The sequence below is a fragment of the Corylus avellana genome, chromosome 7 (assembly GCF_965113065.1).
Source record: "Corylus avellana chromosome 7, dhCorAvel1.hap1.2, whole genome shotgun sequence".
NCBI lineage: Eukaryota > Viridiplantae > Streptophyta > Magnoliopsida > Fagales > Betulaceae > Corylus > Corylus avellana.
This window is the reverse complement of record NC_142496.1, coordinates 13893221-13960377: the sequence shown is the minus strand read 5'-3', so window position 1 is coordinate 13960377 and position 67157 is coordinate 13893221. Positions and strand designations below refer to the sequence as shown.

The following is a 67157-nucleotide window of genomic DNA, read 5'->3' as shown; positions in this document are numbered from 1 at the left end:
TGAGCTACCGGGATTCCATTTACGTATTGCATTACAATACGCTCTCGAAAGTTTGTACTGCTCATCATCTGATCCGATTAATAACTTCAATGCCATTCATTTGGCACGGTGGCAAGCAAGCAAAGTTAGCTCCACATTGTAATCCCTTCGAACCACCTCTTTCAAAGCACTAGCGTTCCAATTTGGTTAATCTTTGAAGCTATTGATGTATCGGTGTGCTGCCCACTTGATTGACGCTCTTTTATTAAAGTAATGACTTCCACAATTATGAACTTTTTCTAATGACTTTATTTGAAAGTATTTCGTATTAGTCTTCCATGACGCATATACTCTCCATCCACATTTTTTTCTTACAATAGGCTGAAACACGCTTTTTCTCGTTATGCATGTATGTGTAATCAAAGCAATTCTGTATTGCATATAGCTGTAGTGCCTCTTTAAACTCAGATGGGTTTGGAAATAATTGTCCCACATGTATTTCAACCTTGTCTTTCAGATCATGCAGTCCATGCCATTCCGAATACTTTCTCCTTTTTCTTTTTCTTTTGGTTGTACCTTCAACATCCTCATCATCATCTTCACTTTCTAGGCTGAGCAGTTCAAGACTTTCCACACCCTCTTCATTCGGCTGTCTGAGTTTGTGATAAGCGCCGAATGTTGCACATTCAAGCCCCTTAATTTGCACATGTTAATTCTTTAGCATTGTTATTTGTTTGATTTTGTTTTGTTTTTATTGTTTTCAGGTTACAAATAAAGATGCAATTAATTCAATTGATTTTGGGCTTACAAGCACACTTTGAGAAGACCTAGAAGATATGATTAAGCATAGCCAATCACAACAGAGGACCTATATGTTGTGGTTAAGTTTAATCAAATAAAGAAAAGGATTAATTCGGAATTTCTCAAATTTGAGTCAAAATCGGATTGGATTTAAATTTAGATTCTGCATACGTTTCGGTATTTTGGCCATAACTTTCTACTCAAATATCTGATTTAGGTGATTCAAGGCATTGGAAAGCTAACGCAAATTGCTACAAATCATTGTGAAATATCATTCTCATAATTCGGAGTGCCGCAATGCCAAAATCGTCCTGCAAGATAGGAACACAATTCTAGGCGAATCCTATTCCGATTTGGACTTAGGTTTTCTTTGTCCTAATTGTACTTGGACTTAAATCTCTGAAATTTCTAGGATTACTAGGGCTTCTAGGACTCTCCTAAGCCCTATAAATAGGCCTCTAAGCATTAAGAAAAAAGGACAGACACCACTTCTTAGTGCTAGAAATCAGAAATTTGTCTTTGGAGCTTAGAAGATCATGAGCGGCTAAACCCCTTTCGTGGGGTGTTGATGTAACCCTATCCAAGCACGATGGTTTGATTGTATTTAATTTCTAGATTTTCAATTTATGCATGTTGATTGTATAACTAGGAGGATTGCTACAATTGATTTCTGTTCTTCATATTAAATGCAATTGTTCTTAAATTCCAAAATCAATATTTGTGAAATTCTTCTCTTGTCTTTGAAAGTATTTTACTTTTATTGAAATCAAATCATTCTTGTTTTCTGTGATTATGAGGATGATCGTTATACAATGTGTTTAATTTATATATGATCAATAGGATTTGATAGGCCATGCCTAGGGAAGACGGATTGTACTATACCCTAGTTTAGTGTAATTTAGGTAGACAGTCTGTGCCAACCGAAGCTGAGTTACACTTATTCGTTGATTGTATGTATCCTGTTAAAGAATTTGATAATTTATACCTAGGGAAGATGGGTCGTACCGCATCTTAGTGGTTAGGTGGACGATCCGTGCCAACCGAAGATAGATTATGCTTATTCTTTAATAAGGTAGTTTCTTGTTTATTTATAACATGCATAGAATGAATTTCTGGGATTAATTACGATTAATGATAAGTGCTAAAATATTTATATTTTCAGCCCTTAACTTGCATGTTTTAATCATTTGGTTTTGGTTAATTAGGACATGTTACTGCCTTTTTGTATTTTCTTTGTTTTATAGGCTTTTGGAAGAAAAGAAAGCATTTCTGGAAAAATTCCAAGCTTAAAGGGGCAAATTGGGAAGACCTAGAGGATATGGTTAAGCTTAACCAATCATGGTTAAAGTTTAATCAAATAAAGGAAAGGATTAATTCGGAATTTCTCAATTTGAAGTCAAATCGGATTGGATGCAAAATTGGATTCTGAATACGTCTCGGTATTTTGACCATAACTTTCATCTCAGATATCCGATTGAGGTGATTCAAGCGGCATTGGAAAGCTAACTCAAACTACTACAATTCATTGTGAAATATAATTTTCCCAATTCGGAGCGCCGCAAGGCCAAAATCATGCCGTAAGATAGGACCGCAATTCTGGGCGAATCCTATTCCGATTTGGGCTTAGGTTTTCTTTAACCTAATTGGGCTTGGACTTAAATCTCCGAAATTCCTAGGATTACTAGGGCTTCTAGGACTCTCCTAAGCCCTATAAATAGACCTCTAAGCCTCACAATTGAGGGGATCAGACGAAGACGCGCCGGGGGCGCCGTTCTTGGTCGCTTTCCGTGTTTTCTGGGTTTTTGTAGCTTGGAACTCGAATTCTTTTGTAAGTTTTTAATTTTAATGAAGTAATTTAGTTTCTTTATGATTTCTTTTGTCATGAGAGGCTAATTCTTCAACTAAGGTTGAAGATGAAGCCTCACCATTGATTAGTTTTATATTTTTATGTTTCGTTCGTACAAATCCGTCGTTTAATGTAATGTATGTTCGTTTCAGTTCAATTGTGTGACAAAATTGTGATTGATTGTTGTTTATAAATCGTAAAAATGTTGGATATTCGTTGTGTTTTATCCAACGGATACATCGAATGATTTGATTGAGACTTATATCCATTGTGATTTACGGATACAATGGATGATTTGATCTCAATTGGATATTCGTTGTGATTTGTAATAGAGATGGATTCATCGAATGATTCAATTGGTTTATAAAAAAACAATAGAACATATATAGGGTTTAATTGTTTGTCGGATGCATGAATGAAAACATAAGAATGTATGCTTTGATTTGGTGAGGTGAATTCTAAAACCTTAGTCGTTTATCTTTTGATTATTTTTATTTTATTTAGTTTATGTTAGCTTATTTTCAAAATCAAAATCATTCGGAACTAGGTTAAGATATAATTGATTTAGATAGAAATTAAATTTCACAAACACAATTCCCTGTGGATCGACCTCGCACTTGCACACACACTATATTGCACACGACTCGTGCGCTTGCGAGTACAATTAAATTTGTACATCAATTAACCATTGTTGTGCGGATAGAGGTGAAGTCAATACCCTACACTCTCTCTCTTATTTTAAATCTCTTTTATTTTCATGCATTTTAAGTTTTAAAGAAAATCAAATCAATTCTCTTTTTAATTAAGTTAATTTTGATCTTTCGAATTTTGATAATTAAACCACTGCAGTCCTTGAGGTTCGACACCCTCAATATAGCCCTATCCTACGGGATTCGTCCTATTACGAGTGGTTATTTTTATAATTGATATTTTTTGTCACAAAAATACCACATCAGTTTGCCCTTTCCAGTGTCAACCTCCTTAGGAGCTAGTGATGATGCTTCACCCAATGGCTTGAACCACTTCATTGCAGCCTCCCTTGCCGCCCGTAGAACTTCTTCATTTTTGGGATTGGCATAAATGTCATCCTCCCTTCAATCAGTATCTTCAAAATCAGTTAATGGAAGAGGTGGAATATCCACTTCATCCTAGTCATCTTCGTTATATCCATGACATGGAGGCTGCCTGCGTGTGGACTGCTTGGCTGTGGACTGCCTGGCCGTGGACTACATCTTCCCCTTTTTCTTCTCCCTGGAAGAAGTTTGCTCAACCTTCTTTTGCTGCTTCATTTGTTTTTCTATTGATTTGACATTTTGCTCAACCTTCTCTTTTTTGATCTCCTTTATAAGCACCTCTTCATATCCATGATTATCCTCATGATCCACAAACTCATCTCCATACCCCACTGGTGGATAACTATTTATAAAACCATCTGGGACTTCAACAATAGCCCAACTACGATTGTCAACTAGAACTTCTACATTGACCATATCTGTTTTTTCTTCAACTTCTCCAACTCCATCCTTTTCACCAAGTAGAACTCCTACTTCTTCTACAACTCCACCTTCTTTTTCACCAACTTCTGTATCTCCATAATCTACAAACACATGGAAGTTTTTGGACTTACAGTCAAACACCCTAAACATCTGTCGAACATGATTTCTCCTTGTAAGTCCACAAATTTCTTCATAATCATCAACCTTGTAATATAGAGCAGACACCTTTCCATACTGATAACCAAGGTACACTTCCACTATGTTTGTAATATCTGAGTAGCCTAACACAGAAATATCTAAAGCAGGAAAAGTCATCACTTCCCCCCCTATATACTTCATACGTGGTCTACAAAATGAACCATGATGGTGAATAACGAGATCAATGGATCTTGTAAGTGGTGATCCTGCATCAACAAAATAATGGACATATGAGACACATACAGACCTACGTACCAACTCCATCTATCATGCACATTGGCCCCCGCCCATCAAACAATCCCGCATTACAACAGCAACAATAAAGAAGTCTTCAAAAGCATATATTAAAGTCTGCAATACCCCACTGACAACCAACACAACAACCATATATTAAAGTTTCCAATGTGAAAAAGGTGAGAACTTTCTACTTGGCTTCGAAATAGACAAAAAGTACTACACTAAGGGACAACTAAAAAAACAGGTAGCCATAAAGTGATTACAATGTCTCAAACCCATATATATGCTAAATAGTATAAAAAAACACCCCACTGGTGGGGGATTTAGTTCAGCAAAGCAAAAGTATCCCCTATTTTATTCTCTAACTTTTTTGCATAAGTACATACCTTCACCTTTCTGATTTCTCCGAGGTTGTCCCATTTTGCTCCTCCCATGTACAAGGTCTTCTCCAACGTGCTCAAATCAGGTGCAACCACACCGCAACGTTGATTTCCTTCCCGAAATCAACCAAATCCAGCCACGATACTCCACTAAACTCCAACCCAAACTACCAGTCCACACCCAAACTCAAACTCAAACACTCAATTTGTTGCCGATAATACTTCCAATCGTAAGCCAAATCGCAATCGCAATCAAGAATCGACACACCTAAATGGAAACCCTAAAACAAAAATTTGAGGAAAATACGGTTCTTATGAAGCCTAGGCCGACGATGAACAGGAAGAATGGGAAAATGGGGGGAAACGTCAATTTTTTTTTTTTTACTTTTTTGTTTAATTATCTAAACGACGTGGATTTACTTTTTTTTTTTATTTATTTAATGGTGGATACGTGTCACGATATAACTAGCGATGATGTGGACATCCGTTAGTTGGGACTAACGGAAGCTACCAGAGGTAGTGATTCCGTCTTTTCTCATAGGTTGGATACTAGATTTGTCTTGTTTTAAAACTCAGGGGAGGGAGGGGGGGGGGGGGGGATAAACAAGTGAAAACTCAAGTACCAAAAAAGTTATTAACCTTTTTTTTTAAGCTTACTAATGAATGAAAAATCATGGTTTTAAATGATACCTTAATTTTTAGATAACATGAACTCTTGCATGATGTTTGTGGGTAACATTCCTGAAAAACCTTCACGAAACTTCACTCGTCCTCTAGGGAATTCTTAGGGGTTTGAAAGGCTTGTTGCATATGCTAAATGCAATCGTACATCCCATGAAAGAGGATTTATCTATTTGTTTTCTGTTTTTCATTTTGTTTTTATTTTTGCATTGATAATGGACTAGCAATATGTAATTTTAGGGGTGCGTTAAGTGCCAAAATATTCATATTTTAGCCCTTAAACTTATATGTGTTAATTCCTTAGTGTTGTTAGTTTATGCCATTTTATTCATTTTCTATATTTTTTGTATCTTTGTAGGCCTTTGGAAGAAAAGGAAGAAAACCTAGAAGTATTGAGCTTCAAGAGCAAATTTAGGAAAAGTTGAAGGCTTTGGTAGTGCAATCGATCACAGAAGACCTGCGATCGAGTGCACAGCGATCGATCGCACATGGTCTGCGATTGAGCGCATTGTGATCGAGCGCACCTGTGTGCTGGAGAACAATGAGCTGCGGCCAGAATGCCTTTTCCTTCCATATTAGGGTTTTCCAAGTCCCACTTGTAATAGGGCTAAACCCTACGAATTTTCTAGGTTTACTAGTGTAACAAGGACTTCTAAAGCCCTATAAATAGACCTCTAAACCTTGAGAATAATCATCATCGAATAGACACAACTTTGGGGAGAGGAATTGGAGGCTACTTCTAGGAACGGTTTTCGGTTCTTTCTTTCCCTTTTCTTTTTAGTTTTATTTTAATTATGTGTAACTAACTCTTAAGGAGGGGTAGATTGAAGCCCTAATTATGTTTACTTAATATTTCAATATTGCCGTCTTTACGATAATCATATTGTGATGCTTAACTTGATGGGAAAATTATAGTTTACCCCCCCAAAGTTGATAGCGTTTTTCAATTCAAACACCAAAGTTTCAATTTTTGCAATCCACCCCCCAAAGTTTCAAATTTTTGCAATTTGACCAATTGTATCCAAAACTTCCCATATTGCCACCCTAATTTTTTTTTTTTTTTTTTTGGTAAAAAATTAAAAAAAAAAAAATTCAGGGTGGCCGTAGCCACCCTTTTGCCCATCTGGCTATTTTTGCACCCCCAATTTTTTTTTTTATAAAAAATAAAAAAAATAAAAATAAAAATCAGGGGCAATATGGGAATTTTGGGATAATATTGGTCGAATTGAAAAAAATTGAAACTTTGTGGGGGTGGATTACAAAAATTGAAACTTTGATGTTCGAATTGAAAAACACTGTCAACTTTGGGGGGGTAAACTGTAATTTTTCCTAACTTGATTAATGCCTGTTTTCTTGAATTCCTCATATGTGTGTGATTGGCCATTATATGCATGTGGCATAGATTAGTTAATTAAATCAATTTGGATGACCGAGTTCTGGGTTTAATAAGAGTAATAAAAGAAATCCACACCAGATTCTTGGGTTAACGAACATGGAAAACCAGAAGTATACACCCATGCCCTAGGTTCCGTGTGTTTGTCGATTTCCATAGATTTATACTTTCTTAAAGAACAACTTAGTATACACCCATGCTAAATCCTTTGAGAAAGAAAAGAGTTAGAGTATACACCCATGCCTAACTCATTGCTTAGGGAAATCAATAGCTTAAGGAATATACACTCATGTCCTTAGGTTGGCAAACATTAGGTATTCATAATAAGATTGGATCACTGGCATATTGTTATATTATTTGAGCATAATTAGTGGTGGATATCAAAGCCCTACCTTTACTTTATCTTTTTTTCTTTTTATTTCTTTTTCATAATATCAATTTAGTGACAACTTGATATTTTTAATAAATTCTAAATAAAATCAACAATCCTCGTGGGATCGATCTCGTACTTGCTACACTATACTATCGTTTGATCATGTGCACTTGCGAGTAAAACGTAATAAATATTATTTATTAATTTAGGTAGTATTTGGCACAACAAATGATTTTTGGATGTCTTGATGATGTGATTATGGTGTTCATTTGTTAAACGTGCTCATGAGTGAGAACCATGTGTTTGTGTGGAAGTTCTTGTTTGTCAATAAAATAGTGCTTAAAAAATATTTGTAGGTATCATTCCTCTTAAACCCTAACGAGACTTCACTCGTCCTCTATGGATGCCTAAGGGTTTAAAAGGCTTATTGCATATGCTAAATGAATCTTCTCCCCCACGACAGCGGACTTATGTTTAATGCTTTGATTTTTTTTTTTTTTTTTCATTTTGTTTTGCTAAGGGACTGGCAAAATGTAAGTTTGGGGGTATTTGTTGAGCGCCAAATATTGCATATTTGGGCCCCTTAATTTATTTTTGCTAAGCCTTTAGCTTTATTATTTTCTGATGTTTTGGTTAGTTTTGGTGTTTTAGTGTTTTGTAGGTCATTGCGAGAAAACTGCGGTCTTAAGGCAAAAGTTGCAAGAAAGTTGAAGCAAAGCATTTGCGGTTTTGGAAGTGCGCTCGAGCGCACTAGCTATACGATCGAGCGCACCCGCTCCCACCAACAAGCCAGCAGCGCCTAAGCGTTGTGCTGCAGGAGACCTGATGCACGAGTGCAATGGAGCGCACATCATATGCGATCGATTGCACTCGTCTGACCTGGTTGCATTGAAACCCTAACTAAACATTATAAATATCAATTTTTCTTATTGTAAATGAACGGAGACGCGTGAGGGGCGCCTTGCTTTCTCAATTTTCGTGTTTTTTGGGTTCTTGGAGCTTTGAACTCCAATTCTTTTGTAGGTACTTTGATTTCAATGAAATATTTTAGTTTCTTTATGATTTCTTTTGTCATGAGAGGCTAAATCTTTATTTAAGGTTGAAGATGAAGCCTCACCATTGATTTGTTTGCATATTTTTATGTTTAGTTCGTACAATTCCGTCGTTTAATGTAATGTATGTTCATTTCAATTCAATTGTATGACAAAATTGTGATTGATTGTTGTTTATAAATCTTTAAAACGTTGGATATTCATTGTGTTTCATCTAACAAATAGATTGCATCTTTTGGTTTACTTTGGATATCCATTGTTTTTTGTGCAAAGCATGGATACATTGGATCTATTGAACTAAACCATATATGTTTTGTGATTTGTAATAAAGATGGATTTATTGAAAGATTTAATAGGATTTTATAAAAACAATAAAACATGCATAGGGTCTAATTGCTTGTCGGATGTATAAACTAAACATGAGAAAGTGTGCTTTGATTTGGTGAGGTGAATTCTGAAACCTTAGTCGTTTATCATTTGATTATTTTCATTTTGTTTAATTTATGTTTATTTATTTCTTTATTCAAAAATTTCAAAATTCGGAACTAGGTTAAAATATGATTAGTTTAGATAAGAATTGATTTTTGCAACGCAATTCCCTGTGGATTGGCCTTGCACTTGCACACGCTGTACTGCACACAACTCGTGCACTTACGAGTAATTCTAATTTGCACATCATGGTTCGACACCCTCAACATAGCCATATCCTTCAAGGATTCATTCTATTGCGTGTGGTATATTATTATTGATCTGTGCCAAATATTGCATATTTGGACCCCTTAATTTACATTAGTTAATCATTTAGCTGTGTTGTAATATAATGTGGTTTTAGTGTTTTGTAGGTCGTTAAAGGAAAACTACATCTTTAAAGAGAAGAATGCAAAGTTTGGAAGAAAGCTAAAAAAGAGCCATCTTCGGAAGTAGGATCGAGCGCAGCATCTAGCATTCGAGCACATGTGCGCTTGATCTCAGGTGGGTTGCGCTCGACCGCACCCATGCCCACAAGCCAACACTAGTGCGCGAGCGCTGTGCCGCAGAATTAGAAATGCAGGCATGAGTGCAATCGAGCGCATTGGCCATGCGCTCGAGCGCACTCGCGTGATCACAAGGCGGTAAGACTCCTTTTCCAAGCCCAATTGGGATTTCACACTTCTATTTGGACTGGGAGACAAACCTCTGAATTATCAAGGTTTACTAGGGTTTCTAGGACTCTCCTAAGCCCTATAAATAGACCTCTATGCATTCATGAAAATCAGAGAAGTCTAGTGACAAAATTCCACAGCTTTTCTCTCTTTAGTTTAGTTTTAGTTTTTCTTTAGGGTTAGGTTTAGGTTTTATTTAGGGTTTAGGGTTTAGGTTTTATTTTCTATAATGTGGAGCTAAATTCTCAACTAAGGTTGGGGATGAAACCTCATCAATGAAAAACAACAATACTTTCATATAAGTCTTTATTGTCCAATTTTATGGTTTAATATTTCAATTGTTTTACTTCTTCAATGTGTGGATGATTCTTGGATATCTTTTGTGATTCAAGGATACATTTGATGATTTGAGATAGTTTCACATAATTGATTGCTTGGTTTTAATTGCGTAAATAATTGGATATCCCTTGTGATTTGTTCTACGGATACATATGGTGTTTCAATTGAAATTGGATATCTTTTGTGATTTATGGATACATCTGATGATTTAATTGATATAGGATTCCTGTTGTCATTTGTGCAATGAATGGATACATGGGATGGTTTTGATTAACCGTTTGAAGAATAGTAAAACATATTTAATATTTTAATTGTGAGAACTTCGGATTAATATTGATGAACATGGAGTATGTTGTTATGATTCGGTGAGTGTGGATTCTCAAACCTTAGTATTTTATCTCTCGATTTATTTTATTTAGTTTATGTTTACGTTTTTATTTTCAAAAACCCAAAATTCAAGTTTTATTGGAACTAGGTTAGGGTTTCATTAGTTTAGATTTAAATTTGCTTTCAAGAACACAATTCCCTGTGGGTTCGACCTCGCACTTGCAAAACATTATATTGCAAACGATTCGTGCACTTGCAAGTATATTAAAATTTGCACAACAATTATTGATATATTTTTGTACAAAAACGAGCACATCAATTTTTGGCGCCGTTGTCGGGGGCTGCTTAACGTTGCATTATTAAGTTTTAAAAGATCAATTCTAGCTTAATCAATTTTCTACTTTTGTTTTTTTTGTTTTTATTTTGTTATTTTCTAATTTTTTTTTTTCACTCAAGTCCATAGCTGTTCAGATTTTTGCAGCAAGTTGCGATCGAGCGCACCTGCGCACACCTGCAACTTCAGTAAGCTGCGCACGAGTGCATCGCCCCTGCACCCCTCCTCTGTTGACATTGTGCTTGAGCACCTTCTGAAGTGCGATCGAGCGCATTAGCATCAGTCTTCCAGATTCCAACCAACTGCTGCTTCTAAACTCCAGCACACTTACAGGCCGTTTGTGAGCTTTTCTTCTGTTTTTATTTTTTTATTTAGTTTATGTTGGGTTGCCGTTCATTGTCTTTACCTTTAAATACTTATGACCCCGACATTGAACACACTCTTAGAAAACTTAGATTCGAAAGGAATTCTAATTTGCTAGAAGAGTGTCCCACTAAGACCATGGCCGGAGATGGAGAACCTCCCTTGGCTCTTAGAGATCACTATCTCCCAACCACTTTCATGTCTCCCACATGCCTTCGGCTATCGGACGTTAGGACAACTCACTGTGAGATTAAGCCTAGTACTATTAAAAGTTTACCACCTTTTCCAGGGCTTAGTACTGAAAAACCTTATGACTTCCTCGGTGAATTCATAGCCATATGTTCTACCATTAAATTGACTGGATTCACTGAGGATGCCCGAAGGATGTGTCTCTTTCCTTTCAACCTCAAGGAAAGAGCCAAACATTGATTTCACTCCTTAGCACCAAATTCCATTACTACTTGGGCTCAATTGCGACAAGAATTTATTAAGAAGTATTTCCCCATAGGAAAGAACAATGACATTAGGAGAGCTATCACTAGTATCTTCCAGTTTGAGGGTGAACAATTTTATGAGACATGGGAAAGATTTAAGGACCTTCTTAGATCATGCCCACACCACAATGTCCCGAAATGGCAATTGGTGCAAAGCTTCTATGATGGCTTAACCGAGCCTTATAGACAAATGGTAGATGCCTCTTGTAGGGGGACGTTTATGATGAAGAGTGAGGATGAAGCATGGATCTTGTTTGAAAATTTAAGCAATAATTCTGTTCAGCATGTTTCCACTAGACGTAGGGCACCTGCACCTAAAGCACCAAAGACCGAAGGTCTTTTCGAAGTAGAACATTCATTGAATGTTGCAACCCAAGTTGTAGCTGCTATAACTAGGAAATTAGATCAAACGATGGGTGCTGGTTTTGCTTCTAATTCTGCTCACATGCACTCACTAGCTTGTGGAGGACACTTCAGTGGTAAGAAAACTGCAGCCAAGGTTCTATAGAGCCGATTCACATGGCCTACCTTGTTCAAGGACGCCTATAAGTTTTTTCGGGCTTGTGAGAGGTGCCAACGCCTTGGAGCTATGTCTTGGAGGGACATGATGCCGCTAAACCCCATCTTAATTGTTGAAATCTTTGATGTCTGGGGCATCGACCTCATGGGACCCTTCCCACCATCTTCCTGGTATGAGTATATTCTTGTGGTTGTGGATTATGTCTCCAAATGGGTAGAAGTTGTGGCCACCAAGACCAATGATCACAAGGTTGTGGTCAAATTCATTCATGCCAACATTTTCAGCAGATTCGGTATTCCTCAGGCCATCATTAGTGACGGAGGTAAGCATTTTTGCAACCGGCTTCTCAAAACCCTACTCCTCAAGTACTCCGTCACACATAAAGTAGCCACTCTTTACCACCCTTAGACCAATGCCAAGTGGAAGTGTCCAACAAGGAGATCAAACACATCCTAGAGAAGACAGTTAGGCCAGACCGCAAGGATTGGTCCTTGCGCCTCAATGATGTGATAAGTGCTAAAATATTCATATTTTCAGCCCTTAACTTGCATGTTTTAATCCTTTAGTTTTAGTTAATTAGGCCATTTTAATTCCTTTTTGTGTTTTTCATACTTTTACAGGCTTTTGGAAGAAAATGAAATAAATCTAAACGATTTGGGCTCAAAGAGAGAAAATGGAGAAAATTGGAGCTCCCTGACACTGCAATCAATCGCAGGGTACCTGCGACCGAACGCAGTACCCGAGAGGACACAACACAAAGCAGGCCAGGAGTGATCGAGCGCATGTCAGAAGAAGGATCAATCGCAGACCTGCAATCGAGCGCACACGGGCTGCGATCGATCGCACCCGTGCGCAGGAGACACATCAAGTGGCGGCTAAAGTGTCACTCTTTCCATACTAGGGTTTTCCAACTCCCAATTGTAATAGGTCTCAAAACTCTACGAAATCCCTAGGTTTACTACTTTGCCAAGGACTTCTAAAACCTATAAATAGACCCTTAAGCCTCTAGAATAACTATACTTTCTAAGGAGAAGAATAGGAGCTCTTCAAGTTCAAGTCTCAGGTTTATTCTTTTCTTTTCCTTTCTTTTATTTTATGAAGATGTTTAATATCAATTTTATGTGTAGCTAATTTGATTAGTAGGGCTTGATTGAAGTCCTAGTTATGTTTTGTTAATATTTCAATATTGGCGCCTTTGTGATGATCTTGTTGTGCTATTTAACTTGATTAATGCCTACTTGCATGAATTCCTCATATGTGTGTGCCTGATCAACATATGCATGTGGTACGGACTAGTTAGTTAAATCAATTTGGATGGCCGAGTCTTGGGTTTAATATAAGTAACAAAAGTAATCCACACCGGATTCTTGGGTTAATCAACATGGGGAACCGGAAGTATATGCCATGCCCTATGCCTCATGTGTTTGTCGATTTCCATAGAACATATGCCTTTCTAAGGGACAACTTAGTATAAATCATGCTAAATCCCTTAGGAAAGAAAAGAGTTAGAGTATACGCCATGCCTAACTCGTTGCTTAGGGAAATCTATAGCCTTAGGAGTATACACCATGCCCTAAAGTTGACAAACATTAGATATGCATAACTTGATCAAAGCATTGGCATATTGTTATATTAACTAAATATAATTAGTGGTGGATATCAAAGCCATACCCTTTATTATCATCACTTCAACAATCAATCTTTGTTTTACTTAAGGAATCTATTTTTAAACATAAATTCAACAATCCTCGTGGGAATGATCTTATACTTGCACTATATACTACTATGTTGACCTTGTGCACTTGCAGGTAAAACGTACAACTATTTACCTATTAATTTAGGTAGATATTTTGCACATCATGATGCAGTATGGGCCTACCGCACAGCGTACAAGACACAGATTGGAATGTCACCATACTGGATTGTTTATAGCAACGCGTGTCACCTTCCTGTGAAACTAGAGCACAAGGATCTGTGCGCAATCAAGCAGTTCAACTTCAACATGAAAGATTTGGGCTCTAACCAGAAACTTCAATTGATAGAATTTGAGGAGCTGCGCAATGATGCCTACAACAGTGCCCGGATTTACAAGGAGAAGACAAAGGTATTTCATGATCAACATATTCTACCCCAAGTCTTTTGTGCCGGAACAAAAGTTATGGCTGTTCAATTCCAAATTCCAGCTCTTTCCAAGGAAGCTTCGCTCAAGATGGGATAGCCCTTTCATAGTCACGTCGGTGTCTCCACATGGTGCCGTCAAATTGTGGGACCCAAAGGATGGCACCCTGTTCAAGGTCAATGGCCAAAGATTGAAGCCCTGCATCCAAATCCTTGAGCTAGGTAAAGACGTGGAATCTGTCAATTTGAAGGATCCCGTCTATTTTTATAATTAGGTCACTGGTACCACTAGGCTTGAGCGCACCTACAGTGCACTTGATCCCAAACACGGGCCTGTGCACGAGCTCACCCTTGGTAGGCTCGAGTGCAGCTACCCCACAGCTGCCTAGTAGCCCCTGCATGAGTATGCTCGAGCGTACCTCGTTGTGCACTCAAGCGCACTAACGCTTGTGCGTCCTTGCGCGCATGAGTGCACCCACGCACACTGCACACCCCTGCGCGAGTGCAATCTAACGTACCTTATAGTGTGCTCGAGCACACTTAACTAGAGGCCTCACGTGACCTTTTTAGGTCACACTTTCCCGCATCCCCTTTTATTTCTCCCCTGCGCCATTTCTCTCTACACACCTCCTCTCCGCCACCACACACTCCCTTCTTCAAGCACAGCACCACCTAGCCCCTCCGCGGCACGTCTGCACCACCACCCACCACCACACTCCGTCACAGCACCTCCACTGCACCCCATTCAAGAGGCTTACTAGTAGCAGATGTAGAGAGGATCGAAGGTGATGGCATGCCTAAGGACATGGATGAGCCTGTAGTAAAGGAAGAGAAAGAGGAGGAGGAGGAAGAAGAGACCGTCACCATGGGCATCTCCAAGTATCATTTCCTCTGCGATGAGTTGTCGTTCCTCCAGTTTGAGCTAGCCGATCAGTGGCTGGAGGCTCGAAAGGACTGGTTCTTGGTAGACCAACAATTAGAGAGACAAGAACAATTGCTACAGTCCATTCTATCCCAATTGCCACCTGCTTCCGGGGCATGTTCTTCTGCACTGCAGTGACTGTTCAAGTACTCCTATCCCTTGTATTGTTTTATTTTCTTTATCCACACACTGAGGACACTGTGATTTAAGTTTGGGGGTTTGGGTACACATGTTACTTTTGAGCATGTAGTAATTTTAATTTCTGATTTGCAATTCATTAGTAAGCTTAACATGATGAACACATGATCACTTAACTAGGACATTAGAGTTGTGTTACTTTCTTTGACAGCATGAGATATTATTTGTTTCAATTTGATTCTCACAAGCACACTAGCACGTAGTTTGGGGGGTATGAAATCTGTGATCAGTTATGTCTATTGTTGATAAGTGCTAAAATATTCATATTTTCAGCCCTTAACTTGCATGTTTTATTCCTTTGGTTTTACTTAATTAGGCCATTTTAATTCTTTTTTGTGTTTTTCATGTTTTTACAGGCTTTTGGAAGAAAATGAAGTAAAACTGGGTGATTTGGGCTCAAAGAGAGAAGATGGGAAAAATCGAAACTCCCTGACACTGCGATCAATCGTAGGGTACATGCGATCGAGTGCAGTACCCGAGAGGACATAGCACAAAGCAGGCCAGGAGCGATCGAGCGCATGCCAGGAGAAGGGTCGATCGCAGACCTGCGATCGAGTACACACGGGTTGCGATCGATCACACCCGTGCGCAGGAGACAACCCAAGGTGGCAGCTAAGATGTCCTTATTTCCATATTAGGGTTTTCCAACTCCCAATTGTAATAGGATTGAAACCCTACAAAATCCCTAGGGTTTACTACTTTTCCAATGACTTTTAAAGCCTATAAATAGACTCCTAAGCCTTTAGAATAGATAGGCTTGGAGAAAGGAGAAGAATAGGAGCTCTCAAGTTCAAGTCTCGGGTTTATTCTTTTCTATTATTTTCTTCTATGAAGATGTTTAACATCAACTCTATATGTAGCTAATTTATTTAGTAGGGCTGGATTGAAGCTCTAGTTATGTTTTGTTAATATTTCAATATTGGCGCCTTTGTGATGATCTTGTTGTGCTATTTAACTTGATTAATACCTGCTTGCATGAATTCCTATTATATGTGTGCCTAATCAACATATGCATGTGGTATGGAGTAGTTAGTTAAATCAATTTGGATGACCGAGTCTTGGGTTTAACATAAGTAACAAGAGATATCCACGCCGGATTCTTGGGTTAATCAACATTGGGAACCGGGAGTATATACCATGCCCTAGGCCTCGTGTGTTTGTCAATTTCCATAGAACATATGCTTTTCTAAAGAACAACTTAGTATATACCATGCTAAATCCTTTAGGGAAGAAAAGAGTTAGAGTATACACCATGCCTAACTTGTTATTTAGGGAAATCTATAGCTTAAGGAGTATACACCATGCCCTTAGGTTGACAAACACTAAATATGCATAACTTGATCAAAGCATTAGCATATTGATATATTAGCTTAATATAATTAGTGGTGGATATCAAAGTCCTATCCTTTATTATCATCACTTCAACAATCAATCTTTATTTTGCTTTTGCTTAAGGAATTTACTTTTAAACGAAAATTCAGCAATCCTCGTGGGAATGATCCTGTACTTGCACCCTATACTACCATGTTGACCTTGTGCACTTGCAGGTAAAACGTACAATTATTTACCTATTAATTTAGGTAGATAATTTTCACATCAATTGTCAATATCTTGGATGCAATTGGGTAACTTATTGGAGGAATAACCATGGCATAAAAAAATTCAAAAAAAAAAAAAAAAGAAAAGAAAAAAGATCACTTTGAGCTTTCCACCAAGTAACCAGACCTCTTGCCTCATCAAGTAGTGAATGTTCGTGTCAAAAAGTGAGAAGTTTGGTTTGATTAATAACATGGCTAACTTAGCTTCGTAGCCTTTTTTACTCGAGTTAGTAAGTCCTTAGGGGCGTCTTAACACCTAATGCCTTAAAATCATCTGGTTTGGGAGTTATTGGCTTAACCCTCAATACGGGTCAATTAGAAAGCTTAAGGAAGCTAAGCATTGCACAGCCTGCTATTAAAAAAAAAAAAATTGCCTTTGTTGTTTTATCCAATAGGGAGTCCAGCGAATTTTGAGTATTGAACCATTCATGATTAAGATTAGTTTTTGAAACCTCATGACTATGTGTTAAGTTCACTTTACACTAGTTGAATCTTGTGATATCTTATAATGCCATGTATAGTAGTTTGATTCTTAGTTTCCTAGAAGTGTGAAGTTGGAGTTCGTTTTGTTAGGCTTCCTAATGAATGAGAACCATGATTTTTATAATGCTTCATTCTAGGGGATAACATGGTAATAACAATGTTTGTGGGTACCATTCCTATTAAACGCTCACGAGACTTCACTCGTCCTCTATGGATGCCTAGGGGTTTAAAAGGCTTGTTGTATACGCTAAATGCAATCATACATCCCACGAAAGAAGGATTTATCTTATTGTTTTTCAATTTATTTTATATTTTGTATTGCTAAGGGACTAGCAATATGTAAGTTTGGGGGTGTGATAAGCACAGAATGTTGCAACATTCTAGCCCCTTAAATCGCATATGTTAACTCCTTCGCGTTGTTATTTGTTTAATTTTTGTTTCTTTTTTTTTGTTTTCATGTTTCAGGGTTTTGAATGATAGATGCAAGAATTCCAGTGGAAAATGGGCTTAAAGGAACATTTTGGGAGCATCTTGAAGGCCTAGGATCGAGCATATAGCAAAGGGTTCGAGTGCACCTGGGCTCGAGCGCCTCTCCAGCTAAGCTCAAGCGCACTTGTGCTCGAGCGCACTCCTTGGGATTGAGCGCATTCGGGCGTCCAGCATGAGGTAGAAGACCTTTTCCACCTTAAATTGGGTTTGCAGTCTCCTCTTTGAACTAGGAGACTGTCTACGATTTGTAGGGTTCTTAGGGTGTCCTAATCCCTATAAATAGACCTCTAGGCATTGAGAAAAAGACACACTGCTACCAGAGCAAAATTCCAATAAATAGTTGATCATGGCAGGAGGCTATTGTAGCAGAGTCATGAGCGACTAAACTCTTCGTAGGGGGATTGATGTAACCCTAACCAAGAACAATTGTTTGATTGTATCTTAATTTAGATTTTCAGTTTATGCATGTTGGTTGTATAATCTAGAGGATTGCTACAATTTAATATTGATCTTTATGTTTAAATGCAATTCTTCTTAAATTCCAAAATCAATATTGATGAATTTCTTATCTTGTCTTAGAAAGCTGTTTGCCTTTATTGAACTCAAATCATTCTTGTTTTCTGTGATTTTGGGGATGATGATTATACAATGGTTTTAATTGACATATGATCAATAGGGTTAGATAGACCATACCTAGGAAAGACGGATCGTACTAAACCCTAGTTTAGGTAGACGATTTGTACCAACCGAAGATGGGTTATGCTATTTCCTTAATTGTATGTATCCTATTAAATGATTAGATAGTTCATACTTAGGGAAGACGGGTCGTACCACATCTTAGTGGTTAGATGGACGATCCGTGCCTACCAAAGATGGATTATCCTTATTCTTTAATATAGTATTTTCTTGTTTAGTTATAGCATGCATAGAATGAATCTTCATGATTAAATATGATTAGCCATTGTTGTAAGAATAGCGGTGAGGTCAATACCCTACACTCTGTCTCTTTATTTTAAATCAATTCATTTTGCGCTATTTTATGCACTTTAGTCACAAACAAATCAACAACTATTTGCTTAAGTTACTTTTGATCTCGATAACTTGATAACATCCCTGCAATCCTTGAGGTTAGACACCCTCAACATAGCCCTATCCTTTAAGGATTCGTTCTATTGCGAATGATATATTATTATTAGTATATTTTTGTACACAACGAGCACATCACAATGCAACTTTCAAATTCCAAAACACTGAAATCCCACACAACGGGCCTTGTGCTTCCTTAATTGCCGGCCATCTGATTTTGGCATTTCCATAGGGCTTCCCATCCATTCCCACCCCAACCTGCAACATCATATTGTAGAAACATGAAGCTTAGAGAGATTTCGATTTGAAACAACAAGAAGACATCCCCAAGCATTTGCTCCCTCTAAAGGATGTGCACATTAAGTAGCAAAATGGGTTCCTTCTAACTTTGTGTTTAGGGTTGGGGGGTGTCTTACACGGGTCTCGATTTTACTTTCAGAGATGGGTGGCGCTGCCTTAAAGATGTTAAGGGTTGCTTTTTAACTTAGTGTTTGCAAGCATTCTCACTCATTTTATATTAGAATTAGAAACGAAAAATAGGCTCTTTGTGACGTGACCTTTTACTGATTTTGATTAGGGCAAAAAGAAACAAAAACAAAAGTAACTTTACACGTAGTTCCACTTTTTTATACTCATTTTTTTCACACTTATAAGTGACTTTAAAACCCTCAAATAAACTAAAATATAATAAATCAAATGAGGGTTTTTAAAACTGTAGAGAAATATAAGAGCATTATTTTTTTTAAAAAAAAAAACAAATAATAATAATAATAATAATAACATAAAAAAATAAAAAAATAAAAAAATAAAAAAAAAAGGAAGTTTCAACTTACACTGGAAAGGCAAAAGATCCATTGCTGCCATCGGATTGATTAGATTCACTTGATCCTACTGACACCAGGCGGTCTTCAACCTCATGAGCAATATGATATCTCCTTCTCATGCCGTTTGTAGGCCCTTCAGCATCAAAGTATATGCTTTCTTCCTCATCCTACCAAAAAACACAATAATTAGCTTCTTCTTCTTTTTTTTTTTTTTTCCCAAGAAATACGAAAATAATTATAGAAAGTAGGAATCTATGTCAACTCGTTGGTACAACACTTTTTAAAGACACCTTTCCAAATGGGAATTCAAAAAAAAAAAAAAAAAAAACAAAAACCTATTTATATAAACTAGCTCATAACCCGTGCAATACGTGGAATTATTTATTATAATTTAATTTCAAAACTTAAAATACATCTCCATCATTTTTTTTTTTTAATTATAAATTAAAAAAGTTGTGTAAAAAAATCTATCACACCTATTTCAATAAAATATATATATATAGTAAAGGTTATACAACAATATATTGCTAAATATAGTGATACAATTACACATAAGATTGCATGAATATATAAATCACATAAAAATATACTATCATAAGAACCATATATAATTTTAGTTTTAATGCATATAAATTAAAACATGTTAAAAAATTCTCATGTGTAATTTAAAATGGAAAGAAGTGTAAAAAAAAAAAAAAAAGGTGGAATGAGTTAAAACATAATACCCTTAATTAATTTTAATTTAAGCACATTAAAAAAAAATACATAAAAATCATAGTAAATCACACAACCAAATAGAAAAAAAAAAAAAAAAAACAAAAAAACAAAAACAAAAAACAAAACAAATAAAACATTAAAATGAGTTAAAACATAAGACCCTTAATTTTAATTTAATTCATATAAATTAAAACATGTTACATTTATTCTCATAGGAGTAGTTTTATCTCTTTCATAAAAGAACGAGATACAAAATTGTGGAAGGAATATTGGAATACCAAAAAAACAGAAAGAACAACAGAGTCAATTAAATTTACAAAAGAAAAATAAGAAATTTGAACGAAAAATAATATATACATTAGAATAAAAAATAAGAAAAAAAAAAAGGGTAAAACAAAACCACATGAAATAAATATCTCTTTCTCTATATTTTTCCTAGTTCCAATGAAATTCATAGGTATAAGAAAACTTATTATCAAAGAAAGGTTTTTTTTTTTTTTTTTTTGACTATCCTTCACATATATAACATAAAATGAACTACTTTTAGGAAAAAAAAAAATTCGATGAACATCAACATAATCTAAAAAAAGTCATAACTCATTACAAAAATGACGATAAGAAACTCTCTTTCGCTATCATTTCCTTGAATTCAATGTAAAATTTACCAAAGAAAAATAATCAATTTGAATAAAAAATAATATATAAACCAGTAGAAAATTTAAGGGAAACAAAAAAAAAACAAAAAAAAATGGAAGAAGATAACCACATGAAATAAAGATAAAAACACTAAAAAATAAAATTTTTAATATAATTCAAAGAAATATATTAAAAATTTTATACTATCATAAAACCCCTTTTAATTCTAAAATTTTCCAAAATTAATGTAAAATTTACAAAAGAGAAGTAATCAATTTGAATAAAAATAATATATAAATTAGAAAAAATATAAGGGACACAAACAAAACAACGATTGGAAACTTTCTCTCTCTCTCTCTCTCTTTCTTAAATTGAGTGTAAAATTTACAAAAAAAAATTATAAAAAAAAAAAAAAAAAACATTGAGATATAAATAGAAAGCAAGAAAAGAAAAAAGAAAAGTAAACAGATAGAGAGATAGAGAGAATTTCAAAACATTTTGTTTTCTTCACTAAGACATCAATTAAATGCATTCCAAATAAAATACGTTTTAATTGTAGGATATAAACATAAAGCAAAAAAAGATAAAAAGAAAATTAGAAAGAGAAAGAGAAAATTTGGGAACCTATTGTTTTCTTCATTAAGACAATTAAAATATTACAAATCAAACCCCTATGTTTTAATTGTAAAATTTCTCGAATTCAATGTAAAATTTACAAAAGAGAAGTAATCAATTTGAATAAAAATGATATATGGGACACAAACGAAAATAGAAGAATATAACCGCAGGATAAAGATAAAAAAATAAATAAATAAATAAAAACGAAAGAAAAAATGAAAACTATATAATTGAAAAGAAGTGTTATAGCAAAAAAAAAAAAAAAAAAAAAAAAGAAAGAAAAGAAATGTAGTATATTTTTTTCATTGAAAAACAACGATTGAAAACTCTCTCTTTCTCGTCTTTTTTCTAAATTGAGATATAAATAGAAAGTATGAGAAGAAAAAAGAAAAATAAAGAAAGAGAGAAAGAGAGAATTTTGGAATATTTTGTTTTATTCGTTAAGACATCAATTAAATGCATTCCAAATATAAATCCGTACATTTTAATTGTCTAGCAAGAGAAGATAAAAAGAAAAATAGAGAGAGAGAGAGAGAGAGAGAGAGAGAGAGAATTTGAGAATCTTTTATTATCTTCATTAAGACAATTAAATATATTACAAATAAAATTCTTATTTTTTAATTGTCTCACATTGATATATAAATAGAACTGTGACTCTTGAGCAAATAGCTCTTTTTTGACTATTTCATTTTTTTTTTTTAAAAAAAAAAAAAAAGAGAAGATAAATTGTTTAAAATTAATGCATATAATTAATTATGTTATAATTTCATAAAATTATGGGAGAGAAAGAGAGAGAGTTAACACAATTAATTCAAAAATAAATAAAAAACCAATTCAGATATGTAAAATTATAGGTGAGAGCGAGAATGTGCATTTGAGTAGAGAGAGAGAAATGTGCAATTATTAGATATTTTCAAACATTGGTGATCCGTAGAGGGAGTGAGAGAGGAAGAGAGAGAGACGTGCATTGGTTTATGGCGGAGAGAGAGAGAGTTAACACAATTAATTCAAAAAAAAAAAAACAAATTCAGATATAAAATTATGGGAGACCCGAGAGAGATAGTTAAGACACTTAAACCATGTCCCTAAGAGGTAGATCAATCAGTTGGGACTATGCCTAATGAAGCGGATGTCACTAGTTCGAATTCCCCTCACCCCTCTTGTGCGAACATGTCAAAATAATAATAATAATAATAATAAGACAGTTAAACCATATTTGCAAACGTTAGTGTTCAGTAGAGAGCGAGGAGAAGTGCTACACACTCCAATTTTTTTTTTAAAATTTTTTTTTTAAAGTTTATTTCCAAATGATATGTCACCATCTTATGAAATTTATTATTTTGGAAAATGTGTCATCAACTCATGGAGTGATGACACATCATTTGTAAATCAACTTCTGGAACAAAAATTTGAAATATTTAGCATTTCTCAAGAGAGATGTGTGTTTAAGTAGAGAGAGAGGGAGGGAGAGAGAGACAGAGAGAGAGTAGTGCATTAGTTTAGAGAGGGAAAAACAAAAAAAGGTTCAAACATAAAATTATGGGCGAGAAAGAGATTTAAGACATTTAAGTAGAAATAGAGGGAGAGAGATCACGTTGGTTTATTAGAGAGAGAGCTAAAAAAAAAAAAAACCAGTTCATACATAAAAAAATTTATATATATATATGGGTTTAGGACACATGTCGTAATTCTATCAACTTTCTAAGCCAAAACTGCGCATATATATACATATGATATGATATGATACCTTTTGATTAGAGACCATAACATGCCCATCACATCCATTTCTATTCAACTTTTCTTCATTGCCATACCTTTTTACTCCTGTTTTGGCTTCCGCCCCATAATTGAACTGCTTCTCCAAACCAAACCAAAGTAAAGGGCATGAATAAATAAAGTAAATTTCTTTTTCTCAACTTTTAAGTTGCTGCTAACCTTTCGGTTTACAGGTCTGGAAGTTTCCTTGACAACGTCGAATGCTCCATTCTCTCTAAAGCAGAAAACAATGTAGTCTTCATTGGAGAAATGTTGCCACCGGGAGTCATCAGCCGGCTCATTTTCAACTGGAATAACAATATCTCTCTCTTTGTTATTGCGCCTTCTGTGGCGTGTCATCTTCTTGCTGCTAGCTTTGACCGTTTCTAGTGTTTTTTATTGGCAATTGAGGTGATGTAGTGGGTTCATCATCTGGGAACATTATAAATTTTGTCAAAATGATAAGGAGGAAGAAGAAAAAATGAAGAAAGAAAAGGAAGAAGTTGTTGTTGTTGATTACCTGCAAGCCAAGAAACATGATGCCTAGTCTCTGACTCTCCGTCTGACTAGCCTTGGATTTGTCCAGGGTGTGCACATTATGTGTCTCCTTGTGTTGTGCCTTTTTTTTTGCTATTTCTAAAAACAGTTTTGGGAGAGAGAGAGAGAGAGAGGGGGGAATTGGGTTGTGAAAGAGGGAATTGAAATGGGCATTTTTGAATTTGAAAAAAGGGACAAGGGAGTTACGAACATAATGAGTAATGAGTCAGTTATGTTTTCTATACATGATAAAAATGAGAGAAATTTGTGGAGCACAGTTAACACATGTCCCCATTCTTTTTGGTTCTTTTTATTTGTCGTAAAAACAATAACGTTTCCATTTCGTATTCATTAAAAACATTTCCATTTCATTTTCAAGGCAAATTGTGTAGGATACTTCCTTTTATGCTTTCCCAGGGACTTTTGATATATACGTATATAGGACTTTACCCATTCAATCCAGGTATACTGAGGCTATGTTTATTAAGTTGTAAAATGATTTTTTATTTATTTATTTATTTATTTTATGGTGTTTGCCTATTTGGTGTGACTGAAACTAATAGTTAAGCTGAAAACATTTTTCCTTTTACGCTTATTTCATTTATGTAAAATGGTTTTCTTTTTTTAAAATTGTAAATTGTTTTTTGAATTGAGGAAAATATATTTTAACTCTCTAGACTATCACACTATCACTTATTTTTTGTAACTACGCTTCCAAACTTTAAAAAGTGGCATCAAGGCTTCACATTTTACCATTGGGTCTCAAATTAAACATTTTTCTCCTCAAAAAACCTTTAAGTTATTAAAAAAAAAAAAAAAAAAAAACTGAAAACACCAAAAAAGGGGTAGCCTTTTTCATATCCTCTTTATTTATTTATTTATTTATTTAAAATGGTTATTAAAAGATAAAATTCAAAATATATAAAAATAACCATTTGAAAAGAAAAAAAAATAAGGGGGCTAATATAAAAAGCGACACCCATTTTTGGTGTTTTCCGTTTTTTTTTTTTTTTTTTTTTTAAATAATCTTACTTTTTTTCAAATGGTAATTTTAATGACTTAGAAGAGTATTTTGAGGAGGTGAATTGCAAAAATATCTAATCTAACACGTTACAATAAAATGGGAGTCGAATGTTACTTTTTAAAGTCTGAAAATGTAAGTGCAAAATGCCTTAATAAAATGGGAGTTCAATGTTACTTTTTAAAGTGGGGGGATGCAAGTGCAAAATGTCTGATAATTTAAGAGGCTAAAGCATATTTTTCCATACTTGAAACCCCTCCTTCTCAAATCGTCGTTGTTTGTCGAACAATCGCTAAACCTTTGTTGCACCACTGCCGGAGGTTACCGAAAGTTGTTGGCCGTTTTCGGCTGTCACTCATTTTCCGTATAAGCCAAATGTTGAAAATAATTTTTTTTTTTTGGAAAATTAATTTCATTAAAAATATTTTTCAACAAAAAACATTTTACGTCAAAATAAACAGAACCTAAAACATTTTCTTAACAATACATTTTAATCGGAAAATGAAATTCATGTCGTGCACACACACAAACACAATCAAGATTCATGGCCACCATTGATTAGATTAGATAAATTCAAATCATAACTTCCAAACGAATAGCTCTGTGAAATTTCCACTAACTTGTGAACAAAGGTAGAACACTTGCAAGAACAAAGAATACGTACAACTTTCAGCTCCTTGAAAATGAAAGGACCCTCTCAGATACACACATTGCATCTATTAGTTCCCATTCAACATCTAGGAGCAAAAAAGACATTTGAAAAGCAAGTAGAAAGCTTATCCTTGCATCATTCAGATATAATTATCAACAACAGCCCAGCAAGCAACACACAGGGAGAAAAAAGAAGGGGGGAAAAAAATCAAGACTTTTTTTCTGCTGGGAGAAATACCTCATAGTGTGAAGCCTCTCAATACCTAAGAACTAGAGTGGAAATACTCCAAGCTAAAGAACTCCCTGGCTCAACTTTAGGCTTTCAGAACAAATGACTGAAGATGTAACCTTGCTCGGGCTGCAGCAGTAATAGATTCTTCATCTTGCCTTTCTTTTGCAGTGGCAACTGCAGCAATATAAGCTTTTCTTGCTTCATCCATTCTTTGCATCTCCATCTCATCCAAATCATCCTTTTTAAACAAACACAAATGTGTGAGTTGCAAAGATACAACAACCAACAAACCGAAGTTATACATATCTGCAGACTCGAACCAATTCCTCTCAATAGCTTATTGGCTAATTGCTTGTGAAGGTTTATTATCTCAGTTAAAAATTACTCTCATAATTTATCATTTAGCTCTTTCACCATGACCTTAGAAATCATTTTGTTTTTTATTTGTTCTTTCTCTTCGTGCATATCTCATTTAGATAATATAATTTAGGAAGAAGCAGTGCAGTGTAAGAGCATCTTCAGCAGTAATAAGTAGGTCAGTTTGGGAAGCAGCATGGGAAGCAGTGTCACGTGCCTTACAAATTAGGGCTTCTAGCCTGGCTATTGAAAGGTAATGATACAGAAACTGAGCAGCAAAGAAGGAAGTTTCAGCAAAGGAAGAAGCGATCGAGTTGTCCGAATTAAAACCGGTAAACTAAGGTCCAATTGAAGTAAACAGTATAATTATTGCTGCAAAGGGAAGTGAGGTACAAAGCACTTTTCTGGTTAAGTACATTGCTAGGGAAGCAAAAAACATTCAATGCAGCAGTATAGATGAGCTAGGACAGCCCTTTTTATTATTCAGTTTATAGCTGCCTTACGAAATAATAGATGGTGGGTTATGGGTTAAGAGAACTATTTACTTGAAATTTCCTGGCAGCAACAAATTGCAGTTTTTAAGGTTAGTTTAAAAGAGTTAGTTGCTGTCTAAAGATTGCGAAAAATATAGCGTTTAAGGGTTGCAGAGGTTCTCAGAGGAGGAATATGAAAGTTGAAAAGGAAGCAAAGAGAGAAGAAGCTGGTGGCTGTTCTAAGCTGTGAGAACAGTAATGTAAAGAGTATAGTGGGCTGATTATGGGTTCAAAAAATGATGAAGGTTCCAAAAAACAAAGAGAAAAAAAGAAGACAAAGAATCAAGAAACATAAGGAGCATTCATTTTTTTTTGATAAATAAGTATTCATTAAAAAGCAAATAGGGGCGCAACCCTATTGCACAAGAAGTATACAAGACACACACACCCCTTTAAAGATAAAAAGAACACAATTCCACAAATTGATGCATGGTAGAAACTTGAGGAATGCTCGAGGCTCCCGACCAAAGGAAAAACAATTTGAGAAACCTATTGCTAAGCTCCGCCGTTGTCATTTCCTTATCTTCAAAACATCGAGTATTCCTCTCCCTCCAAGTAGGTCCACATAAGGCACAAAGGAGCCATTCTCCACACCTCCATCACCATTTTATTACCTCTTTGGCCTTTCCAGCAATCTAGGAGGTCAATAAACCTACCATGCATGACCTAGTTCACATCAAAAAGGGCAAAAAAGAACACTCCAAAGAGCACGTGCCACATCATTATGGAGGAGGAGATGATTGATAGACTCACCACTCCCCTTACACATACTACACCAGTCCACCACGATCAAACCTCTCTTGCGAAGATTATCCAAAGTGAGGATCCTTCCTAGAGTAGCCATCCACACAAAAAAACTAACACTAGCGGAACTTTAACCTTCCATATACTCTTCCACGGGAAAGAAGAGCTCCCCATCTCGTGCCTCTCTGAAGAAGAAGAAGAAAGCACTCCAAAAAATGATCGAACCTCACAAAGCTTTCTCTTGGAAGGAATCCACCAAATGCGGTGCACACCCCCCAAATGGCGCCAGGTCTCATGCACTGATTTTCTGTGATGCGGATGAGGAACAACTTCGCAATTTACGCTGTCTTTTCCTATGTTTTGAAGTTGTTTCAGGTCTAAAGATAAATCTGCCGAAGTCAGAAATTGTTCCTATTGGGGAGGTGCAGGATATTGATTTGTTGGCTAGTATTTTTGGTTGTCGGGTGGTGGGCTTACATATGAAGTATTTGGGGCTTCCTTTGGGGGCGCATTACAAGGCTTCCACAATCTGGAACAGTATGCTTGAGACCATGGAAAGGAGGTTGGCAGGGTGGAAAATGGGTCTTTTATCAAAAGGGGGGAGGCTTACGCTGATTAAGAGCACTCTTTCTAGCATACCAACCTATTTGTTATCTCTTTTCCCCATTCCATCGAGTGTGGCAAACAGGGTAGAGAAGATGCAAAGGAATTTTTTATGGGGTGGTACCAATGAGGAGATGAAGTATCACTTTGTTAAATGGTCTCTCGTTTGCTCTCCTTTGCAAAGTGGTGGCTTGGAGATTAGAAATCTGCGTAGGTTTAATCAAGCTTTATTGGGGAAATGGTTATGGCGGTATGCTACGGAGAGGGAAGTTTATTGGAGGAAGGTAGTTGAAGGAAAATATGGGAGTATGGATGGGGGTTGGTGTACTAAACAGGTTGAGGGGTCTTTTGGTGTTGGGGTTTGGAAGCATACTAGGAGAGGGTGGGAGTCTTTTTCTAAGTTCATCAGCTTTGAAGTTAGAGATGGATCCCAAATTAGGTTTGGGCATGATATTTGGTGTGGAGATCAACCTTTAAAGGAGGCTTTCCCTGAATTTTTTTGTATTGCAAGAAACACAAAGGCTTGGGTGAGTGATAATATGCAGATTTTGTATGAGGAAGTTCATTGGAATGCTCCTTTTTTACGAGTACACTTTAAAGCTGTAAACATCTAATCACTTTTTTCTAGTAAGAAAACCCTAATGCAAATCCTAACCCTAAGACCAAATAATTCCAGACCATGAATACAAAAACCTAAGTATAATAATAAAACAAAAGCAACAAATAATAAGGCTCAAACAACTATTATGGACATTTAACCCTCGACTAAAAAGAGTGTTTAATTGGCACAGGGCTTTTATTGAAATAAAGCCCAAAGCCCTAGTCTTGGGCTTCCAAACGGCAAACAGCATGGTTCTTTTTAACTTTCTAGAGCTGCTGTATCAATGGAGATATAAATTCTAGAAGATATAAGCACCAAAAAGAAGAAGAGTATATGGCAGATAGAAGCAAACAGAAGGTGGTGACTATTAACTTACATTACAAGGCAGATGATCCAAATATTTTGCTGTTAGGTCATAATCATCAGCATATACAGCGGAATCACTCTTTGTCAAGCCTTCAAACAACAGCATAAATGATGAAATTTCTCCTTGCATGCGGTCCAGCTCTTGCTGGAGTTTGTCCACTTTCCTGTTGGATGTCATTGTTTCCCACTGTATCTTTTCAAGCGTAGCTTGCTTGTCCGCAAGCTTAATCTGTGGAAAAAAAGTGCTGTTAGTATCAAATGAGACGATTTCATCCAAAAAAAAAAAAAAGAAGTTAATCAAGAAAAAGAAATAGAGATATATACAATATTATCTTCTTTTCCCAAATGGAGCATACAGTCAGGTTTCAACTTGATTGGTTAGATGCTATACCATGTTTATTAAAGAAAAAAGCAAATCTTTTAAGATTCATAACAAAGAAGAAAAACAAGTAGTTTGATTTCAATGCATTTTGAAATTAAAAAAATCAAAATTTCAATTCAACTGAACATAACCCATAAAAAAAATTAAAAAAAATGAACATCAAAATTTTAAATTGACACTGACAATACTTTGTAAAATTATGTAATATTGGACTAAGACCAAATTAATGTCGAAACTAATATTATAACCTTTATTAAAAATAACCTAGAAGTGTTGCATCCACATACACTTTAGCTGACTCTTTCACATTTCCTAAGATCCATATCAACAACTTCATCAGGTATTGCAGTAAAATGACAACATTTGAGAAATCTGTATCTTATCTTATATGTCACTAAAATAATAAACCAGAAGTTGGCACTCACAACCCGGAACACTTGACAAATTCATTATGCTAGTAAAACAACAAAAGCAATAGATTGGTACCTTTGCATCAGAAAGTTGCAGCTGCGTAGACTTTATTAAAGAGTCCTTTTGTGAAGCTTGGTGTCTCAGTTCATCAAGTTTAGCTTGAACAGCAGCATTCACCTGATTCTTTGAGATCTCTGCAGATTTCAAAAGTTCATCTTTCTCCGATAATTTCATTCGCAGATCCTCCACTTGTTCCTTTAACATGACCAACTCTTCTCTGTCCTTTTTTGCTGCCAAAGCCCTCGACGAAAAAACTGAAAAGTTGTCAGCATCTGGGTTGTTGCTAGTGTTCTCTCTTCTCTTTTTGGTGGGAATGGATTGAGCTGCAGTCCGTCCTTTTGATTCAGTCACCTTCAAATAATGAAAAGAGCTATCAGCACCCACTTGATGATCCATACACAGCAAATTACTGCCAGGCACAAAGCCCCAGTTATGAAAAAAAACAAAACATCCTAAAACTACAACACATAATTAGACGGTCAAATATACAAAGAAAAGTTGCAACCTGAATTAAAATTGAAAACGAACTTTCGTAATTCTAGCAATTACAATTATAATTGGTAATCTGCAATAAGATACTCTAAACTCACTATTAGACTGCTTGATTAGGTAATACAAAGTAGAGAGGTATACAGTAACTACTTCAGTCCCAAGGAAAGATAAAGGTTGCATTAATTGGCTAATTGGCTTCCAACCTAACAAACAAATAGTTCCCAATCAAATTTGAAAAATTATTAGCTCAGACTTACTCAAATCCATGTGTGTGGGGGGGGGGGGGGGGGGGGGGGGGGGGGGGGTGGAACTGCTCCTAGTCCACACCAAAACATTCATAGATATGTCTAGATTGCCCAACTGCAAAAAATTTTCAACTTCTACTTTTCCAACGGTTTAATTCACTAGTAAAACATAGCCACAAGTATGCTAGCTTTTGTACAAGTAGACTCCACTTTTAAATAAACGTTACATCTCAATAGCAACTTTTAGTATTCATTTTTTTGATAAGTAATAATCCCATCTTATTAAAAGCGTAACGTGTTCCTAAGTACACCAGAAGTATACAAAAGGAATTATGTAACTAGAAAAAGAAAAACGAACAAGAAAATTATCATAGCTAATTGATAGAGGGGACACATAAGCCGTAGTCCAAAAATACAACGTATGGAAAAAAGAGGATAAAATTTCTTCCAAGATCCTCTCCAAATCCTCAAAGCTTCTATTATTTCTTTCCCTCCATAAATACCAAAATAAGCAAGTAGGCACCATTTTCCACACCATAGCACTCCTCGACCTTCGAGAAGATCACCAACAAGCAAACAAGTCGATAACACATCTAGGCATAACCCACAACATCCTAAAACAACTAAAGATTGCACTCCACATAGCAAAAGCTACTTCGTAATGAAGCAAAAGATGGTCCACATACTCCCCATTCCTCTTACACATGCAACACCTGTTCATCACTATAACATGCCGCTTCCTTAGATTATCCAAGGTAAGGATTTTGCCTAGGGCCGCTGACCAAGCAAAAAAGACCGCCATCAAAGGAGCCTATGTCTACCACACACTCTTCCAAGGGAAGCAACCACCTTCAAAACACGCCAAGGAGCAGAAGGACTTGACATGAAGCAAACCTCCTTTGGAGAAAACCCACCAGAACTTATCTTCACTACCTCTACTCACTTTAATTGAATGCAACACCTGGCAAAAAGACATCCACCTCTCAATCATGTGCCTCCCTAATAAAGCTCACATTCCACTAGTTGGAACCGCCCAAAAACTGCAAATTAGTCGCAACCAAGGCATCCTTTGCACAAGCAATACCAAAAAGAACTTGATAAGCTACTTTAAGAATCGTATCTCCACACCACAAATCATGCCTACAGCTAATCCTAGTCCTATCCCCCACCTCAAGTCTAGTATAGCCTAAAAATTTATCACAACTCTTTCTGATGTTCTTCCACAACCCCACCCTGAAGGTTCCTATAGGCTCAAGGGAGCACCACCCACCCCATAAACTCTCCACCAAGCCTTTCTCTTAATCCCATAGTGCCACAACCATTTACCTAACAATGTGAGATTGAACACCATCAAATTCCTGATACCCAACCCTCCTTCAGAGATCGGAGAACATACCTTGGTCCAACTCACCAAGTGATATTTGAACTCTTAGCCTAGCCCACCCCATAAGAAATCATGCTGAATACACTTAGCAACACTTGCTAGGAAAGGGAAGAGAGACAAGAAATAAGTGGGTAAATTGGCAAGAGTGCTCTTTATAGGGGTGACCCTGCCACCCTTAAAAAGAAAAATACACACATATACACATTATACAACCAAATAAAAAAAAAAACAAAAGACCTAGCTCAAACTTATTTGAGATCTCATGATTTGTGTTACGAGGAAAAAAAAAAAAGAAACCATAGTATTTCATGTAGTATTTATTTGATTTCTTATCATACCCTATATGCCTATATTAACTCGTAAATTTCAAATAGTCTGCTATATTTTTCTCTTTGTAATATGTGATTCTTCATGGATCCTACCCATAATCACAAAAGATGACAATACATCTCAAGCATAGAATAATAAAATATAGATAAATTCTTCTGCATTTATGCTAGGGTTGTTAAATCCATTTTTACTACCTACTGTTTGCAGTTTTGTCAAAAAACTACCTAGGTTTTCTAAAATGGCAATTTTACTACCTGAGTTTTACACGTTTATCAAATTATTATTTCTGTCAATTTTCCATATAGAAGATAACAGTCAATGTGTCATGTGGGCAAATAGCCACGTATCTCCTATAAGATTGTGTCACGTGTACATCACACCATCTCATACTCAACACGTCAACATCACTTGCCACATCAATATTTAACATATTAATTAAATTATAATTATACCTTTATGCTAAAGAAAACTGGCTAGATATCCACCCACAACTAGCATGTAGATCCAACCCTGAGGGGTGGAGGTCCCAATCCTTGCAACCTTCGCAAGGGGTGAGTTGTGGAGTCTCCACAAACATTCATAGAGGCACAACCTCCACGAGGGGTCACAGAGGCTCCATGACCCACGCCTCACAGGTGGAGCTCCGCAAGGGGGGTCGTCAAACCTCCACGACCCACCCCTCGTAAAGGTCATGAAGCCCTCCTCAAGTGGGTCGTGGAGGCCTCACGTGCAACCCCTTGAAGAGATTGGGGGGTGCCTCTACTACGTCCGGGGTGGATCTACATGGGCAAAAAGTTGAACAACTTTTTTTCCTTCCCTTTTTTATAATTTTTTTAAACATAAAGATGTAATTTTATTATACTTAATTAATATGTTAAGTATTGATTTGACAAGCGACACTGAGGTGTCAAGTATGGGATGGTATGATGTACACGTGGCACAATCTTGTGGAAGATGATGATATGGCTATTTGGGGCATATGGCAACATGATCGTTATTTTTTGGATGGAAAATTGACAAAAGTAGTAATTTGATAAACGTGCAAAACCTAGGTAGTAAAAGCGTCATTTTTAAAAACCTAGGTAGCTTTTTGACAAAACTGCAAGCCAGAGGTAGTAAAATGGCATTTACCCCTTTATGTTATTACCTTTACACATTGAAGTACTATGACAAAAATATACCAATAACTGTATTTCCAAAAACATACCTTTACCACCATGGCGTACCAAGGGTGGCCATATGAGCATTTCTAAGAAACGTTGACTACAATAAACTTACAGCTAGGGAAAGTGAAGTATGAATTACTTTCACCTCTAATGGCTAAGATCCAATTAGAACATAATTAAGATCTCTACATTTATTTCCACTTGATTCCTCCGTATTAACCAAAACAAAAAACCCAAAAAAAAAGAAAAGAAGATATACCATTCCTTACTTGCAACATCAAACATGGTTGTGATCTAACCTAACATCAAAAAAGATTTTCTGGGAATGCAATGCCACCTTCCTCTTAAATCTAACGAATAATCACCACACATTGTTGTGAAATTCAACATGAATGACACAAATGTTTCCAAAACAAGTAAAAGCAAGCAAAGTAAATAAATGACAAATAACACTGTACAGATAACCAAAAAAAAAACACCTGACTGTAAGACATTACTTTTTTCGATAACGATTCTCTTGAAGGCGTCTTTGTGTAGATCATCGAACCCCGCCGCGTAAACGAACTGCTCGGCTTCCGATCCTAACCAGATTCATTTCAAAAAATTCAATTACAGAAAGAAGACAAAAAATAATAATAATAATAAAATAAGCAATGAAAATGCTCCGTTTTAATTTTGGCTACGAAACTCTGAGAAAGACAGAAAATTACATTCCTCAGTTCTTGAATTTACCATCATTCAAAACCCAGGAAACTAGAAGCCAAAAACACAAAAAGAGAAACAAAGTTCAACAAATAATCGACGCCTTCAGCCCAATACAACAACTACCCTTTACTTCAAATTCAGAGTCTTTAGAGCTTAAATAATTTTTTTTTAAAAAAAATTATTTATGTTATCTTTTTTCACCATTGCAACTTCCCAGTGTACCAAATACTCTATTAAATTACAGGGAAAATCTTGGAAATTTTCCCTCATTCAAAATCCCACTAAGCAAAACCCCTACTTTCGATAAACCCAAAAGAACCAAAAACAAATACCAGGAAAAAAAAATCCGAGAGAGAGAGAGAGAGAGAGAGTTTACGATGAGAGACTGAACGAGAGGGACTATCTCTACAAGGTCTTGGAAAAGGACCCGATCCAAGCTGCCACTTGGACCCGCTGGGGCGGTAGCGGTTGAGTTGGCGAGTGAGGACTGAGTTAGCCGGTGAGTCGGAGACGAGTTGTGATCCTCCCCCGAAAGCCACGATTTTGGGTCCCCGAAATTCGCATTCTCTTGCGAATCCACGAAACGCTGCGCCTCATACATTTCACGCTTCTGCCGATCAAAAAATATTATCGATTAAGAGAAAGAATTTTCACTGGAGAAGAGGTGTGAGTGAGTGCGAGTTGCACAGAGAGAGAGAGAGATGACTTTGTTTTGAAATCAGGCCTTTTCGGACATGGATCTTCAACGGAACTTGGACGAAGTAACACGCTTACCCAAATGCCCCCCGATTTTCTATTAACCACTACAGATGCCACTCCTCTGTGACTAACGACTAGAAAGGCTTCTTTTTTGAATTTATACTAGAAACAGTAGAAAGTTACGTTCACAAGAATCACAACTGTCATTTTTTTTGTACTTTTTTCTGAGCAATTCTTTTTGGCATTTGAAAAATTACTTTGATCTAACGTATGAACAAGCGTTTCTGTGTTTTTAGTTTTTTTTTTTTTCTTAAAATAAAAACAAAATGATAAGAAATTTGTTTTTTAAAAAAAGAAGAAAAAAAAAAAAGAAGAAGAGAAGGTCTATACCCTTAGAATGGATTAATGTGAATGTGGGATTCTGTAAATCAAAATGTTACACGATGAGGGCATGTGTCGTGGGTTCAAAATAAGCCAAGATCTTGGACCAGTATAGTTAATATCTATTTAGAAGGTTACTCGCTTCAAGTTACGAGAAACTTCACTTATTCGTTTCGAACTATCACAAATTTTGCAATGCCAGTCCAAACTATTAAAAGTTGCAATGTTGGTGTTTGATGTTTTAATCCCTTTCAATTCCTCTCTAATGTTAGTGTTTTTGTTAACACAAAATAGCTAAGAGCATTCATAACAATTACCCTAAAGCTACTTTCCCTCCTTGCATATAGAGAAAATCTATAAAAAAAAAAATCACAAAAACTTAGTTACAGCAGCTTTCCTATATCTTCCATATACATTAAGATTGCTCTTTACAAAGTCTTAAGATGCTATGATAAGTTTGTGCTATTATTCTCTTTGAAAAGCAAAAGGGTTTTCAAATATTTTTAAAGCACCTATTATTTTCTTATGGCCTGCTTAGAATTGTATTAAAGAGCTTAAAAAGTATTTTTAGTACCTAAAAAGTTGTGCAAAACAAAAGCTGTCTTATTTGGTAATAAATTTCAAAAATACTTTTTTGACTTTTTTACTCTAAAATTAGCCAAAACGCACTTTTGACAAAAGCTTAAAAATAAAGTTTTTGCGAAAAAACGATTTTTGACTTAAAAACTATATTTCTCAAACTTAATCCCAAACATGCTATTAGTCTTGCATGTTGTAATGGCTTATTATGTTTTCATGTACTCATTAAAAAACTAGGATGAAATTTGTTACGTAGTGATTTGAGAATAGAAGCTTTGCATGCATTATGGCATCTAACCGAACACTCCCTACATTCTGACCGAACGTTCAACCACGAATCTAAATGTTCAACCATAAGCTAGAAGAACATTCGAGCAGTGTCCATAATGGGTAAAATCAGGGCTTTGTGACCTTTTAGCTAGTTTGCTTTTCGATTAAGACCTCATGTCATAATTGGTTCTCTAGTACTACACATAACAATAAACTATGTTTCATTATAGTAAGGACTCCAAATATCTGATGATTCAAGTAAGTGTACGAGGTAAATAAATACTTTTGACTGCTTTCCAGATAAACGTACAATATATTAGTTGACTGAACACGCGTATGTTATAAGCATAACTACTTTTCATGCAACTGGGTAAATACTTTAATAATTGATTAATAAGATGCATCATACAACATGGTACACCGGTACGTACAATATATTGGTCATGGACTTATTATATAAACTTGATTTTATGATCAAATGTATGTATGATATATAAGCATTGGATCCAATGGTTGCTCATGACTAGCGCAACCATGTTTCATTGGTGAGTTATTACAGGACATACATCATTAGTAGCGTGGGCCACCCAACGTCAGACTTGGTTGGGCTACTAGTATTATGGATGGTAGCGTGTAATATTCGGGGGCACCGGTATTGTATTACAAGTTCCTTGAGACAATGTCAACTCTACTGAGAATGAGTAATATCTTAAGTAGACTATGTATGATAGTTATAACCAAATTATGACATTAGTTTTATGCATCAAAACTTATAGGTGATTGTCGTTGGGATTACACATAAACTTCTTAAAAATCAAAACTATACTTTTATGGTGTAATAATAGAAGCAATGTAACGACCTAGATTTTAAAACTCTTATTTAAATAATATTAAATAGATTAAAAATATAATCGATAAATTAGAACAATGATATGTGGATTAATGATTTTAAATAACTATTTAGTGTTAAAGGTATATTACATTGATTTTTGACCTCTTATGTATATTACTTCAATTCTAAAAATTTAGCTTCACTAATATGTTTATGGGCATAATTAAACCCAATTTAGCAAATAAATTATTTATATTGGCATTTAGTGAAGTCATAAATTAATTTGAAGCTTTTCAGTTTTTAGCCTAAAAAGCAGTGTCTTGATTTTCATACTGTCTAAATGAAATTAAAACTGCTAAAGAAAGATACCAAGGCTAGCCACCTTTGTTGAAAGCTTAAAGTCTTCTAGTAATGAGGGTTATAGGAAATATCATGATTATAATAATTTAATAAGGCAAGTGGCCAAGTAGGAATGCAAATAGTTAAAGCCTAAGTTGAATCAAGAACTTTGTATAGGCCAAAAATAGACTCAAACGAACTCAGATGAAGTCGAACCCAAAAATATAAAATGTTTGTCTTAGTTGAGCATATCGGGACTTCATTGTGGTGTACACCACATTGGGTGTACACCACAATGGGACTTCATTGTGGTGCAGCAGTCGAGCGTATCGGTTGCTCAAGGCATGACTTTACTGATCAGCAGTTTCATACTTTCAATGGGACTCAAGGACATACAGTAGCTGAAGCTTGGATTTCAGATATCCAACTGCTGCACGACACACTCAAGTGTACAAATGAGAAAAAGTTGACATACACCGTATTAAGGCTAACTGGTGAAGCCCTTAAGTGGTGGAAGTCCCAGGTAGAGCTGATAGGACCTGGTGTTGTTATCACATAGGAAAGGTTTGTTGAGGAATTCAACAGACAATATTTCCCAAGGTCTTAAAAGCAGTTAAGAGCTATTGAATTTCAGAACTTTGTGCAGGGTACTATGACAGTGGAACAATACTCAATTAAATTCACTGAGTTAGCCAGGTTTGGTATTAATCTTATTCCTGACGAAGTATCAAAGACGGAACGTTTTGAAAATGGCCTTAACTCTCGCATCAAGGAAAGAGTTGTCTACCATGAGATTAAAAACTATGCTCGATTAGTAAACATAGCATCCCTTGTTGAGAGGGCAATTCGTGAGACATCTGCAACTTACGAACATAGGAAACGGTCAATGCCTCAGGCATCCTATCCCTCCAAACGATTTGTCATAGGGACTAGCTCCAAACCGGCGGACCACAAGATTTTTCCTCCTCCAGTAGGAAATCAGAAGGCTGCTTGTCCCGAATGTGGAAGAATACATTTTGGAGATTGCAAGAGCGAAAGTACCAGCTGTTTCCGATGTGGTCAAAGGGGCCATTTTAAGAAGGATTGTCCAATGAATACTACGGGAGGAGCTGGAGCACAAAGGAATGACTTCCAACAAAGAAGGCCTGCTCAAGCGAGAGTATATACGTTGACCCCCGTAGATGACGATGAGAATGATGAAGCAAACAATGATATAGTGATAGGTACCATTTCTTTATTTGGTACTCTTGCGTGTACTCTCTTTGATTGTAGAGCTACACATTCATTCATTTCTGCAGTATACGCTAAGATTTGTCATATTAGTACACGACCATTAGGGCAAGATTGGTCGGTACAAACACCAGGAGGAGAAATGATAAATGAATTACTATCATCATTGAGGGATGAGTATAAGCATAGTCATGTAGAATTAAAATAAGTATATGCTTGTTTTTATCTTTGAAGAATTATAGCAGTTGTACTTAAGCAAAGAACTAATCATGGTACCATATAAGGATTGATATCTAGCTATATTATGAGGAAAATGATAATCATATTAGTGGTACATGATCATGAATATTAAGAGATAGAGATGTTGAAAAATATTATTGCCTTATAGCCACTTTGACAAGGCTGATTAAATAAAATCGAGGAAACATGGTGAGCTCAAGAAGAAGACTACGACATTTTAAGGTATGAACTAGCGATCGAATAATTGTTTGAAATTGATGTTGTTAGGACTTGATAAGAAAAAATAGTGAATGCAATTTAAAAAGGAATATGTGATTTTATAAAAGTATGAAGGTCGTCTTTCATAATAATATGAACATTTCAAAGGTATGCCATTGAAGTTGTTTAAAGGATAAATTTTCTGAACAATATTTTGAGATAGGATTTCCATAATATACCTAAGGTATCATTAGGAACGATTGCAGAAGTTGAGTCTTTAGACTGTGAATAAGGTTTCCTCATTGGAAAATGAGTATCAATAATAAAAGGGTAAAGCGAAATTTTGGGAATATATACTTGATGTATTATGACAAAAGGGTGATTAAGTCATGATGCATCATTTCCATAAAGGGAAATAATGATGCTTAGCACATCATAAGGAGATTGAGAAAATGCTATGAAATATTAGGTGGTGATTAATTGAGGTAAGAAAATGATTATAGTATTACCTACAATTAATGATATGCTAAATTGCACATAGCACAAATTGTGAGCTTGATGAATACTCAAATGTAAGACTAGAATTGGTCTGTCCAAAATAGAGTTTCAGGTAATTGGATTCGTCAAGGAAAGTACTAAGTGGATCCAATATTTACCTTTTGTCGAGTTTGCTTATAACAAAAGTTTCTGGGCAACTATTGGTATGGCACCATACCAAGTACTCTATGGACGCAAATGCAGGTCACCACTTTATTGGAACGAAGTTGGTGAAAGGCAATTGGTGGGACCGAAGATAATCCAAGACACTAAGGACAAGGTCATACTAATCCGGAAAATGATGCTAACAACTTAAAGCCGTCAAAAGAGTTATGCTCACAAAGGACGCCGCCTAGTGAATTTTGAAGTTGGTGATTAAGTATTCCTGAAAGTATCACCAATGAAAGGCGTGATGCGTTTCGGTAAAAAGGGAAAGTTATGTCCAAGGTATGTTGGCCCCTTCTTAAATAAACCGAAATTGTAGGTCCGGTAGCATACCGAGTTGAGTTACCACCTGAGCTAGTATAGGTACATGACGTGTTCCATGTATCAACATTAAGAAGATATGTACATGATCCCCTGCATGTTATTGATTTCAAACCACTTCAAATTCAAGCAAATTTAAGGTATGAGGAACTACCGGTACAAATTCTGGATCGAAAGGAACAGAAACTCAGAACGAAAACCATTGCCCTAGTTAAAGTTCTTTGGTGTAATCACAACGTAGAAGAAGCTTCTTGGGAACTAGAACGAGAAATGCAGAACAAATATCCACATTTATTCTAACCAGATATATCACTCGGTAAGTACATATATATATTTCCTAAGTCTTTATTTTCATATATCTTATTTTCATTATGTATATTCTTGAATATATGTTTCCAATTGAAGTAGATTCAACATTTCATATCCATATTTATATTTATATCTTTGTGTATCCTTCTAGATATTCTGTTCATATTCAGCCTAGAATCTTATCTGCAGTCTCTGTTTAAATTTATCATTATGTCTTCAATCCTTCCGCTTATGTCAACTTGTTCTGTGAGTCCCCGCTTGTCTTATCTGCAGTCTCTGTTTAACTATATCAGGTAAAGAAGGTAAACTATGATGAAACTCTGATATAGTTATGTCTAGATTGTTTAGATCCACATCTTCTATGAGCTCTAGATCTAGTTTACATTCTTTACCTGATATAGTTAATGAAGAAGAATATAACATTCCTGAAGCAAATATAGATTCACATGATTGGAACATACCCAAGGTCCCAACCAAAGAAATTTATAAATCAAATTTTTCACCCTTGTCTTTTAGCAATGATTACAGCGTAAAAACTGTTGAACAGGTTTATGCTTTAAATAAACATCATGATACATGTCAATTACTTTCTAAAGAAGTAATTAAAAAAATTAGAGAAAAGAAAATGAATTTCCTTCATGTAGGATTAATCCAAGTTGCGGTAAAACCCCTAATCCGTCTAGGAATTAATGCCTTTGTACTTTTGTGTTTAAGAGATGTAAGACATAAAGATTACATCACTAGCATGTTAGCAGTCGTTGAATCTAGTCTACATAAAGGACCAATTCATTTCGACTGTTTCCCTGACTTCACTTTAAGTTTAAGTGATCCACAGATCTTAAAAGCTTTAACTTTGAACATTAAAACAATAGGTTATGATATGTTAGAAGGAAGCCAACCTTTAGCATTAATTTACAGATTTTATTATAAATCAATGAAAACAAATCTTAATGTCCATGCTCTTGTTAAAAGTCCCAAAGATAAAACTTTACTTATACAGATACATTCTTGTGATGCAAATGTTAGAGTACCAAAATCAGTAGTTTGGTCTGAAGTAGAACTTCCATCAGAATGGTTATTAGAAAATGAAAACATTCCAACAAAAACAGAAAATACAACATTTGATCTAAATTGTTTACAACAATACTTAGATGGTACTATTAGGTTAAGTTTTGATAGACCAAGACTCAGCAAACCACCCTTCATGATAAAAGAAACAGCTTTCCAAGATACACAAACAAGCCATAGAAATCCACAAGATACAAGCCGTAGAAATTCTGCCTCTTCCTCCGTTAATATTGAACCTTTAAAAAGAGATAAAAACTTAAAGTTAAAAAGTATAAAAGTAGAATCTGTAATAAGCTCCCCATGTTATACAGCTAATCAAGAAAATTTTGAAGAAGAAGGGCCAAATTCCCCAACACAAACAGATATAGAAGAACTTCCTTTACACCCACAATTAATGATTATAAGTAAACCATTTACTTTAGACTTCCAACCCTTAATAAAAAACTATAATTCTACAAAGAATACAGAAAAAAGAGAAAAATATAAGTTAAAATATACAAAAGAACAAAAAATAAAAATCTTTGCAGAATGGGAAAAATTTATGAATGAACATAAATTACATATAAAATTCTTTGACTTTATAAAAATTTATTAAAATAAAAAATTAAACATGTTAACCTAGTGGGAAAAAGAAGATAAAACAATAATAGAAGCAAGTCACCCTCTAAAAGAACCGATCTTTGTAAACTTTAATGGATCAAAAATTTTAGCCTCCCCTTTTAAAACTTCCAAAGATGACGAAAACATAAAAAAGCTAATGGAACAAAACAATTACACAAACCAAAGCCTCATAACCATAGGAAAAGAGTTAGACCAAATAGAAAACAGAATTACACCCCCAACTAAAACTCAAACTGAAAAGAAAAAACCCCATTACGAACAACCCCTCTTAAAAATTTCACAACCCAAAATGTCATACTTAAAGGATAAAGACGAAACCTGTCTTGAAAAGGTCAATAATATGCTCAAACAACTTGAAAATGTCAAAAATGACGCGCTAAAACAACTTGAAAATGTCAAAAGTGAAACCTCGCCCTCTAAAACAGTCCAAGTCATTAGAAAAGACAAACAAATAATCACATATGAAACAACAAGTGAAACACAAAGTTCAGAATCTGAACAAACTACAGATCAAGAAATGCAACAAATTGAACAACAATTCAGTGACTTCCAAATTAATAGAATGATTAGACCAACGCCTAACGCCCTCACTTGGTACTCTAGACCTACACCACCAGATATTCAATATGAAGAACGAAATGTTTTTAACCAATTTTCAGTCTCTACTGACAAGATTTATGAATGGAATATTGATGGTTTGTCTAAACAAGAAATTTTAAATAAACTACAGCACATGTCAATGGTTACTAATAATTACCTCACAAATTCAGAAAGACTAATGCAGAAATTGTATACATTTTAACATCAGGATTTACAGGAACACTAAAAGCTTGGTGGAAAAAATATCTAATTGAAGCAGATCGTACTGAAATAAAATATGCAGTTCAAAAAGATGAAGAAGGAATCCCAATTTATGATGAAGCACATAACAGAGAAATCCCAGATGGAATTAATGTTTTAATTTACACCATAATGAAACACTTTACAGGAATCCCTAGTAATGTTACATCCAGAATTCATGACCAACTAAGTAACCTTAGGTGTCCAACCTTAAGTGATTTTAGATGGTATAAAGATGTTTTTATATCAAGAGCAATGTTAAGAGATGACTGTAAAAATGCCTTCTAAAAAGAGAAATTTATCAATGGTTTACCCAATCTATTTGCCCATAAAATCCATGAAGAATTAAGTAATAAAACTGGAATTATAGAATATGATAAGCTTACCTATGGAGACATCATAAGTACAATAAGTAAAATAGGATTAAAAATGTGTATAGACATGAAGATAAATAAAAACTTGAACAAAGAAAAAAGAGAAGCAAAATATGAAATGAGAAATTTTTGTGAACAATATGGCTTACCCCCTATACCACCCTCTAGAAGAAAACATAAGGATAAATACGCAAAAACTAGAAAACCCTACAAAAAAGGTTACAGAAAAAACAAAATCTTTGAACCAAATGAATATTACAAGAAAAATAAAACAGCAAGAAAATATTACAAAAAACCACAAAACACAAAATATGACAAAAAGAAAGTAAAATGCTTCAAATGTGGAAAAACAGGCCATTACAAAAATGAGTGCAAAGTAAAAGATAAAATCAATCAATTAAAAATTTCCAACAAAGAAAAAGAAGATTTGTATAAAATCTTAGAACTCAGAAATTCAGATTCTAGTGACAATGAAGATGAAATTTTTAACACCTCAACAGATTATGAATCCAATCAAAATTCTAGTTATTCAGAGATAGAACTAGGTTGCAAAGATTCATGTTGTAAAACAAAACTTAAGATAAATGTACTAACTAAACATGAAGAAATGCTAATTGATTTAATAGAAGGAATAGAAGACCCAGAAACTAAAGTCAAATACTTTAAAAAATTCAAGAGTAATTTAATAAAAAATGAAGCCAAAATTGGACCAACAAAAATTACAGAACCACAAATTAGTATTGATAAAATCCTCAACAGATTTAAATCAAAACAAAGGGAAGTAACCCTCTAAGACTTACAGCATGAAGTCAATCAAATCAAAATAGAAATAAAAGATTTAAAAGCCAAAAACAAAGAACTAGAACAAGAAGTATGATTTTAAAGATTAATAAAATTTTTTTTGAACAGAGTCAATATGAGAGTGAACAAGAATCAGAAGACGAAAAATCTACAAAATCTTCAACCAAAAGTTTAATCTTCAAAGACACTATTGATGAAAAATACTTAAACATAATTGATAGAATCCTTTTCCAAAAATGGCACTCTAGAGTAACAATAATTATTAATGGTGAATTCGAATTTGAAGTTATAGCTTTGATAGACTCAGGTGCAGGTTTAAACTATATTCAAGAAGGAATGATACCCACTAAATATTATTTAAAAACTACAGAACATTTATCATCAGCTAATGGCAGTGAAATGCAGATAGATTACAAGTTGCCTAAAGAACATGTCTGTCAAGATGATGTTTGTTTCAAAACTTCATTTGTCGTAATAAAAAACATGCTTGATTCAAAAGTCATATTAGGAAATCTCTTTTTATGTCTTTTGTATCCCTTTATAGCAGATCACAAAGGAATTACCACAAAAGTTTTAGGAGAGAAAGTAAAATTTAAATTCTTCAAAAGGCCACATATTAAAGATCCCAATATACTAAAAGAAGTTTCAATTTCTAAAACAATTAACATTTTACAGAATAAGAGCAAACATTTGAACTCCCTAAAGGAAGAAATTAAACATAAAAGAATAGAAGAACAACTATCAAGTGACATTCTTTTACAGAAAATTGAAAGATTCAAAGAGAAAATACAAAATGAAGTTTGTTCTGATCTCCCCAATGCCTTTTGGCATAGAAAAAAAGCATATTGTAAAACTTCCATATGTAAAAGATTTCAGTGAAAGAAATATTCTTACTAAAGTTAGACCCATCCAAATGAATTAAGATTTAATGGAACTTTGTAAAATTGAAATTAAAGAATTGCTTAACAAAGGAATAATTAGAAAAAGCAAGTCCCCTTGGTCCTGTTCAGCCTTTTATGTATAGAAAAATGCAGAATTAGAAAGAGGAGCTCCAAGATTAGTAATAAACTACAAACCTCTTAATAAAGTCTTACAGTGGATAAGATATCCAATTCCAAACAAAAAGGACCTAATAAACAGAATAGGTCAAGCCAATGTTTTTTTCAAAATTTGATATGAAGAGTGGATTCTGGCAGATCCAAATCCATGAACAAGATAGATATAAAACAGCATTTGTTACACCATTTGGCCACTATGAATGGAATGTCATGCCCTTTGGGTTAAAAAATGCCCCAAGTGAATTTCAAAACATCATGAATGAAATCTTTGACCCTATAGCACATTTCTCAATTGTTTATATAGATGATGTCCTCTTATTTTCAAAATCAATTGATGAACACTGGAAACATCTTCATTCGTTTCTCAGTATCATCAAAGTTAGTGGTTTAGTTGTTTCAGCTACCAAAATCAATTTGTTTCAAACAAAAATCAGATTTCTAGGATTCAACATTAGTCAAGGGAACAGTAACTACGAAAAAAGCAAAAAGTAAAATCTAAATTAAAACAAAAATAAACTAAAGGAAAAAAAAACTCCAAACAAAATCAAACAATCCCCGGCAACGGCGCCAAAAACTTGTTGTGCCTAAATACTACGTAAATTAATAGATAATATTTAGTACATTTAACTCGCAAGTGCACGAGATCAAAACAATAGTATAGTGCAGCAAGTACGAGGTCGATCCCACGAGGATTGTGATTTTGTTTTGAATTAATTAAAATATCAAATTGTCACAGATTTGATATTAAGAAAAATAAAAAGATATAAAGATAAAGTAAAGGTAAAGGCAAGGCTTTGATATCCACCACTAATTATACTTAGATAATATAACAATATGCCAATGATCCAATCATATTATGAATACTTAATGTTTGCCAACCTAAGGGCATGAGTGTTTACTCTTTAAGCTATTGATTTTTCTAAGCAACAAATTAGGCATGAGTGTCTACTCTAATTCTTTTCTTTCTTAAAGGATTTAGCATGGTTGTCTACTAAGTTGTTCTTTAAGAAAGCATAAATCTATGGAAATCGACAAACACACGAGGCCTAGGGCATAGGTGTCTACTCTCGGTTCCCCATGTTGATTAACCCAAGAATCGCGGTGTGGATTCTTTTGTTACTTATGTTAAACCCAGGACTTGCTCATCTAAATTGATTTAACTAACTAGTCCATATCGCATGCATATAATGGCCAGTCACATACATATAAGGAATTCAAGAAAATAAGAATTAATCAAGTTAAGCAACACAATATGATTATCACAAAGGCGCCAATATTGAAATATTAAATAAATATAATTAGGGCTTCAATTTAGCCCTCCTTAAGAGTTAGTTACACATAATAAAAAGAAAAGAGAAGGGAAAGAAAGAACCGAAAACCGCTCCTAGAAGTAGCCTCCAAATTCTTCTCCCCAAGTTGTGCCTCTCCTTCCACTTGTCTCCTGAAATTTGTCTATTAAATTGTGAGGCTTAGAGGTCTATTTATAGGGCTTAGGAGAGTCCTAGAAGCCCTAGTGATCCTAGGAATTTCGGAGATTTAAGTCCAAGTTCAATTAGGATAGAAAAAACCCATGTCCAAATCAAAATAGGATTCGCCCAGAATTGCGGTCCCATCTTGCAGGGCGATTTTGGCTTGCGGCGCTTTGAATTGGGAAAATACTATTTCACAATGATTTGTAGCCTTTTGAGTTAGATTTCCAATGCCGCTTGAATTACCTCAATCAAATAGTTGAGCTGAAAGTTATGATCAAAATAACGAGAGGTATGCAGAATCCAATTTTGCCTCCAATCCGATTTTGACTATTATTTGAAAAATTCCGATTTACTCCTTTCCTTTATTGGATTAACTTAACCATATCTTCTAGATCTTCCCAATTTTCCCTTTAAGCTTGGAACTTTTCCAGAAACGCTTTCGTTTCTTCGAAAAACCTATAAAACAAAGAAAATACAAAAATGAAGTAAAATAGCATGAATTAACTAAAATTAAAGGATTAAAACATGTAAGTTAAGGGCTAAAAATATGAATATTTTGGCACTTAACAATCATGTTTTTTTAGGATTTCAATTACGCCTATTTCAAACATATTTTGGTATTTTAATTGATTAATTTTTGGTTTATTGAATTCCTCATATGCATATGGTATGGATTTGTTAATTAAGTCAATTTAGATGACCGAGTCTTGGGATTAATAAAGTAACAAAAGAACCTCATCAGGGGTTCTTTGCTTAATCAACATGGGGAACTAGGAGTAGATCCCATGCCCTAGGCTTCATGTGTTTGTCGATGTTCATAGATTTATGCTTCCCTAAAGAACAACTTAGTTGATACCATGCTAAATCCTTTGGGGAAGAAAATAATTAGAGTAGATATTATGCCTAGTTCGTTGTTTAGGAAAATCAATAGCTTAAGGAGTAGATATCATGCCCTTAGGTTGACAAGCATTAAGTATACCGTATGATTAGAATATTGATGTATTGTTATCTTAATTAATCTGATTTGTGGTGGATATTAAAACCCTAATCCTTTTTAGTCTTAGATAATCTTTTATTTTATTCCTTTATATTATGCTTAGTTCGTTGCTTAGGGAAATCAATAGCTTAAGGAGTAGATACCATGCCCTTAGGTTGACAAGCATTAAGTATACCGTATAATTAGAATATTGGTGTATTGTTATCTTAATTAATTTGATTAGTGGTGGATATTAAAACCCTAATCCTTTTTAGTCTTAGATCATCTTTTATTTTATTCCTTTATTTCAATTCTATTCGTGACAATCTATTATTAAATTGGAAATCAATTCTAAACATAATTTACCAATCCTTGTGGGAATGATCTAGTATTTGCCTGCTATACTATTATTTGATCTTGTGCACTTGTGAGTAAAACGTCTCGAGTATTATATTAATTTTGGTGGGTATTTGGCACAACAAGTTTTTGGCGCCGTTGCCGAGGATTGTGTTAAATTATGTCTAGATATTTTTCCTTTAGTTTAATTTAGTTTCTTTTAATCTTGTTTATTTTATTTCCTTTGTTTTTGTTTGTATGTATTTCTGTTTTTAATTTTATTTTCTTTGTTTTTGAGTTGTTTCTGCTTTACTGTCCGCAACTTTGATATTTTATGTGGTAGTGCGATCGATTGCAGGTGCATTGTGATCGAGCGCATCATTGCCAAATAGCAATATTGATGCTGCTGTGAGTCCTTCATGAGTCAGTGCTGCATATTGTGCCAAATACTACCTAAATTAATAAATAATATTTTGTACGTTTTAACTCGCAAGTGCACAAGATCAAACGATAGTATAGTGCGGCAAATACGAGATCCTTCCTACGAGGATTGTTGATTTTGTTTAGAATTGATTTTCTAAATTAAATACCAATTTTGTCACGAAATTGGTATTATGAAAATAAATAAAGATAAATGTAAAGGTAGGGCTTTGATATCCACCACTAATCATGCTCAATAATATAACAATATGCCAATGTTTCAATCATATCAAGATTACTTAATGTTTGCCAACCTAAGGGCATGAGTATATACTCCTTAAACTTTTGATTTCCCTAAACAACGAATTAGACATGGGTGTATACTCTAATTCTTTTCTAAAAGCATAATTCAGTGGAAATCGACAAATACATGAGACCTAGGGCATGGGTGTATATTCCCGATTCCCCATGTTGATTACCCTAAGAATCCGTAAAGGTATCTTTTGTCACTCTATTAAGCCTAGGACTCGGTCATTCAAATTCACTTAAATAACTAATTCATACCATATGCATATGTTGGCCAAACACATTGATATGAGGAATTAAATAAAGCAGAAAATAATCAAGTTAAGCATCACAATATGATTATCACAAAGGCGCCAATATTGAAATATTAAAGAGACATGATTAGGGCTTCAATCTAGCCCTACTAAAGTATTTAGTTACACATAATTAAAATAAAGGGAAACGAAAGAATCGAAAACTGCTCCTAGAAGTAGCCTCCAAATTCTCCTATCCAAGCAAGCATATAAAAATTTGTTTATTGAATGGTGTCTTGAGTTGTGAGGCTTAGAGGTCTATTTATAGGGCTTAGAAGAGACCTAGAAACCCTAGAAATCCTAGTAAACTCGTATGTTTAAAGTCCTAGTTCAACTAGGACTTGGAAAACCTAGTTTGGGAAGAAAAAGGAGTCTTGCTGCGTGTTTGAAATTTCTCCAGCGCTCGAGTGCGCTCGATCGCATGGGTGGTGTGCTCGATCGCAGGAGTGTGATCGAGCCTAGGCAATGTGCGCTCGAGCGCACCAGCTGTATAGCTCGAGCCTAGAGTTCCTCACTTCCAGAATTTCCCAAAATTGCCCTTTAAGCTTTAATTTTCCAGAATGCTTCTTTTTCCTCAAAAACCTATAAAAAGACATAAAACATAAAAATGAAGTAAAATTGCACAAACTAACAAAACTAAGAAATTAACAAATGTAAATTAAGGGGCTAAAATATGAATATTTTAGCACCTATTGCACTCCCAAACTTACATATTGCTAGTTCCTTAGCAATACAAAACTAAAAATCAAGATGAAAAACAAAAAAAAAAGATAAATTCTTCTTTCGTGGGATGTAGGATTGCATTTAGCGTATGTAACAAGCCTTTTAAGCCTCTAGGCATTCCCTATAGGACGAATGAAGTCTCGTGAGGGTTTTCCAGGAATGTTACCCACAAAAATTATGCAAAGTTCATGTTATCCAAAATTGAAGTGTCACTCAAAACCATGCTTTCATTCATTAGCAAGCTTAAAAAGATAAACTCCATCTTCTAAATGAATTGGAATTTTAAAGTCTAATTACTTACGAAAGACAAGCTAAGGCATCACAAGTTTGAAACAATGTAAAGTAATCCAGCACATAAATATGAAGCTTCCAATTATTTCCAATGTGCAATGTCTCAATATCTCAAAGTTCACTGAAATCCTCATCATAATGAATAACTATGACATAACTTTTTTTTTTCTTTCTTTTTTCTTTTTGGTCAGGCTGTGTAATGTTAGGTTCCCTTAAGCTTTCTAATTTACCCATGTAACAAGTGTTAAGTCAATGACTCCCAAACCAGATGGTTTTAGGGCATTAGGTGTAAAGACACCCCTAAGGACTTACTAACTCGAATAAAAAAGGTTACAAAACCAAACTAACCATGACATTAACCAAATCAAAGGTCTTCACCTTTTGACGTGAATACTCATTGCTTAATGAGGCAAGAGGTCCAATTACTTAGTGAAAAGCTTATTAATGATCAACTTATTGTTATTATTTTTTTCTTTCAATATTATGCCAAAGTATCCAACTAACAAGTCTCCCAGCTTCCTCAAGACATTAAAACATACACTACAGACTCTCATGTCATACCCCATAATTACGTGCTAATGTGCTTATGTCAGATCAGATCAAACATGTGAATTCTCAAATGCCTAAAGTAAGTAACCAACTTAAAAACTCTATCATCAGATCATCTGTTCAAAATTTTAAGCTCATCAATGAAAATTAAATCACAATTCTTTCAGATCAACCTAAATTTGAAAATAAACATGAACATGCATTTTTTTTTTTTTTAAAAAAATTGAAATATTAAACTGAGACAAAGTGTGTGTAAGTGTCTCCTATCCCCCAAACTTAAATTACACATTGTCCCCAATATGTGTATAGCATGAAAAGATCTCGCCTGGGAGATGGAGAAAACTGTCTGGACTAGCATGGTTCATAGCACACCCCGAAACTTGAACGCAAGCACACTTGTTCCTGAAAAACAAAACACTAAAATAACAATGAAAACAAAAACAAAAGAAAAATTAAATGAAAAAAAAAACAAAGAAAGAAAAATGATATGCTGTGGGGTGCCTCTCATGAGCATTAAGTTTAACGTCTTCAGCCAAACTGTTGTCCTCCTCTTAAACTTGAAACACCGGTCTTTTCTTCTCTTGCACCAAAGAGAATGAATTTTTCTTATTGCAGGGTGATTCCAAATGTCTGTAAATTGGGGTGGACCACTCTGAGTCTTCTCAAACAATTTTTCATCTGGAAGGGAATCATGAACTGTAATAATATAAGGATAATTCTCAGGGAGTTTTTTTTCATCTTGATGTCCTTAGTTTGCTCATTTGGTAGCTCTAACAGATTGCTCTCCTAGCTTCTTGGTGTTTTAAGAGCTAATGTTGAAGAAGTTTCAGTGCTCTCTTCTTCTTCCCAATGTGGCTCTTGTGGAACTTCAATTTGCTCCTCCTTCCTTTCTTCCACTTGATTTTCAACCATTTCTTCACTCCTCAATGCAGTGATAGCTTGCGCATGATAGTAAATGCACTCATCCTCCATGTAGTGTCTGTTAGAATTGGCCACCAACTGACTTTGACATTCTTCTTCTTGGTATTGTTGAGGCCAATTAATGGGAGATGACTCTTCTTCATGATAGTGTTGAGACCAATTGATGGGAGATGGCACGTCTTGGTATGTGATAAGTGCCAAATATTGCATATTTGGACCCCTTTATTTACATTAGTTAATCCTTTAGCTGTGTCGTTATTTAATATTTTGTGTTAGTTTTGTGTTTTTAGTGTTTTGTAGGTCATTGAAGAAAAACTGCAGCTTTAAAGGGAAAAATGCGAAGTTTGGAAGAAAGCATACTTTGAGAAGACCTAGATGATGTGGTTAAGTCTAACCAAATCCAAGAAAAGGTTAAATCAGATTAAAGTTCAGATTGGATAAGATTTCGGATCGGATTCAAATTCAGATTCTGCATACGTCTTAGTATTTTGACCATAACTCTCCGTTCAAATATCGGATTGAAGTGATTCAAACGGCATTAGAAAGCTAGCTCAAAATACTACAATTTGTTGTGAAATAGGATTTTCGTAATTCGGACGGTTTCTATGTCAAAATCGCCCCGCAATTAAGAGACATAAATTTGGACGAATCCTATTCCGATTTCAGACTTTTATTTTAACTGGGAGACAGACCTCCGAATTATCTAGGTTTACTTGGGCTTCTAGGACTTCCCTAAGCCTATAAATAGACTTCTTTGCATTCAAGAAAAGAGACACAATCCAGAAAGCAAAATTCTTTTGTTTAGTTTTTCTTTAGGTTTAGATTTTATTTTTATGTGGAGCTAAATTCCCAACTAAGGTTGGGGATGAAGCCTCACCGATGAAGAACATCAATACTTTTATGTAAGTTTTTATTATTCTGATTTTATTGGGTTTTATATTTCAATTGTTTTACTTCTAATCAATTGTATGGAGTGATTCTTGGATATCTCTTGTGATTCAAGGATACATTTGATTATTTGAGATAATTTCATATGATTGATTGCTTGGCTTTTAACTCATAAAAATTGGATATCCCTTGTGATTTATTCTACGGATACATCTGGTGTTTCAATTTAATTTGGATTCCTTTTGTGATTTGGTCAATGAATGGATACATGGGATGGTTTTGATTAATTCTTTGAAGTATAGTAAAACATATCTATGATTTAATTTGTGAGAACTTCGGATTAATATTGATGAACATAAAGTATGTTGTTATGATTTGGTGAGTGTGAATTCCCAAACCTTAGTACCTTTATCCTTAGATTTACTTATTTTATTTAGTTTATGTTTATCCTTTAATTTTCAAAACTCAAAAATCAAAACCCTTTTGGAACTAGATTAGAATTTAATTAGTTTAGATATAAATTGCTCTTTCAAAAATACAATTCTCTGTGGGATCGACCTCGCACTTGCAATCCATTAAACTACAATCGATTCGTGCACTTGCGAGTTAAATAAATTTGCACAACAGTATGCTTCTAACTTTGCAATGTATTCTAGCAGCTGCATATTGGCCTCACTATGGCTAAGAAATGAGTATGATTGACCATAGAACTGTGGAGATGGCTCATTTTCATGATAGCAAATACTCTTTTCCTCCATATAATGTCCATAAGGAGTGGTCACCGACTGACTTTGGCACTCTTCTTCTTCTTCTTCTTCTTCTTCTTCTTTGAGGATATCAGCTTCTTGTTTGGGGTGGGCCTTCGTTATCTCAATTACTTGCCGTGTACTATTTGTCAACTCTCTGATCTTATCTAACAATTCTTCATAAACCTCAGGAGGAGGTGGTTCAGCCTGATATTGCTGTTGTGGAGCTGATTGAGAGGAATATAAATGATCATAGAACTGCGGATTTGATAGATGGTGCAGTTCATGAAATTATGGAGCATGATTTTAGGAGCTTGAGCTTGGCACGAGAAATTAGACTGTTGGCTCCATTATGTGTTAAAGGAATCAAAATAACCGTCGTCCCCCGGCCTAGAGAACGATGTGTTCATATGCCCATAAGAATAGTTAGAAAATTGTCTTGTTGGAGGACAATCTCTAACATGGTGATAAGGGTTATGGCAATATGAACATGGTTCATGGAGTTTTGGAATGTTTCCCCACATGAGTAAAACAACAAAAAGAAAATTAAATAACAAAAGAAAAATAAAGACAAAAAAAAAAAAAAAAGACTCACAAACTGCCTGAAGTGTTGGAACATAGGTCTTGTCTGATAGTGCGCTCAATCGCACTCGAGGAAAAACTGCAAAATAGAAAAGAAAACACAGCTTCTTCAGCGTGGCTGTATGATTTTGCGCTTGATCGCTCTGCAGCAGTGCGCTTGATCGCTCTGCAGCAGTGCGCTTGATCGCTCTGCAGCAGTGCGCTCGATCGCACCGCTGCAGGACGTAACTAAAATTCTAGAAACAGTAACAATGAAATTAAAATAAAATAAAATTAACTAAGGAAAAAAAATTCTAAACAAAATAAAACAATCCCTGGCAACTGCGTCAAAAACTTGTTGTGCCAAATACTACCTAATTTGGTACGTTTTAACACACAAGTGCACAAGATCAAACGATAGTATAATGCGGCAAATACGAGATCATTTCCACGAGCATTGTTGATTTTGTTTAGAATTGATTTTCTAAATTAAATATCAATTTTGTCATGAAATTGATATTATGAAAATAAATAAAGATAAATGAAAACGTAGGGCTTTGATATCCACCACTAATCATGCTTAATAATATATCAATATGTCAATGTTCCAATCATATCAAGATTACTTAATGTTTGCCAACCGAAGGGCATGTGTATATACTCCTTAAGCTATTGATTTTCCTAAGCAACGAATTAAGCATAAGTGTATACTCTAATTCTTTTCTTTCTCAAAGGATTTAGTATGGGTGTATACTAAGTTGTTCTTTGAGAAAGCATAATTCAATGGCAATCGACAAACACATGAGGCCTAGGGCATGGGTGTATACTTCCGATTCCCCATGTTGATTGCCCCAAGAATCTGAAAAGATATTTTTTGTCACTCTATTAAGCCCAAGACTCAGTCATCCAAATTGACTTAAATAACGAATCCATACCACATGCATATGTTGGCCAAACATATTCATATGAGGAATTCAATCTAGTTAAGCATCACAATATGATTATCACAAAGGCACCAATATTGAAATATTAAAGAGACATGATTAGGGCTTCAATCTTGCCCTACTAAAGTATTTAGTTACACATAATTAAAATAAAGGGAAAAGAAAGAATCGTAAACCGCTTCTAGAAGTAGCCTCCAAATTCTCCTGTCCAAGCAAGCATATAAAAATTTGTCTATTGAATGGTGTCTTGAGTTGTGAGGCTTAGAGGTCTATTTATAGAGCTTAGGAGAGACCTAGAAACCCTAGAAATCATAGTAAACTTGTATGTTTAAAGTTCTAGTTCAACTAGGACTTGGAAAACCTAGTTTGGGAAGAAAAAGGAGTCTTGCCGTGTGTCTGAGATTTCTCCAGCGCCCGAGTATGCTCGATCGCATGGGTGGTGTGCTTGATCACACTCCTGCGATCGAGCCTAGGCAATGTGCACTCGAGCGCACCAGCTGCATAGCTCGAGTCTGGACTTCCTCACTTTTAGAATTTCCCAAAATTTCCCTTTAAGCTTGAATTTTCCAGAATGCTTCTTTTTCCTAAAAAACCTATAAAAGATATAAAACACAAAAATGAAGTAAAATTGCACAAACTTACTAAACTAAGAAATTAACAAATGTAAATTAATGGGCTAAAATATATTTTAGCACTTATCACTACGACAGAGCGCTCGAGTGCCCATTCTAGGGAGATCGAGCGCAGCTGTGCGACCGAGCGCAAGTGCATTACGATCGAGCGCACAGCCAGACAGTAGTACTGAAGCTGTTGTTATGTTGAGTTTGTTTTTATTTTTATTTTTTTTATTTTTCTGTTTTATTTTATTTTCTGTTCCTGTTCTTTATTTTCTTTATTTAATTTAATTTTATTGATTCTCTTTTTTTTTTTTTTTTTTTTTTTTTTTTTATTTAAATTTTTTCTAATCTTTTCTATTTGCTGCAAGTCTATTTTTGATATGCAGTAGTGCAATCGAGTGCTTGTCCTCTATGAGCGAGCGCACCACTACCAGACAGCAGCACTGAAGCTGTTATTGCCGCTGTTCTATTTCTGTCCAAAGCAATGTGATTGAGTGCATGTCCCCTGTGATCGAGCGCACCAAGCTGTTGTATTTCTGTTTTGCGGCAATGCTTCCGAGCAGCCAATGAGAAGAATCGAGCATACCACTGTGATTGACCGCAAGTCCCCAGCGATCAATCGCACTTCTAGCCAGCAGTGTTGAAGCTACTGTAAATTCCAAACCTGATTGGTTTCTTTTTCATGCAGGGTCGTCAATCTCAGAATTTATCCATACGATACTGGCCCTATGCACTTGAGCCCTCCATCAGGCTAGGATACATGATCTCCTTCCAGGTTTTATTATCTCCATTGTTGTTCAATTTTTATTCTTTGATTATAGTTTTACAACAATGTGTTGTACTTGAATGGTATTTGGTTGGAGTATTTATTTGTTTTAGGGACAAGTGTTATTGCAAGTTTGGGGGTATGCTATGAGCCATACCTATTCAAACTAATAATCTCATAGAGAATAGTAGCACTGAAGCTACTATCAATAGTCTTGCTGAAGACGGTAAACTTAGCGTTCTTGGGAGGCACCCCATTCCATGACAAGTGTTCCTACATTCAAGTTTGGGGGTATGCTACGAGCCATTCCTTTGTCCAACCAATTTTCTCATATCCCGGATAAGATCTTTCCATGTTTTTCTACACATTGAGGACAATGTGTAATTCAAGTTTGGGGGTATGGCGTATGGGGAGCACACACACACTTTTTCTACTTTGTCTAAATTTTTTCTATTTTTTTTTTTTAGAAAATTGAAAAAAATGCATGTTCATATTATTCCTGAGATTTTGGTTGATCTAGAAACTGTGATTTGAATTTCATTGCTGAGCTTAAAATTTTGAACACAGGATCTGATGATAGAGTTTCTAAGTCTGGTTACTTATCTTTGACAGTTGAAAATTCACTTGTTTTGATTTTAAATTGCCACAAGCACATTAGCACTTAATTTGTGGGGTATGACATGTTAATCTGATTGTGTATGTTTCAATGTCTTGGGTGAAGCTGGGTGACTTATTGGATGGATACTTTGACATATATATATATATATATATATATATATATATATAAAAGAGTAAAGAAAAAGAAAAAAAAAATTGATCATTGTGAGATTTTTGCTAAGTAATTGGACCTCTTGCCTCATTAAGCAATGAGTGTTCACGTCAAAAGGTGAAAATTTTAATATGGTTAATATCATGGCTAGTTTAGTTTCATAGCCTTTTTACTCGAGTTAGTAAGTCCTTAGGGTTGTGCCTTTACACCTAATACCCTAAAGCCATCTGGTTTGGAGTCATTGGTTTAACACTCGCTACATGGGTCAATTAAAAAGTTTAAGGGAACTAAGCATTGTAGAGTCTGAAAAGAAAAAAAAAAAAGAAACGAAAGTTATGCCTTGGTTATTCATTATGATAGGGATCCTAGTGAACTTTGAGGTATTGAGTCATTACACATTGGAAATAATTTGGAAGCCTCATAGTTATATGTTAGTTCACTTTACACTAAATTGAACTTGTGATGCCTTAGCTCATCTTTTGTAAGTGATTAGACTTTGGAATCCCAATTCATTGTGAAGATGGAGTTTATCTTTTTAAGCTTGGCAATGAATGAAAGAGTGTTTTAAGTGATACTTCAATCTTTAGGATAACAAAAATTTTGCATAATGTTTGTGGTAACATTTCTGTTAAACCATCACGAGACTTCACTCGTCCGATAATAAGTGCCAAATATTCCATATTTGGACCCCATTATTTACATTAGTTAATCCTTTAGTTGTGTCGTTATTTAATATTTTGTGTTAGTTTTGTATTTTTAGTATTTTGTAGGCCATTAAAGAAAAACTACAGCTTTAAAGGAAAAAATGCAAAGTTTGAAAGAAATAATACTTTGAGAAGACCTAGATGATGTGGTTAAGTTTAACCAAATCCAAGAAAAGGTTAAATCGGATTAATGATCAAATTGGATTAAAGTTCAGATTGGATAAGATTTCGGATTGGATTTAAATTCAGATTCAACACACATCTTAATATTTTGACCATAACCTTCCGCTCAAATATCGGATTGAAGTGATTTAAGCGGCATTGGAAAGATAACTCAAAATAATATAATTCGTTGTCCAATAGTATTTTTCCTAATTCGGATGGTTACTATGCCAAAATCGCCCTGCAATTAAAGGACACAAGTCTCGACGAATCCTATTCTGATTTCAGACTTCTATTTTGACTGGGAGACAGACTTCTGAAATATCTAGGTTTACTTGGGCTTCTAGGACTTCCCTAAGCCAATAAAAAGACTTCTTTGCATTCAAGAAAGGGGATAGAATTCCAGAGAGCAAAATTCTACAATTTTTCTCTTTTTAGTTTAGGTTTTCTTTAGATTTAGGTTTTATTTTTACGTGGACTTAAATTCCCAATTAAGGTTGGGGATGAAACCTCACTGATGAAGAACATCAATACTTTCATGTAAGTCTTTATTTATCTATTAGAAAAAAAAAGTCTTTATTTATCTGATTTTGTTGGGTTTAATATTTCAATTGTTTTACTTCTTTTCAATATGTGGAGTGATTCTTGGATATCTTTTGTGATTCAATGATACACTTGATGATTTAAGATAATTTCACATAATTGATTGCTTGATTTTATTTGCCTAAATAATTGGATATCCATTGTGATTTGTTCTATGGATACATTTTGTGTTTCAATTAAGATTGAATATCTTTTGTAATTTACGGATACATCTGATGATTTAATTAATATTGGATTCCTTTGGTGATTTGTGCAATGAATGGATACATGGATGGTTTTGATTAACTGTTGAAGCATAGTAAAACATATCTAAGATTTTAATTGTGAGAATTTCATATTAATATTGATAAACATGGAAGTATGTTGTTATGATTCGATGAGTGTGAATTCTCAAACCTTAGTCTTTTATCTCTTAGTTTATTTTAATTAGTTTGTGTTTATCTTTTAATTTCAAAAATCAAAATTCAAAACCTTTTTGGAACTAGGTTAGGATTTAATTAGTTTAGATTTAAATTGCTCTTTCAAAAATACAATTCTCTGTGGGTTCGACCTCGTACTTGCAATCCATTAAACTACAAATGATTCATGCACTTGCGAGTATATCAAAATTTACACAGCAAGTTTTTGGCGCCGTTACCGGGGAATTGTTTATTTTTTTGAAACCAATTTATTTCTAGATTAGTTTTATTCTTCTACTAGTTATAATTAGGATTTTATTTTTTCTGCAATTTGTTTTGTTTTATTCTTATTACTAATAAAAAAAAAAAGATTTTTTTGTTTTTGTTTTTTTGTTTGTGTTACGATTGAGTGCACTAGGGGCCAAGACATCAAGCTCAAGCTCACCTGTGCTCGTTAACTACCACATGTTCACTCAAGTGCGATCGAGTGCACTCACAGCAAAGGCAGCAATTGCAGCAGTTCCGTAGATCTTTGCCAAAAATTTATTTTTGGTCCTTTTTGTGAGTTTTTAAATCTTAGTTTTACTTTTTTTTTTTTTTTTTTTTAAGTTTATTTTAAAAAAATTAAAAAAAAATGGTTAATGTTTTATGTAGGATATTTGCATGCTAAAAAGTGAGGGGGAAGCATGGATTTTCATTTTAATGATTTTAATGCCTCTCCTAGCTATAGGACACCAGCTCCTACCAACTACCCTAAAAATTTTTACCCACATAAAGCATGTTCATATTGTTTCAATCCTTATCATGAGGAAAACAATTGTCCAGATCTGCGAGCTGAGCTCAACGACTTATGGGACAAATTATACCTAATCAGTGCAGCTAGATCTAACTTTTCATATGAACAAATGAACACCAATTTCCCCAGCCCAGGGTTTGATTCAAATTTCAATTTTTATAACCCGGACTGGAGCAACCAATCTGATTTCTCAGGATTAGCCCAGGCTACAGGAAATGATGCTCACCAATTTGATGAATTGCACCATTTAGAATATCCGTAGTTCGATCATCATGCTCAACCTCCTGTTTATCAGTCTACCACTCAAATGCCACAGCCTGCACCATAGTCATCACTAGAAGACATGACGAAAGCATTCATGCAATCAATGGATAAGAACATACAAGATATGAAGAATACTACAATGAGCCATTCCCAAGATATGAAGAATACTACCATGAGCAATTCCCAAGATATACAAGAGCTAAAAGGTTTCACCAATCAAGCCATACAGGAGATGAGGAATTCCAACATGGCTAACAATAGAGACATACAAGAACTTAAGCAGGCCATGACCAAGATAGAAGAAAAGCTTCAAAGTTAGCTGATGGCTGAAAGGCACTACATGATTGACGAGGATGATTCCGAAAATTTTTATCATGAGCATGCTCAAGTCACCATCACACTTGAGAGTGAGGAAATTGTGGATAACAAAGAGGAGGAAGAGAAAGAGGAGTAAGTTGAGCACCCTGAGCAAGTTGAGCACCATGAGAATAGTAAGCCCCAACAGATCCTAATCTGCCCAGTGACATGGAAGTGAGTACTGAAGCTCCTGCCTACATCATTGTCCCTCTTAAGACACATCAAGAACCCAAAGCTTTATCGCTTGAATGTCTCAAAGAGCCATCTTATGTCAAGATACTCAAGGACTTGCGCACACAAGAACACAAATTTAGGAACTACTTTCCTAAGAAGATCCTTTGAAGCAAGCAATTCTACATAAGATGGCGAAATATCCTTCCAGAGGGGTATGCAGTTTTGAAGAAGAAGGGGTGGAAGGGATTGGTTGGACATCCGCATGATAGGGGGAAGCGCAGTAAAGTTTTCTCCTCCAGTTTATTGATAAGTGCCAAATATTGCATATTTGGACCCCTTTATTTACATTAGTTAATCCTTTAGCTATGTCGTTATTTAATATTTTGTGTTAATTTTGTGTTTTTAGTGTTTTGTAGGTCATTGAAGAAAAACTGCAACTTTAAAGGAAAAAATGCGAAGTTTGGAAGAAAGCATACTTTGAGAAGACCTAGATTGTGTGGCTAAGTCTAACCAAATCCAAGAAAAGGTTAAATCAGATTCAAGTTCAGATTGAATAAGATTTTGGATCGGATTCAAATTTAGATTCTGCACATATCTTAGTATTTTGACCATAACTCTCCGTTCAAATATCGGATTGAAGTGATTCAAATAGCATTGGAAAGCTAGCTCAAAATACTACAATTTGTTGTGAAATAGGATTTTCGTAATTCGTACAGTTACTATGTCAAAATCGCCCTGCAATTAAAGGACACAAATCTGGACGAATCCTATTCCGATTTCAGACTTCTATTTTGATTGGGAGACAGACCTCCGAATTATCTAAGTTTACTTGGGCTTCTAGGACTTCCCTAAGCTTAAAAATAGACTTCTTTGCATTCAAGAAAATATACACAATACTAGAGAGCAAAATTCTTTTGTTTAGTTTTTCTTTAGGTTTAGATTTTATTTTTATGTGGAGCTAAATTCCCAACTAAGGTTGGGGATAAAGCCTCACCAATGAAGAACATCAATACTTTTATGTAAGTTTTTATTAGGGAAAAATATAAAAAAGCCCCCCAAACTACCAGCCGTTTTTGATTTAGCCCCCTAATGTTCCAAAAGTGATAAAGTAGCCCCCTAAACTACCAAACTATTGCATTTTGGCCACTCCGTTAGGCAAAACCGTCAGTTTGGACGGAAACTGCAAAACGACGTCGTTTGTTACAGGTAAGTTACTACAATGCCCTTTTGAAAAAAATATAAAAAAGCCCCCCAAACTACCAGTCATTTTCATTTTAGCCCCCTAATATTCAGAAAGTGATAAACTAGCCCCCAAACTACCAAACAATTGCAATTTGGCCACTCCGTTATTCATTACCGTCAAATATGATGAAAAATTTAAAACTACATCGTTTTGGCAATGGTAAGTTACCAAAATGCCATTTTTGGAAAAAAAATATCATATTAAAACAAGCAAGCAAAACGGCGCCGTTTTGCTTGAAATTAGGGTTTCCTTACACTTACCAAAATGATGCCACTTTGGTAAGTGTTAGGAATTAAAAGAAAAAACCCTAGACCCCACGCAGGTGACCCACGAAAAAACCCCCAACCCCAGTTTATCTTTCTCCCCAAAACCGCCGGCCACCACGTCGTCTATCTCCGACAGCCTGTAAATCTTACCAATACCTCAATCTTTTTATTGTATTTCATGGTATAGTGGTCGGATCGGTGTTGTTTATCTACGAACGTGATTTTTTTGTTTGATTTCTACAATGGGTAAGAATTTTACGGTGGCGCTTCGTAGCTAGTGGATGGTGTGGCCGGCGGTGATGGATGGTGGTGGCAGGGGCAGTCGTTTTGAGAGAAAGAGAGAGAGGGGCGTTGTGTTTTTTTCACTTGAGGGAGAAGGTTGCCGGAGATAGAACGATGTGGTGGTCGGCGGTTTGGGGGAGAGAGATAAACTGGGGTTGGGGGTTTTTTTTGCGTGGTGTCTAAGGTTTTTTCTTTTTATTCCTAACACTTATCAAAACGGCGTCGTTTTGGTAAGTGTAAGGAAACCCTAATTTCAAGCAAAACGGCGCCATTTAGCGTGCTTGTTTTAATATGATTTTTTTTTCTAAAAGGGCATTTTAGTAACTAACCATTGTCAAAATGACGTAGTTTTGAATTTTCCATCATATTTGACAGTAATGACTAACGGAGTAGCAAAATTGCAACTGTTTGGTAGTTAGGGGGCTACTTTATCACTTTCTGAACATTAGGGGGCTAAAATGAAAACGGCTGGTAGTTTGGGGGGCTTTTTTATATTTTTCTCAAAAGGGCATTGTAGTAACTTACCCGTAACAAACGACGTCGTTTTGCAGTTTCCGTCCAAACTGACAGTTTTGACTAACGGAGTGGCCAAAATTCAATAATTTGGTAGTTTGGGGGGCTACTTTATCACTTTTGGAACATTAGGGGGCTAAATCGAAAACGGCTGGTAGTTTGTGGGGCTTTTTTATATTTTTCCCTTTTTATTATTCTGATTTTATTGGGTTTTATATTTCAATTGTTTTACTTCTAATCAATTGTATGAAGTGATTCTTGGATATCTCTTGTGATTCAAGGATACATTTGATGATTTGAGATAATTTCATATGATTGATTGATTGGCTTTTAACTCATAAAAATTGGATATCCCTTGTGATTTGTTCTACGGATACATCTGGTGTTTCAATTGAATTAGGATTCCTTTTGTGATTTGGTCAATGAATGGATACATGGGATGGTTTTGATTAATTCTTTGAAGCATAGTAAAACATATCTATGATTTAATTTGTGAGAACTTCGGATTCATATTGATGAACATAAAGTATGTTGTTATGATTTGGTGAGTGTGAATTCGCAAACCTTAGTACCTTTATTCTTAGATTTACTTATTTTATTTAGTTTATGTTTATCCTTTAATTTTCAAAACTCAAAAGTCAAAACCCTTTTGGAACTAGATTAGGATTTAATTAGTTTAGATATAAATTGTTCTTTCAAAAATACAATTCTCTGTGGGATCGACCTCGCACTTGCAATCCATTAAACTACAATTGATTCGTACACTTGCGAGTTAAATAAATTTGCACAACAAGTTTTTGGCGCCGTTGCCGGGGAATTGTTCAATTTTTGAAACCAATTTATTTCTAAATTAGTTTTATTCTTCTACTAGTTATAATTAGGATTTTATTTTTCTGTAATTTGTTTTGTTTTATTCGTGTTACTAAAAAAAAAAAAAAAAAAAAAGAAGATTGTTCTTGTTGTTTTTTGTTTTGTTTGGCTTGTTTTACAGTTCTGCCACAGCACCTTCCGCACATCAGTGCGATCAAGCGCACTCATAGCAAAAGCAGCAGTTCTGTAGATCTTTGCCAAAAATTTATTTTTGGTCCTTTTTGTGAGTTTTTAAATTTTAGTTTTTTTTTTTTTTTTTGGTGTGTTAGTTGTTCTTTTAGTTTATTTTATTTTTAAAAAAAATTAAAATTAAAAATATATATATATATATATATTGGTTAATGTTTTATGTGGGATATCTGCATGCTAAAAAGTGAGGGGAAGTATGAATTTTCATTTTAATGATTTTAATGCATCTCTTAGTTGTAGGACACCTGCTCCTACCAACTACCCTCAAAATTTATACCCAAATAAACCATGTTCATTTTGTTTCAATCCTTATCATGAGGAGAACAATTGTCCAGATCTGCGAACTGAGCTCAACGACTTATGGGACAAATTAGATCAAATCAGAGCAGCTAGATCTAACTTTTCATATGAAGAAATGAACACCAGTTTCTCTAACCCGGTTTGATTCAAATTTCAATTGTTATAATCCGGACTGGAGCAACCAATATGATTTCTCAGGATCAGCTCAGGCTACAGGAAATTATGCTCACCAATTTGATGAATTGGATCATTCAGAATATCCACAGTTCGATCATCAAGCTCAACCTCCTATTTATCAGTCTACCACTCAAGTGCCTGCACCACAGTCATCACTGGAAGACATGATGAAAGCATTCATGCAATCAATGGATAAGAACATACAAGAGATAAAGCAAGATATGAAGAATACTACCCTGAGCAATTCCCAAGATATACAAGAGCTAAAAGGTTTCACCAATCAAGCCGTACAGGAGATGAAGAATTCCAACATGGCTAATGGTAGAGACATACAAGAACTTAAGCAGGCCATGACCAAGATAGAAGGACAGATCGGTCATCTAGTTGCTGACTTCAACAGAATAGAGGAAGAAGAGCTTCAAAGTCAGCTGATGGCTGAAAGGCACTACATGATGGATGAGGATGATTCCGAAAATTCTTATCATGAGCATGCCCAAGTCACCATCACACTTGAGAGTGAGGAAATTGTGGATAACAAAGAGGAGGAAGAGAAAGATGAGCAAGTTGAGCATCTTGAGCAAGTTGAGCACCATGAGAATAGTGAGCCCCCAATGGATCCTAATCTGCCCAATGACATGGAAGTGAGTACTGAAGCTCCTGCCTGCATCATTGTACCTCTTGAGACATATCAAGAGCCCAAAGCTTCATTGCCTAAATGTCTCAAAGAGCCATCTTATATCAAGATACTCAAGGACTTGTGCACACAAGCACACAAATCTAGGAACCACTTTCCTAAAAAGATCCTTCGAAGCAAGAAATTCTACATAAGATGGCGAAACATCCTTCCAGAGGGGTATGAAGTTTTGAAGAAGAAGGGGTGGAAGGGATTAGTTGGACATCCGCATGATAGGGGGAAGCACTGTAAAGTTTTCTCCTCCAGTTTATTTTCTGCACTTCACTCCAAAAATTCTTTCTTTCCTTTTCCATTACATGTTAATTTTATTTGTTTTTTGTTTCTAACAGCAATTAATCTTTTGATATTGTTTCTATGAAAAAAATATTGCTGTTAGTTTTTATTGACAGGTGTTTTGGTGTTTAAGTTTGGGGGACGCCCTAGCCTTGTTCACACTCAGATTTCTTTATTTCCGGTAATGTATTTCTATACTACACATTGAGGGCAATGTGTAATTCAAGTTTGGGGGTATGGAAAAACACTTTGTCTATTTATTTTTGTTTTTATTTGTCATTTTGTGTTAAAAAATTTGAAAAAAAAAAAAATGTGCTATGTTGTTGTCAAGTTTGAGTTAAACTATAACTATGATTTGCATTTCATTAGCTTGCTTAAAGGGTTGAACATCATCATTATGTCATTAGAAGTTTGAGTCCTTTGACTTATTTTTGGGTAAAAGAGATTTCACTTGTTTTGAAATAAATTTTTATGAGCACATTAGCATGTTTTCTGTGAGGTATGATGTTTGAGCTTAAGCTTGTTCTCTTTGAGATTTGTTGGATGACCTATTGATGAATAACCATTGGCTTGCAAGATATATATATAAAAAAAAAAAAAGAAGAAAAATAAATAAAAAAGAGAAGGAAAAAGAAAATAAAGATCATGTTGAGTTTTTCACTGAGTAACCGGATCTCTTGCCTCGTTAAGCTTTGAGTGTTCGCGTCAAAAGGTGTGAAGTTCAGTGTTGATTTATGATATGGCTAATCTGACTTCGTAGCCTTTTTGACTTAAGTTAATAAGCCCTTAGAGATGTTCTACATCTAGTGTCCTAAAGCCACCTGGCTTGGGAGTCATTGGCCTAACACTTGTTACATGAGTCAATTAGAAAGCTTAAGGGAGTTAGACATTGCAAAGCCTATTTAAAAAAAAAAAAATGCATATCTTGCCTCGGTTGTTTCATTTGTTAGGGATTCTTTCAAATTTTATGGAACTTGTCTTGAGTTTAAGCAGAAAGTTTCATGATTGTATGCTAATTACACTTTACACTTTTTAGAACATATGAGGTCTCAATTGTCCATTTATGAGTAATTTGATTTTGGATTTCCTTTTGACTGTTATGATGGTGTTTGTCTTTTTAAGTTTGCTCATAAATAAGAACCATAGTTTATGTGAAACTTCTTTCTTGTTAACAACATAGTGCACAATGTTTGTGGGTATCATTCCTGTTAAGCCCTCACGAGACTTCACTCGTCCACTAGGGATGCCTAGGGGTTTAAAAGGCTTGTTGCATATGCTAAATGCAATCGTCTCTCCCACGAAAGAGGATTTATGTTTCTTGCTTTCATTTTATTTTTTGTTTTGTTTTGCTAAGGGACTAGCAAAATGTAAGTTTGGGGGTGTTTGATAAGTGCCAAATATTGCATATTTGGACCCCTTTATTTACATTAGTTAATCCTTTAGCTGTGTCGTTATTTAATATTTTGTGTTAGTTTTGTGTTTTTAGTGTTTTGTAGGTCATTGAAGAAAAACTGCAGCTTTAAAGGGAAAAATGCGAAGTTTGGAAGAAAGCATACTTTGAGAAGACCTAGATTGTGTGGTTAAGTCTAACCAAATCCAAGAAAAGGTTAAATCAGATTCAAGTTCAGATTGAATAAGATTTTGGATCGGATTCAAATTTAGATTCTGCACATATCTTAGTATTTTGACCATAACTCTCCGTTCAAATATCGGATTGAAGTGATTCAAATGGCATTGGAAAGCTAGCTCAAAATAATACAATTTGTTGTGAAATAGGATTTTCGTAATTCATACAGTTACTATGTCAAAATCGCCCCACAATTAAAGGACACAAATCTGGACGAATCCTATTCCGCTTTCAGACTTCTATTTTGACTGGGAGACAGACCTCCGAATTATCTAAGTTTACTTGGGCTTCTAGGACTTCCCTAAGCTTATAAATAGACTTCTTTGCATTCAAGAAAATATACACAATACCAGAGAGCAAAATTCTTTTGTTTAGTTTTTCTTTAGGTTTAGATTTAGGTTTAGATTTTATTTTTATGTGGAGCTAAATTCCCAACTAAGGTTGGGGATAAAGCCTCACCAATGAAGAACATCAATACTTTTATGTAAGTTTTTATTATTCTGATTTTATTGGATTTTATATTTCAATTGTTTTACTTCTAATCAATTGTATGAAGCGATTCTTGGATATCTCTTGTGATTCAAGGATACATTTGATGATTTGAGA

The 67157-nt window shown here is 35.0% G+C and overlaps 3 protein-coding genes and 1 non-coding gene across 4 annotated transcripts; 1 reads left to right on the top strand and 3 right to left on the bottom strand.

Moving 5' to 3' along the window:
• Positions 1–11461: 11461 nt before the first annotated feature.
• Positions 11462–11567, bottom strand: LOC148584499 (small nucleolar RNA R71). The gene has a single exon (XR_015912925.1). It is a non-coding gene; the product is annotated as a small nucleolar RNA R71 (small nucleolar RNA).
• Positions 11568–12024: 457 nt separating this feature from the next.
• LOC148584498 (uncharacterized) lies at positions 12025–14348 on the top strand. Its single transcript, XM_088518480.1, has 3 exons — positions 12025–12277; positions 13824–14059; positions 14139–14348. Exons 1-3 carry the CDS (start codon positions 12025–12027, stop codon positions 14346–14348), a joined length of 699 nt encoding a protein of 232 aa, XP_088374606.1.
• Positions 14349–18907: 4559 nt separating this feature from the next.
• Positions 18908–24012, bottom strand: LOC132185964 (protein BREAKING OF ASYMMETRY IN THE STOMATAL LINEAGE-like). Its single transcript, XM_059599786.2, has 5 exons — positions 23920–24012; positions 23580–23831; positions 23392–23496; positions 19683–19840; positions 18908–19107 (listed from the first exon to the last, which is right to left on the bottom strand). Exons 2-5 carry the CDS (start codon positions 23757–23759, stop codon positions 18999–19001), a joined length of 552 nt encoding a protein of 183 aa, XP_059455769.2. The 5' UTR covers positions 23760–23831; positions 23920–24012; the 3' UTR covers positions 18908–18998.
• A 1539-nt stretch (positions 24013–25551) lies between these two features.
• On the bottom strand, positions 25552–35020 carry MPB2C (movement protein binding protein 2C). The gene is made up of 6 exons (XM_059597881.2): positions 34926–35020; positions 34596–34829; positions 34012–34095; positions 29913–30248; positions 29055–29273; positions 25552–26078 (listed from the first exon to the last, which is right to left on the bottom strand). The coding sequence occupies exons 2-6, from the start codon at positions 34818–34820 to the stop codon at positions 25923–25925; spliced, it is 1020 nt and encodes a 339-aa protein (XP_059453864.2). The 5' UTR covers positions 34821–34829; positions 34926–35020; the 3' UTR covers positions 25552–25922.
• Positions 35021–67157: the final 32137 nt, after the last annotated feature.

Bases quoted from the DNA above. Each gene is read 5' to 3' on its own strand.
- LOC148584498 (XM_088518480.1), top strand. From the start codon at position 12,025: ATGTCTTGGAGGGACATGATGCCGCTAAACCCCATCTTAATTGTTGAA. The intron at 12,278-13,823 runs GTAAGCATTTTT...ATCATGATGCAG, and splicing joins GGCCATCATTAGTGACGGAG to TATGGGCCTACCGCACAGCG. The intron at 14,060-14,138 runs GTATTTCATGAT...TCCAAATTCCAG, and splicing joins TTTACAAGGAGAAGACAAAG to CTCTTTCCAAGGAAGCTTCG.
- MPB2C (XM_059597881.2), bottom strand. From the start codon at position 34,820: ATGTATGAGGCGCAGCGTTTCGTGGATTCGCAAGAGAATGCGAATTTC. The intron at 29,274-29,912 runs GTACCAATCTAT...TTTTTTCCACAG, and splicing joins TGCAACTTTCTGATGCAAAG to ATTAAGCTTGCGGACAAGCA. The intron at 26,079-29,054 runs GTAAGTTAATAG...TTGTTTAAAAAG, and splicing joins TGGATCATCTGCCTTGTAAT to GATGATTTGGATGAGATGGA.
- LOC132185964 (XM_059599786.2), bottom strand. From the start codon at position 23,759: ATGACACGCCACAGAAGGCGCAATAACAAAGAGAGAGATATTGTTATT. The intron at 23,497-23,579 runs GTTAGCAGCAAC...TTGGAGAAGCAG, and splicing joins CCAGACCTGTAAACCGAAAG to TTCAATTATGGGGCGGAAGC. The intron at 19,841-23,391 runs GTATCATATCAT...GTTTTTTGGTAG, and splicing joins TTATGGTCTCTAATCAAAAG to GATGAGGAAGAAAGCATATA.